At 37.1% G+C, this 72,089-nt stretch overlaps 1 protein-coding gene across 1 annotated transcript; it reads right to left on the reverse strand.

Annotated features, from left to right (window-relative positions):
- Positions 1-831: 831 nt before the first annotated feature.
- Positions 832-44,247, reverse strand: cox10 (cytochrome c oxidase assembly factor heme A:farnesyltransferase COX10). Its single transcript, XM_030122263.1, has 7 exons — positions 44,139-44,247; positions 43,499-43,641; positions 42,029-42,380; positions 41,514-41,638; positions 14,592-14,662; positions 8,357-8,589; positions 832-1,880 (listed from the first exon to the last, which is right to left on the reverse strand). Exons 1-7 carry the CDS (start codon positions 44,167-44,169, stop codon positions 1,450-1,452), a joined length of 1,386 nt encoding a protein of 461 aa, XP_029978123.1. The 5' UTR covers positions 44,170-44,247; the 3' UTR covers positions 832-1,449.
- Between the last annotated feature and the right edge of the window lie 27,842 nt (positions 44,248-72,089).

The following is a 72,089-nucleotide window of genomic DNA, read 5'->3' on the forward strand; positions in this document are numbered from 1 at the left end:
CATTTAAAACTTTTTTTTTGGTTTTACGATTGTCTGTGAACTCATCCTCCTCCTGTTAGCATTCACTTTATCACCTTCCTTAAAAAAAAAAAAAAGGATAAAAAAAAGACTATAATTATTTAAATTATAAAAATTTGGAGTTGTCATTATTTATTGGAAATCATGTTTTTATTTTACTGGAGATCAAAAAAAAAAGAAAGAAAATGAGTTAGACACCCCTGATTTACAGGTTCTTATGATAGTACTTTACTGGTCTGAATGTGACCCCTGACCTAAACTGATTTTAACACCCTTGTCTTAATGTCTTCAGTATAATTTTTGCATTTCACATATTCCTTCCATGGGCCGTATTGGACCCTTTGATGGGCCTGTTTTGGCCCACGATCCCTATGTTTGACACCCCTGGTTTAACCTCCTGACACCCAGCAATGCATTTTTGTCCTTTGTAGGAGACAAGTTTCACAGCTTTACTTAAAAAAAATAAAAATAAAAAAATAAATGCAAAAGACTTTCCATAGAAAATTAAGAAAAAATGTTGCATCATACCGTTTCCAATCAAGGTAATCATTTAATGTAAAAACCCAAAACCTTTAATTCTCTGGGTCTCAGGAGGTTAAAGCATCCCCTCACTAGAAACCATCTTGAGTTCAGCAGCTCCAGTATTTGGCGTTTGCATACTCTGGGCTGCTGGAGATGTTTATAATGAGATGACTAAGTACAAACCTTGTTATAATGTAGGTATTATTGAACACACAGTATTTGAAGGTGTTTTATGACATGAGTGGAGAGGACCTTTAAGTGGAAACAGCGAAGGAACAATGACACAAAGAGTAGAAGCAGAATATGTTTATTGTCAGAGAACATATGCCCTTGTGTTTCTTACAGAGGGAATGGTTCTCTTTGTTTTTGTGCCGGCAAACCGTGTTGAATTCAAGCGTTATGTAAATGAATAAGGACACATCAGAGCAAAGTACACTGAGGCTTACTGACTGTCGACTTACTGGGGTCCAGTGAATGTCCAGTGCAGACTCGCAGCTGCTTACATCCTTCCTATTTTCAAGTCATTGAAAAATAAACATAAATCCTTTGATTTACATAAAGAAAAGCCTTATTTTATTTTGCATTTATACAATGCAGTGGCGAATCTGTGAATCCATAGGAGCAATTAACACTGTACATTGTTACTTAATATCAGTAATGTACAACATAGAGGATCTGTTGGTGAGCTCGATAAATAAATACAGTATATATACAGGACGCACACACTTCGAAATGACTACAACCTCCTGTAATAATTCAGTGTTTTCTGTAATTTTTGATCCACGACAATTCCAGCTCGTTTTTGGGACTGCGGTGAGTTTCGATCAAACACAGGTTACACAATGTGTCCGACGAGCACCAGAGGGAGACTCTCAGAGGTCTGATTCTGTTGACGGACTTGGACAGGAGCTAGCTTTGCAGAGCGAGCGCAGAGGCAGCCGGAGGTAGAGCGGGGGTCTCCTGATCCCTGCGAGGCTTTTTACATGTGAGTGCCAGCAGCAGCAGCATGGGCAGGTGCCACAGGCTGCAGAAGAACAGCTTGCGGGCGCTGCTGCGGTCCCCCCGGCGGTAGAAGCGGAACGCCAGGTAGCTGATGTACAGGTTGATGGGTAAGGAGATGACGGGGAAAGTCCAGGTGGTGACGTCCAGCGCGGGCGCCAGCGTGGACAGGCCGATCAGACCCAGGCTGTGGCGCAGGGCCACGCGTTTACACAAGCCCGGGTGGGTGACAGACATCATGCGGTAGCCTCCTCTGGAGTAGTCCTCCCTCAAGTTCCAGCTGAGGGCGTTGAAGTGGGGGAACTGCCAGCTGTACAGGAAGGCACCCAGCAACAGAGCACCTACAGGCGGAAACAGGAGGAGAGTTAACCCTTTATCAGGCCAGCGACTGTTTTTGGTCATTTCCGCATATATTATAAGACAGTACAAACACGGTATTCGAAATCTCTCTGACGGGATATTTCAGAGACAATCTGACAGATTAGTGTTGTTAAATGACCCACATTTTTACTTTTAACCCTTTCATGCATGATGTCCACATTTGTGGACACATAGTTTAAGTTCACTTTCCAAAGGGATATAAAGGCAATATTCTCCAAACCACATGGGGGCAGTGTCTAGAGACCCCAAGAAATACAGTGAAAAAAAGTATCATCTTAGTTTCATAATTTAGACTGCTCTGTGATCTCATAAAGTTAACCTCCTAAAGACCCAGCTATGGGTTTTGAGTTTCACAGCTTTAATGGAAAAAAAAAACAAAAAACAAAAACTGTTAACCTCAAAGGACATTCCAGAAAAAAATTTAAAGATGCATCTGAAAAAACTGTTGCATCATAACGTTTCCAATCCAATACAGGCAATTATTTGATTAAAAAAATTGTACTTTCTGGGTCTCAGGAGCTCAAAAATCTTCTTAATAAAACCCTGTTTAAAAAAAAAAAAATTCAAAATGCATTTCAACTTTAGCCTAATTTTGAGTAATAAAATCAATCCAAAAAAAAAAAAAGTCTTGATACTTTTTTTCAGAACTCATGCATGAAAGGGTTAAATTCGTTTTTGCTTTAGTTGGACCAAAAGGGATTTTCCAAAACAAGGAGCTGCTTTATATTGAAATAAATGTTGGAATGGCAATTAAAGTCTGCTCTCTGATGGGACATTGCTGTGTTTTGACCCTGGCAGCAACAGTTCCAGTGAGGACAGTGAGTCAACAATCTCAGGTCCAGTGTGGTCTACAGGGTCTGTAAGGTCCACCTCTGCATGAACAGTGAGTGTACCTGCTTTGTTAGGTACCATGAAGTAATGGTACTAATGTAAGGAATGATGTTCAAAGGGATAATGTGGATGTTTACAGGGGTCTGGATCAGCACTTATGTTATTGTAATGCTCTAAAAGTGATGGTCTTTTCACCATACATGCATTTTATCTTGTACTGTTTTTATATATACTTCTTGGATTTTTGTTTTTTTTTGGCCACTTATGGGTAAGGAACCAAATATGGCAACTTCACTGACTTTGATTTTCTACACGACAATAATAAATTTAGAAATTTTTCACAAAAATCATAAAGTCTTGTTATATCCTCCAATAACACACAAAGGTTGAAATTTGGAATTCCAGAGTATTTCTATGAGTGAACTATACAGGGTTAACCCATAAAGACCCAGTGCTACTTTTGTGGCCGTTCCTAAATGAAATTTTCTCTATATCTAACTTTTCTTTCGTGATTTGTCACCATTTTTTATAATATTATCCTCTGTATTTTGCATTTTATCAATAAAATCAGGTATTTTCCTATATTTAATTTATTGTTCATGTAGATGTTCATAAAAGCTCAGATTAAAGTTGAGGGTTATTATATCAAAAACAGCAAAAACAGCAGAAAAAAGTGACTTTTTCAGTCAAATATATCATTAACTGAACATAAACCGAGTATTTCCGTCCACTGTCATTGATCTCCATGGGTTTTACAGGTGAATCAATGTTGTAGAAGATGACGTTTCCATGGTAACTATGGAGCCTCTGAACGTCCAAATAAGTCGTATCTGATGACCGTGAACAGATGATCCATAGATGCTTTTGGTCGGTGGTGGATGTTTGGGTCTTTATGGGTTAAGAGGGTGGCTCAACATGTCTGCAGGTTCTATGTTAATCTAACTCTAGACTTTCCTTCAGTGAGCTTCTTTTAAACAATTCTAGCATGGAAATAATGTTCAACTCATTACTGTCACGACTTAAAGAACATTTCAGAACAAATAATTGATAATAGTCCACGATGCAAAGGAAAAGGTATTCATATTTTCAAATAAATAATGACTTCAACACTATCTCCTGAACTTTACAGTGATGGAAAATAGTTTTTGAACTTTTCCACTCTACTATAAATATGTATATAGTCATTAGAGTTTTATTACCTATTACTATTATTATTTATTTTATATTGTTTGTCTCGCACTATCTTCATGCATGCCCATTTTTTCTTGCACTTTATTCTGTTGCTGCCTTGACCATTGAATGTGGGACCAATAGAATCTAATCTAATCTAATCTAATCTAATCTAATTTATTATAGTTTTCAAGATGTGATACAGATCATATTGTATATTGAGTATTTTCTGATTAAGACATGTTGGATATTGGATATACTGATATTTATTTCGGTATTAACACTTATGTTTGCATCAATATGATCATGTTTCACCATAAATATACAGTGGTGGATAAATGGTTTTGGACATTTAGACAAGTATTGTTCCGTTCTCCAAACCCACATTCTCCCTTCTGCACATGCTCTGTTCCACTGAGGTCAAAACTGGATGTTTCAGCAAAATAATGAAACATGTTGAAACCTGTTTTATTTTCTCTTAACAATAAAAGGAAAAAATCATCTGCGTTGTTTGTCTGTTTGATGCAGCCACACCTTTTGAAACAGAAAAACAAAATCTGCAAACATGACAATATTTGGAATTGTGTAAAATTTTAAGGGAGTCCAGCAATTTTTTTCCCCTCTACTGTACTCTTAAAAAATAAAATCCATTTTTAATAAAAACAAACATTGTCACACAACAAATTATAGTTCTTTTTTTCACCTCCTTTGATACATTTAGAGCCATTTCATGACATTTTCTACCTTTTATTGTAATGTGTTTTAACTCAACGTGTCTTGCAAATCTTTAGTTTTCTGTTTCCTTGGCCTTCTTCCAGTCAAAGTAGTTTTACATCACAAACAAAAGTCAGCTAAAATAAACCACTTTGGAAAATATCAAGTTGTCCGTTCATAACACAGGACATTAACAGGAAACAATACAGTGGTGTAATGTTATATTAAGATTGTCAGCATTATTAGATATAAAGCACATGTAGTCCCTTGGCATCAATCAATAAGACACAGTCGTCAATATTATCTGTACTATTTGTCTGGTGTCGTACATGCATCATAGTTTAGCATCCATCTCTAACCACACATAATGTAAATGTGGCTTAGCCTTTTCCCTCTACATATTATTTTAACAATTACTGTCTCAGATCTAAAAGCCAGTGTGTAGTTGATCATCTTTACTGTTTCCCTCTTTTCAGAAGTCTACATGGTTTTAATTAGTGTCAAATTTGAGCGTCCAAATAAATCAAACCAGAAGAACAAGTGTACTGACTACAAGGAATTCAAGTTATTTTTTTTCTACTCCCCCACAACATAATCCTTTATTTCGGTGACATTTGGCTTGTGTTTCCTCTTGTGTCGTGGTGACAAACAAAACAGCACAGGAGTGAGTCACAAACATGCAACAGAAAAGCAGCTGGCTTTGCTCCGTTTTGTTTTTCTTTCCCATCTTTGACAAAGTTAACAAATTGGAATGGTTTTAATATACAAGGTTCACACACATTTTTTGAGGACAAATTCAAGCACTTTTCAAGCACTTTTAACCCTTAGGGGTCCACAGTCACAGCCCTGTGACGGAATCACATGACGTTTTCAACACGTAGCGTCGGAAGTCAGTCACGTAGACCACTGGGACAACTGCATTCGAAAGTGTGGGCTAGAAACACTCTCCCACTTTTGCTTTTGATATTAATAGAGCAAATACAACTGGAGATCTGATGTTTTGAAACTGGAGCAAACAAACGTGAGTAAAAGTATATAAATGAGGTGGGGTGGGCGTTATATTTCTGACCATATCTTCATAATTTTTTGTCCTTTTTCAAAACAGAAAAAAATGATCTGCGGATTCTAATTGACAGACTGGATTAGCATTGCAGGTAAGGAGGTGGGGGTGAGAAAACGCCTGTGTAAAAATTACGTCAAATATTAGCGTATGGCTTTAATTTATTACAATTTTGATTTTATATACCTAGTTGGAACCAATATTCACTATTAAAGTCTTTGAAAAGGTTTGTTAAGCATCTGTGTTATTTATGCAATAAATTATACATTTTTCAAATCGGATTTTATATATATTTTGTGTTTTTTGGCCTTCTGTGTTGATATAGTAGGTTAAAGCAAAAAAATAATAGGCAGATGATATAGATGTTGTCCTGAAAAAAAAACAAAAAAAAAACAAACATGCATATAGTAAACTTATCTTTATATAGTATATAAAGGCAAAATGAAAAGCACTCAAAAAAAGGCCAACATAGGCTCAGACCCCTAAGGGTTAAGGGTCTTTTTCAAATTTTTCCAGCACAGCACCTTATCGCTGGACTAAAATACACATCTACAGGAATACATCTAATTTTTTATCACAATGATGTACATAGTATTTCGCTATAAACATTTAAAACGATGTTTTATAATAGCAAAAAGTTTAGAAATTCAAGGAGAACACAAAGTTTTATCCAAAAAAAGGGAAGCCACTTTATGTTCTTCAGGTACACTTGCACTGAGACAAAGACTAAGATAAAACTGTACCTGGAGTCAACGTGAGAGCACCTGGGAATTTTCTTTTGTGACACTAAGTTTTATTTTTCAAAATGTATCACCTCTCTGTAAGTAGCTTTGGCTTGGCATCTAACCTGGCAGTTAATACAGGGTTCCTACAGGTTTCTACATGTTAAATTTAAGACTTTTTTAAGGCTAATTAGAACAGAATTTAATGCCCATTTCACAGCCAAACTGGCAAAAAATTCGTGACTCGTAGAATTTAGGAAAATGTATTTATTTATTCAAACACCTTGATTCCCACTGTTCTGAGTCATTTTTTTAAAATTAGGTTTTAATCTGTGGTCTTTTCTTTAAAATCAGTGCGTGTTGTGTCTTATTGTTTTATGCATATTTATGGTATTTGATTAAAATGTGCTATCTTATAATTTAATCATGCTTTTAGATGTAAAGCACTTTGGCCTTCGTTATGTTGTTGTAAAGTGCTATATAAATAAACTTTGATTGATTGATTTCTCATCGGGGGCGGTAAAGTTAGTGATTATTGGTTCCTAATTTCAATATAATATTGTCAGGTTGGAATGGGTGGAACTGAGTAGGCTAACGTTACTTTCTTTGCAGCTTGAACATTTAACAGACATATTTAAACACAAGTTAAGAACAAGTTTATGGCAACGCAACTTAAGACCTACCATATCAAATTTAATACCTTTGAAAGACTTTTTTAAGGTATTAAAGCTATACCTACCGATGTGGCATTTCTCACAGCACTTAGTAAAAGTTTGAACATGAACAACCCGCCTCTTTCCAAAGCCCCGCCCCCTTCCCTCTGCCTGAGCTCTGAGGCTCCTCCTCCTCTCTTCTCCTCTCATCTGATGCGCAATGGAAACGGAGGAGGAAGCAGAGGCGGAGGTCCGGTCCGTTTTGGCGTGTCCGCGGACCCCTCCCTCAGTAATCAGATGCCTCATGCACCTGCCGCGGGCCCGCGGCTCCTGTTCCATCAGTAGACCTGGTCTGTGCAGTACTGGGTCACTGTCTTCACTGCAGTGCCCAGGGGATGGGCGCGCGCACTGTGAACACGCGGCCTCGCGAATTTTCCGTGGACATTTGAGGTTTCATAGTCCATACAATTATCATCCTACATCATCTTACATTGTGTAACACCATGTACATGTATCTGTATGAGTCCCACCGTCATAAAAGCTGAGCTTTATGCAGACCTGTTCAGTCCAGCACAGCTGACTTCCAGACTTTTATCTCCATCCTTCATTCATCAGACTCCCGTTTGTGCCCCTCAGTTGTTGTTTCTGTTAATAAATCAGTTTTTTCCCTTCCATATGTGCATGTCAGTTCTATCCAAACACATCCTAGACAGTAGACTGTGGTCAGTGACAGGAGAAGCAGTGCCAGTGAAGTGTCAGATTCAGCGGTACACATATCGGATGTGAGACGGCGATAATGGATCGGATGCTGGACGGCCGTAATGGATGATTGACAGGAGGCTCAGTCAGGTTCGGCCAATTATTTTATTTGGACCGACTAAAATGATTGGTCAGACTTTTATCAGAAATATATGAGAATTAAACATTTTTGAGTTTCAATACCTGGCGGATTTCTTTTACATTTTAGTTTGACACACACTTATTAGGAGCATTTTAAGATGACAAAAGAAAAGTGTAAAAATGCCACATCATACGGTAGAGCTTTAAATGCAGATTTGTTAATTCAAGACTTTTAAGACTTTTAAGACCCTGCGGGAACCCTGTAATATTAAAAATAAATAAATCACATAATTGCAAGCACTTCCAAGCACTTAAACTGAAATTCATGCACTCTTCAGACCTTGAAAACACAACATTGACATTCAAACATTTTTACGGATTTCAAGCACACGTACAAACCCTGAATAGAATTACATTTTGTGTACCAGAATAGTAAGATGACATACCTGGTTCCAGAGCACCCGTAGCTGCCGTCCAGCCCATTATTGGGGGGATAGCACCCACCACCGCCCCCACCCAGGTGTTGGTGATGCTCAGCCGCTTGAGTGGCGTGTAGCAGCAGGTGTACAGGAAGATGTTGAGGGCACCCAGGACGCCGGTCAACGGGTTCACAGCCAGAGTGAGCAGGGTGACGCCGGGAACTCCACAGGCCAGAGCAAAGGACACAGCGTGGAGGGGGCTGGAACAAAAAGGAAAAAACAGATTAGTCTTAAGAGGAAAAGGGAACGGATGTGAATGAGTGGATGCAGCTCAATGTAAGGAGCATGTGGATATAAAGAACCTCAATGTGAGATAGGCCATTAGATTAAAAAATACAGCATAAAATTAACATTAAGGTAGGAAACACTGAGGAAAAAAAACAGCTTTCAGATAGTGTTGTCATCTGTAAAAATTTCACCATTGCAACACCACCATTTTTGTACCCACCATGAGTTTTACTGTCAGAATAGAATAGAATAGACATTGTTAAATTTAGAACAAATCTGTGGGTGCTCCCCACAGCAGTATAGGATTTATAAATGGAAAAGACAAAAACAAATGTATAAATACACGATAATAAAAAATGTTGAAATTTAAATACGCTGTTTAACTTGGTGAAAAATGTTGAATCATATTGTGATTATTGTTCATATATACTCTTATATACTGTGTTTTGTGGTTGCAATAAACAAATGTCTACCTGGTTGATCATCAGGGGAAATGCACAAATTACAGCTCATTGGGAAACGTGTATTTTTCTGCTGTTAAACATAGAGCCTAAAGTACCATTAAAAAAAAAAAAATACAAAAAACCCCTTAATTCTGTATGTTTGTATATCTGATGTCATGTTTATTTGTTCTATATCTCTGTCACCTGGTCTACACACCATAGTCATGTGACCATATACTGCGTAGTGCACATAACAGAACAGAGAATGTCACAGTCACACATGGACATTTCGTTTTATTGAATTGCAATTAATTGTTATGTAATTGTAGAGGCTGACATTGCAGCTGTGACTGGGTTCACTGGGTTGTTCACTGCGTTGACACCTAAAAATGAGGACCACATACACTGATAAAATGTGGAATAAAATGTGCTGGTTCAGCAAAGACAAAAGTCACCACAGTGCATTGGGAACGATGGAAGAATCAAGTTTTGCGGGACTGTGAGCACACGAGATAAGGCAATGATAGCTTCATATTTTCAACACATACACACACACACACACACATATCCACACACAAACACACACACACAGCCCCGTGAGGCCACACACTGACAGTCAGCAGAGCATGGCTGAGTCTCAGAACGGGAGGCTTAGAGGAAGCTCATCTGATAAGAGTTTGTTGAGGATAAAAGTAGCCTTGCAAGATGAAGAGCATGTGCACACGCCAGAGATCAAAACTAGCTGAAGAAAACCACTGCGGCTCAGGCTTTTAACCAGATGAAGACTTCCTCCTCCTCCTCCTCCTCCATGTCTTGCTCCACCTCCTCCTCCCCCTCATCTCTTATTGAAAGCAGTGATGGTAAAGTCTGGATCAAATTCAACAGTAAATGCACCATAAATTAAAGAGAGGTTAGATGAAAATCTTGACCAAACACAGGCCTTTTCTTCAAAAAGCAAACAGTGCTTTTATTTCGGTGGTGTGGCTAAGCAGGGAGATGGGTGCATTAATGTGATTAGTGGTGTTATGTCTGTTTTATGTGGGCTGAGGTGGGGCCAGGCAGGCTGCATAGGGGCCGTCTATAGTCTGGCGGTGGCTTCCTAAGTGGGGGGTCAGCGTGCCGAGTACGTCACATGGCCTGAGGTGGGTTTACTGTCCTCTGACGCAGCCGCAGTCATAACGTCAGGTGGGTAATGTCAACACAGAAAGCCCACAACACGACAATCTGGGTAGACCACAGTTAAGGTCAGGGCTTCCAGAAATATGAAGCATTTAATAAAGTGATGAAACATTTTCATTGTCCATTAGCATTTGTTACAACTTAGCTTTTTGTTCTCTTTTTATTTAGTTTTTACCAACTTTTAAAGGGGCTGTTTCTAGTATTGATGTTCCGAACACTTAACAGCAGGAAAAAGTTGAGTATTTGAACACTTACGACTAGGCCTACCTGCAAATGTATCAACAGACTGCATCACTCATTGAATAAAGTATAAAGCTCTTTGTTTAATGCTACATATATGTGAAATATGGTACTATTAAGTTTTCTCCTTAAATAAAAAAAACCTCTAAGTCAGTCAAAGATACTAGTGTTTTATAATCTTCACGAAGGTAAAGTGGGGTACACGCATAAGGATTTTCTAAATCTGAAGAGATTTTTTTTAAATCTGTTACAGACCCCACACATGAAGATAAAAAAATCAGGCATTGAACAGTTTTGATTGTACTGTGTGTGGTGTGCCCCGATAACCTCAACACAGCACACCACACACATAATGATTCTGTCCCACCACCGATCTAGAATCTAGTCCTCCAAGCCAGGAATCTCATGTGATCAAATGTGATCTACCAAAAACGAAGAAGAAACATAGCAACAACCAGAAAACACAACATGCAACATGGAAGAGGACATACAAGAGGAGGGAATGATGGTATTCTTGCGACTATTTTGGACGAAAAAATCCTGAATTTCTGAGGTCCACTGAATTGTATGTTTCACGTTCGCCATGCTTGCTTTTATTTATGCCTGCGTCCTTGTTCCCCAATCAGCTCGCTTCTTGATTGGATACATTCCATTCCACGTCACAATTCACGGAGTCATGAGTTGGGAGTAGTCGGCTTTCCCCACACACATGAAGATTTTTGATCATAAATATTGAACAAGTTTAAAATTTACGATTGTCGTCCCGACCTGTTTCGGAGTCAATTATCTGGACAAATTCACTCTCAACACACCTCAGACCACAGGATAGTCTTATAGGATAATCTTATGAGACATAAAATAATCTGGCGTTTGCCATCCTTGGTCAGGAAGGGGGAAAAATCAGGACAAAAACAGCCTGATCATCGTTATGTGTGTACCCCGCTTTACTATTTAAGCTAATATTTTACATTATAGCTGTGTTAAATTACCTCAATTTTTAAACAGAAAACAGCCACAGTAAAACCATCAATCACCTCAGTTTTCTGTACTTTCTGTGTCAGTAGCTCCACTACAGGTCTGGAATCATCCAAACAAGGTCCAAACTGTTACAGTTTAGTCTGAACCTTGGATCAACAAACAGCAGCTTAGCAAAGATAGGCCTAATAACATCCCATAATAACTTTGTATCTTCATAAACCTCATAATCAAACTCACTTGTGTAGAAAAAACTGCCATTCAAACTCCATTCTTTTCATTTAGAGCTGTGTTCAGTGGAGAAAACAACAGTGTTTGTAGCTTTTATCACTTTCTTTGAGTTGTTTCTTCATGGTTCTCATCCCATTTCATCATTTTCTAATACTTTCGTCAAAGGCCTTGCGACAATAGCTTTCCTCATCATGGGAGACCAGCAGAGTGACTCACTACACCCTCTAGTGGCCACATAAATCAACATAAGAGCTCTTCATTTTTAACACTGTAATGATAATTTTAGGTCATAGTTGAATATTTTTAAGTAGAAACACTAGATATATAGTCGCGGAAAAAAATATTAGACCATCAAAAGTCATCAAAAACAATGTTTATGCAATCAAGTACTAACTCTTGTGTGTACCTTGTGACTAAAACAGAAAAGAAAACATGGAATGCCTAAAAGCACTGTTTTTGGCAGTACAATGATGATTTTGGTTATTATCAAGAAAACCATGGAAAATGGCTAGTTATCAGCTCTGAAATTAAACTCTTATGAGCTATTTTTGTTGTTATCATTATATTTGTCCAAACAAATGTACCTTTAGTTGTACCAGGCATTAAAATGAACAAGAAAATGAAGAAAACAAGGGTGGTCTAATTATTTTTTTCTGTGACTGTATCTCCCATTAAAAGCAGCTTTGCTTGCTTAGTTTTCATTTTTGATAATGCTTAGATTTAGTTTTGTTTTTAAAAGTTGTATTTTTTGGAAAGTGTGGTATTTGTAAGGAGTTCATACAAAAAGGTACATTTAAATAATTATACCTTTGGAAGAAAAATAATAATTCAGGACTGATGAACAACCTTCCAAACTAAAAAGTGTCCATGTGTTTTACTGCTACAAAGTTTACAAACTAAACTGACCAAGTGGAAAACTACAAACATTTTCTCTCAATTTTCTTTCTACTCAAGCTAAGCCTAGTGAGGTCAAAACAACCTAGTCAAACTACAAGTGACAGAAATCTCTACATATGTCCCCACCTTAAGGGGATTTCAAAGCGAACTAATGTGCTCCTTCTATTACCGAGATGTGAGCTATCATGGAAGACTCTGCAAACCACAACAAAGGAAGGAGACTCTTCAACATTTCACAGAGAAACATAAAGGAACAATAAAGGTAGGGAGGTGCCACAATATAGTCTTCTTGATATAAGATGACAAACTCTTTCCGAGACAGACAACATATGGGGCAGATAAACTCCTTAAAGACAGACGCAAACATCCTTGGGCATATACAAAGCATCCCTCTAAAGACAGCGTGTAAAATGTGTCAAACATGTCCTTGTGACGGTTTGTTTGAAAGGCCAGTACCATGTCCCATCTGCTATCTGTCTCTGCACAGAGCCAGTTTTAAAACGTGTCTTACCAGCAGACAAACACACACCTCCTCTTGTCAGAGACAGGCTAAAAGCTTGAGAAAAGACGCTATGTTTAGAGAGCGAAGGAACATCTTCAATCAACAGCTCACTGGCAAAAGAAGCCATTTTTAAACAGTGCGTCAATGGGAAATTCCTCAAACTGGGAGGAGATTGCTAAAGGTCAGCGTCCACAATTTCAACCATAATGTACCTATACTGATTTTATTGTGCAAGAGAAGTATTCAGCCTCCACTAGTTGCAGTGTATGTGCTTCACATAGATAAAACTGGTACTGGAAGGTCTTGGCTTCTCTTAAAGCGGCACCGTATTTGCCTTTGCTATCACCTCCCTCTTTTTTGTGCACTGCTAGGGTAAGATCTTGTGTTCTTTTGGGAATTGGTGGGTAGTGGGTGATCTAGCTCCCCGGATAGATCGTTAAATGGAGCGTTTTCAGGTGGAAGACACTTAAAACCATGACGGAATGCCTTAGTTTGATGCAGATGGAAAGGACATAACATTATATTACCCCCAGGATTCCAGGGAAAAAAACTAATATTCAGTGATTTTGGTTTTTTTTACAAAATTATATTGTATTTTTTACTTTGTGTGTAAAAATGCAAAAATTATGAAAAAGAAAACTAAAGATACACATTGTTGTGTACAGTGTGTGTGGAAATTGCTAAAATGTGACATTGATATAAAAAAAGCAGCATTGTTCAGGTACCATAAAGTATCTATGCTAGGATTAGACACTTTTTTAACAATACCCAATCCAAAGCAGAGTATGAGTGAAGAGCCAAATGCAAAGGAGGCAGTTTCCTAGCACTCACAGTTGGTACAGCAGATACGGTTGGTTTTTTGGTTTGTGCATCACTGAGTCTGTGTATCTGCCTGCTGCTAACATTTGGCAGTTGCTCAAGAGGGCATGTAAAGATGAGGCTATCCTGTTGCTCTACTCAGTTTGTCGGAGCGTGGCCAAGCAAGAAGTTCACTGAGCCTCAATACAAAGGTTATCTGACATCTAAAGAGTGAAGCTAGCAAAGTAGGGGTGGTCCGGTAAACTACACCCTAACCCCGACCTGCTTCCTCTCAACAAGCTACGAAGCTCACATTACATCTGACAGGTGTAAAGTGGAGAATTTCTAGTGCTGGTATGCATTTCTTTTATTGGCAGGTACAGTCTCTGGCTGCTTTGCTCTTATCTAAGGTGTAATTTTTCATTAGAACATTGGTAGAAAAAAAGAGACAATACTATTCACAGGAAACAAGGTTCTTCAGTGAGACAATGAAAGGATACAGTTCAGTTCCAGATACACCAATCATTTGCATAAAGGATAGTGTGTATTTGGCACCGGCTCTGTTACAGGACACAATCGGCATGTCTAATTCTACACTGAACTCTACACAAACCTGCCTTCACTCTTTGAACATTCTCCTTAGGCATAGTTTTTGCAGAAGTAAAGATGTTACTTGAGTTCTTCCAAAGCAGAAAAGTATAAACTGTACCTGATCTGTCCTCTGACGAGTGGACGATTCTTGGTGCGGTTCATGTTGGAGTCAAAGGGCACCTCAAAGTACTGTGGAGACACAAGGGAGAGTGGGTTACTAATGCAGGTGGAACACAAAGCAACACGGTGACACCTAAACCAATGGAAAAGTACATTTAGATGCAAAAAGAGGGGTTCCTGCAGGCTTCAGCAAGTTCATTTCAAGACATTTTGAGACAACTGACTGCTTTACGACCCATTTCACCATCTATTTTGTTTGGGCTGGACTTTTACTCCTGATGTGAATACTGACCATACTGTGGGAGGCAGGTATTTACTTTATTTTCTAGTGGTTGTTTTTCTGATTCTTTCCTGTGACTGTTGATACTAAAGTTGAGTGTTTCAAACAAAAACTCCACAGGTTTCAATTTCATGATTTCACATTAAATCACTATATAATTAGTAATCAGACAATAAAAACTATGTCCCACAAACCATTGTGGTCGCATCACTGTCACATCTTGGATAAACACATTATATTCAGTTTCAAGTGATTCCAACCTGAGGCTAATTTTTTAAGGTTTCCATGGTCCCCCCCCCAACTGAGTGAATTTGTTTCAACATACACACACAGGGCTCAGTAAATACAAAGTGCAGCACTGCAATTTCGACAATCAGCCTTCTTTATTAAACCAGCAAAACTATGGACCTACTACTAACTGAGATGAAAGTAGCACACAATTTTAATCAGTTAAATTAACATGATATTATGGTAAAACATTATATTATATGAATAATATTCTTATAAAGATGTTTTCATGACACGTAATGTATTTATACATCAAATACAATATAGGCAAGTCCCTTTGAGAGTTTATTTACCCCCCCCCCCTTTTTTTTTTTTTTTAAATATACAAACATTAAAATTCATGTTTTGCTGCATACATTTAATATAGTGCATCTGATATATAATTGTATGGATTGCAGGTCCAGTGCTATTGTGCTGTTCATGTCAAAGAAATAAATCCCATCTAGTCAAGCTAACATTAAATCCAATAAATTTTTAAGAACATGACATGAGGCTAAATGTTCAGATTATTTGACAGAAGATATTTAGGAACCTGTCCAGGCCTTTTTTCATCTAACTCATTGCAAATACACTCATTCAGTGATATGTCAAACCTTTCAAAGACAGTCTCATCTTGTTCGTTTAAAATGACTTGCAGTGTAGAATTGTTTTAGCTGCACAATGGTGCACTTCCACCCTGTCTGCCTCTCTTGGGCATTTCCACTGAACATCTGGAGAGACGAGTGTGAGTGGAGCTGCTTAAGGCCTGGTCACAGCAAAACCTCTGAACCGATGGCTTGCCCTGCACTTCTAAAGTAAATGGACTGGAGGTGGAAGGTGGAGGCAGTGAGCTGTTGGGTGGAAGGTGGTGGCGAGGGGTGTTCTGGAATACAACTATGTGAAAAACTACTTATACTCCTGTTTTATGATCTGCTCTGGAGGAGTATGCTTCAAAGTGCTCCCATGAGATTGGCAATGTGTGACTAAAATGCAAACACATGGGGTGCTTAAACGCAGGAACTGGCTAATCTGTGTGTGTATTTGTGTGTGAGGGTGAGAGAGTGTGTATTTGCCTGCCTCGTATAAGAGCCTTTAACTAATGACGAAAACAGATAACGCACTTCAATGTGAAATATCAAGATCAATCTACTCTGATATGTGATCCACATAAAACATATCTAATAGGTAGATCTATAACCCACTCTTCTTCTTACCTTCCACTTTCTACATTTACCACACATGACGCTGAAAGGCAGGCTTATTATTAAAAAAACACTGGTAGATGGTATTGCATTTCCTACAGTATATATTTTAACAACATTAGAAGGGTGAGCTGAACTATTACAGCTAAATGCATAAAATATCTCATGTTACAAAGCTGATGACTTGAACTCAAGACACCAATACCAGCCATCGGGAAAAGATCAAACATGTTTGATAAGGACTCGACATTGGGTTGTGAATTCCAGTCTGAAATGGACGATAACATTTTAGTACCATTATATAGGAAAATTGAGAACCACTATGGCTGTTTTTCTGTCAAAGATCAGTTGTGCAGCTGTGTACAGTTCGTTTTTTTTTTTTCCCTGTATACTGCAGCTTTAAAATGTAAAGTACGATATCAAAAATGCAGACAAGGGGTGAAATACAGCTCATTTTATTCCAGGTGCTGCTTAGATCTAATGGAATACATTCACTTGATATTCCCTTTTGCCTTTCCATTTTAGTTTAAGGTGCAGTGAGCGCTAGCTTATCTAGGTCCGTCTGGCCAGGGCTAGGGCTAATACGCAGCTGTGTACGTTGCTGTGGGACCCCAAGGCCGAGCTGAGGTGTTAATTCTATTTCCTGGGTCAGGAAATGCGTCAAGAGGTCAGGGGCCGCCTCAGTGAGAAAGCCACTTTGTAGCCAGGCCAGGCCAGGCCAGAGCAGAGCGGTGCTGAAACAGGCCTCAGGCAGGCGGAGGGCCAAGCACAATGCAACACTGCTCACATAAAAAGAATCCACTTAGTTTCCAATAACATCATCTACGGATGAAAAAAGGAAAACGAATGATGCTGTGGACATCAGTACACTGTAAGGCACCTGAACAGGCCAATAAAAGTAAAGAACTTAGCAGAGACTATCATCCAGAATGACAATCCACTGTGTTTTCAGTCTTTGTCTTTGTTTGGATGGACCTGCCCTGTGTGTATGTGGCTGATGGGATGTCAACAGTACAGATACCATGTCCCTCACTGTGTGTTCCAGGTACGTCGTGTCACTGTTTGTCCAGTTCTGCTCTTGTTTGTTGCCTGTTTTGCCTTTCAAGTCGCGCTGCCCCATCTGGTTCACATCAGTGGCCCTTTCAGCTCATATCATTATTTACGCCCAACACATCCACGTGTTGGAGTGGTGGCGTTACAATAATTGGGCCATTCGTGTTTACTGGTGCACATGTGTGTCTGTGTGTGTGTGTTGTCACAGGTAGGTCTACAAGCAACACTTCAGCATACATAAGTCTGAAACTGATGAAGTGTCACAGATTTTAAAGGACATTTTCACCTACAACTGGCATATGACTTGATGGTAGCAGCTTTGTTGGTTTCCACAGCAACAAGCACAATAGAGCTGCACAGCACAGTACATTCTGACAAAATATATATGTCTTATCACAAGTAAATTCTGGTGTCACTTAAAAAAAAAAATCCCATTTTATCAATAAAGGAAGCGTATATTAAAGTCCATATCACTGTGCCTTTGATGACCTCATTTAGAAAAGTTAAAATTATTATTTTTTAATGTAAAATGCATTAATTAAATTAAAATATAACCAACAATGCTAAATATTCCACTTTTTAAAATTTCAAACCCCTTTTTGCAAAACGCATAAAGCATATAGGATTGTAATAAACATACATTACACATTTTGTTAGTTTTTTTTAGAACACAGTAGTGTGAGAGCTAATTTTAAAGGGAAAGTCACATAAATTTCATTAACTTTTTGACTTGTAGCCTGTAAGAAACCAAGGTTTTTAAGTGATGTTTTAGACTATTCATTCGCAAAGCTGGGTGTGACAAACAGGTGACTTTTATTTTGAGCATTTCCAAAAAGTCTTCACCATGTGGCATGTTTTGGTAGCATTGGCTGTATTTAGTGTGCATATCGTATGTTAGCAGTGTGTATTTAGAATAGCATGTGTATAAATGTAACACACGTCTTTGTTTTGGTTTACCTATTCAAGATATTAAGGCAATTCTGAAGAAAATGGTCAGTAACATTCATTTTATGCACAAATTCTCTTCTCAAGATTTACAGGAAAGTCCCATTGGGACAGTTTGCCATTTAAAATAAGAGTCTGGGCAACACCACTGTAGTTTCCCTAATACATTCTTATCCAAAAAATGCCTGGATCAATCCCAAACCTGCTCCTGTAGACCCACTTGAGACATCCATAGAGAGGCGGCTGGGGGTTTAAACCGGAAGTTATGGAAGTCTGGCTGCTGCTTTCAATTATGAACACAAACACACGCACACAAAACCCATAACTGTAGGAACAATTATCTGCCAGATGATGAGGACGGAAAACAGGCGAGACCAAAGTGAGAAGCAAAAGAGAGGGGGTGTACAGCTGCCAAATCCTCCTCGCTATCAAAGACAGAACGTGATCCACAGCCAACCACCGGGGCTCAATTGATAACAGGCTGCAGGGAGGCATTTCCTATTCTTGTGTGGAGGCAGGAGAAGATAAGTTTGCTGTGTATCATTTATATATTTTATGGTGATGCAAACCTATGAAGTATGTCTGTTTGAAGGTAGTTTTATTATAGGAGGCAGTAAGTGTTTAACGGCTGTGTGGCTCAGTCAAATACTAAAAAAATCTTTTGTTCAATCAGTAGCTGACATGAAGCCCAGCTCCATTAGCATTTATTTAGGGAGATCAGACATGAATATTACTCAAACAGATGTGCTATCCTTTTCTAATCTAATACATCCCACAAATGTATGAATGGCCTCTTTGCATCCACATGATAAACAAGAATGGGTGGGGCTGTGCATGTCTGAGTGGGTTCAAGAGCTTAAACCAAGTTAGATTTAAGACTAAGATGTTTTTAATTCCACTCAAAATAAAATGTAAGGGCGTAAAATAACCATTATTTAAGAATGAAAAAAACAACATAAATGACATACAGTTACTGAAACACAACTGCTTTGGTCTAGTCACTGACAATATTAAAAGATTCATTTCCTGGCATTTGTTGGTGGATTGACTTGGCAATTTTGTGTTTCTCACTTTGTATGTGGGATTAAACAACCTTGATTCTCATCGTGCAGAGTTTGTAATATCCTCCAGTAAATGCACCTGACTTCAAGGTCGGGCCATAGTGAATTTCTTCAAGGCACATGCAATAGTAGTTGGGAGCAGAAAAGAGCACATAGCTGATTATCGACTGGTATCACTCTGAAAAAGAGATCATATTAGGCAAAATGTGGCCCCAGAACTAAAATGAGCTTGACAACCCTGATCTAGGGCAAGGAAATCCATTTTTTGATTCTTATTTTGAAGTCATTATACACCTATATCCTCCACAGGAACCTTGGATACAGTAACAACACAGCGTGCAATAACGTATGTTTACTTGAGAGGCAAGACTGTGCCTAAACACAGACACAAGAACACATACAGCTGAGCAGCTGCACGGCTTTGGCTCACAGAAACATCAGCTGGACTAAACAACATGTCTGTCCCACTCTGCCGATGGAAATCCAGGTGCACAGGCTCAAACCAACAAAAAGACCAAGTCATCACTTGTCAGAGTGTCACCTGTTTGCACATTGGAGATGAATGGCAGACTCAAACACTGGCCGTGGTGGGTGGTGTTACTATGCTGGCTTGCAAGCCAAAAAAACAAAAAGCTAGTTCTCAAAGCCGCTTTTGACACCAACTGTGAACTCTCTCTGATCAACCATTTGACATACAAGATGTACACAGATTAGCTTTCCTCAGAAGTTACAAGTTTTAGCAAGACATATGCAATGTTTTGTAGACAAATGAAACAGGAAACATGCAGATGTGTAGCCCGACTATTTACAACAAGGGGAAAAAAATGCTAGTATTGTGGAGAGGAGTGTGCAGAATTTGAGTGTGTTTGTTTAGACTGCAGTTCTGGGACAGAAATGCAATTGAAGTCAACTCCTGAACTATGTGACAAATGTAGTAATTTTCCTGTTCCAGTTTCCCTGAAGAACCCGTTTGAGAACTCCAAAGTACTTATTAAAGAGTCAACACCAACAAATGTGTGTTTATATGTGGACGCCAAAAGGTTGAAGACTTTGAAAAGAGGCAGGAAATATATCTGTCACACTTTTATCTGTGAAATACAGTATGAAAGAAGTGTGCTGATCCTTTAAGAATCACTGCTAGATGTTGTGGAACATGGGAGGGTTAGTGATTGACAAGGTCTGAAGATACTCACAGCTATATCCGTGTTTGTCGGAAAGAGATGGATTTAAGAACAAGATCAACACCTCTACCGTCAAGCACAGAAAAAAATGTTTACACAAAAATCTGAAGATCATCTGAATCACTTCACTTTTGTTGCTGAAATAAGGACAGTATGTGCTTAGCCTAACTTGCAGTTGAGGTGACAGATAAAACAGGAGACGTGTCGTGGTCTGGAAAACTGCGATGAACAGCTGGCGGATGCTTCTTGAACAACCAGCTCTTTACGATCCATTGATTGAGTAACATCATCTTTAAAACTTTTATACATCTACAGTTTCCCATAAAAATGTTTCAAGGAATTTCAAATAATCCTACTTGGGAACATGCGGTTGGAGGGTGGGGTTTGCAGGATCAAATACTATAGTCATATTACAGAAAATAAAAATTTAGATGCAAGTCAGTGATTACTAGATTTGATTTATTTTTCATTTCAGTGGCAAACTTCAGTGTGTCACATTCGATTAATATGAGTCTTCATCAGACTTTTTACTTTATATGACAGGAGCCATAATTCACAAAATGTCTTTCCCCAAATTGCGTGGCCCACTTTCACAAATTCCCTCAGTACCAGATTCATGTACCAAATCATTTGTCATCAGACAGGACCTGAGATGACCCATCTGTGCCCCGTCCTGACCTGGGACCCCAGACCTCCTCCCTTACCCTCACCTGTCTGGATGGATCTCCTCACCCCCACCAGATGTACCCCCTCAGCTGTCTGCATGTACCCCAGTGAGTCCTGGTCACATCTACAGCCTGTTCATCCATGGGGTTGGAACTTTCCTTCACTGTGGTTCTTCCTGAGGTTTCTCTTTTTCCCACTTTTTTTGGAGGTATTCCTTGCTGAGAAGGAGGGTCTAAGAAAGGGGGAAGCCCACTTGACTGTTTTATCATTGCCGTTAGGGCTGGGTAAAAAAATCGATTTAATTGATCTTAGATCGATCTCATTTTAATTTTGTGTAATCGATTAATAGTGGATGAGATCGATTTTTCAGAGCAGGACCGGGAGTACGCGGAACCGCGGGCGGCTCTGTCTTGCGAACCCCTGGGGAAGACTTGCTCTCTTGTGAAAAAGACGTGGAAAAGACGCGGTGGGGAAACCCCTCTGCTGGAGGTCCTCCGGCCTCAAACTCGAACCCGCAGTGTGAAGGAAGTGGCTGCCTGGTGAGTTGCGGAAGCTGGTTGTTCTTGGAATAATAACTTGGATCCATACTATCACCTATGGCTGAGTATGAAGTTAGAGGAATGGTACAGCGACAATGTCCGACCGCTACGCTGCTACCCCCCCGACCAACATTCACAGAGCGCGTGCACCCCCCAGCCCCGCTTCACTCCAGCCAACAATCATGGAGTGCACCCCCCACCCCACCCCACCCCACCCCCAGTGAGCAGTAGCCTCCAGTCATAAAACAGAATAAAGGTGACAAAGTCCGTTCTTAGCCACTGTAAAAACATGGCAATGTTTCTGTCCCGTTCATTATTTAAGAGCACATTCAGCAAATTACTGCTGAAATGTCATATTTTTTTCCTTTCTAATATCAATATTGATCCCAGTATTGATGTGTTGCATGACTGCAGTACTTAAATAATCAGGTTACAACTCAAAATTATACTTTGATATCACTAAATCACTCTGAATCAATCAATTAATACTGAATCGAATCGATATTGAATCGAATTGTGATTAATCGATTCAGAACCTTATGAATCAAAATCGAATCGATTATGGAAATTGCCCATGATACCCAGCCCTAATTGCCATTGTGTTATTTTTTTTTTTTTTTTATAAATTCAACAATTTCTGTAAAGCCCCGTGAGGCAATTTTGTTGTGATATATGGCTCTATAAATAAACTGAATTGAGCGTAGCGCCAACTTTATTTTAACTGAACTAAATCTACAATGTATAGCTTTCACAGTGTCTACAAGTCTAATTAGAAGCACCACTGTTGGAGACTGCAGTACTGGGTCTGGCCAAAGAGTGGATCACGTCCTCCTTTCAGCTTTGTGTGCTGGGCTGAACCTGTACCGCTCGCTTCTCGCTCTCTTCACAGTGATCTGTGCAGAGCGGTTGGCAGTGGTTCAGCTGGCACAGCCACTCTCTTGATTAATGGCCTGAGTGTGGGACAGTGAAGTGCTAAACTGTCCTCATGTTAATCAGCCAATTAATGCTGAACAGAGCCGCATTACCTCTGCCCTGCCGATAATCAGTCCCTTTGCCTGTGAAGATATGGGCAAGATCTGGGAAAGCTTCACTGCGGAGGGAAAACATGTTGTATCCTCACTGCCTGGACCGAGAAGCAAGGCAAAGGGGTGGAACGCAAGCAAATAAATAAATAAAAACCAAGCCTGAAACAGGAAAAAGAGAGGAGTGTTCTTTTTCGTACTTTGATCGGATCAAAGACTACTTTCAAGTCTGGCTCTTTAACTCCATCAACAACATAAAAGATGTTCATTTTTGGTCGCCTACTCAGGATAGATGACTGTTGTCTATTTCTGTTCTTTAGAGAAGACTGTGTTAAGCCTCTAAGGCAGGGGGCCTTTAAGGAATATGCAAGTGCCTTATGTTTAGAGGTGACGCCATACTACATCATGCATGGCTCAAGTGTCATATCGCATCGCTTACTCCATCATTTATACTGCCTCCTAGTGTGATGGAGGACTCGGGTTACATGCCAAAATCCTGGTGGATGGCTTTGAGGATGATAGTAAAGCCTTCAAATCTGGAGTCCATGCTTCATAAAGATCATGTTTATTTAACATCACAGGAAGAAGACCTACTTAAATGTTCAGTGTATAAGACTCAGGAGGATCTACTTACAGAAATGGAATGTAAAATTCATAATTATGTTTTCATTATTGTTTAATGACCTGAATGGAAGAACTGCTGTGTTTTCGTGACCTAGGAATGAACTATTTATATTTACAGAGGGAGTGCACTGTGTTTCTAAAGCTGCTTAGAACACTTAAGACTTCTTTTTTCTGTGTTATAGCAAGTTGTACCCTGTCTTAAAGGGGTCATATTTTGCTAAACCCACTTTTATTAGTCTTTGATACATTTATTTGTATATTTGGACCCTAATAGTTCAAAAAGTTTGAATTTGAACCCTCCTGGTGCTGTAAAGCTATTTTTATATTCATTCTGGCAAAAATCAAGTGCATTTCTACAAACTGTGTCAATTCCTTCTTAATTTGTTATGCTTTATAACTAGTTATGTCATTACATTTGCACATATAAGGTCAAGACTTCAAACATTTTTCTGAGTACGCCATAATTGTTTATCAGCAGCAGCGGTTGTAGTCCATACTGAAAATATGTCCAAACTTTGAGCCAATCACCGAAAATGTTCAGTTGTTGGTTGTATTAATGAACTCAAGTGAATGAACGGGACAGAAAGCACAGCCAACAACCTGGAGGGTATGGGGTCATGTGCATTTAAAGGGCCAGCTCTCAAAACGACCTTTCTCATGTCTTAACTCAAAATAGGGTTGAAGATGGTCCTTTGGAGTTTAATTAATGAAGAATTCAGACCCAAGCATAGCATTTATAGTTTATGTAGAGCACAGAGAAATGTTTTCAAATGCATAATTCAATTTAAAAAAGCAATATCACTCCTTTAAGGTGCATTACTGCCACCTACTTGGAGTGTTGACCAGTGCTATTATGCCATTAGGTAAAAGGCTCTGAATGGTCAAAACAAACAGTGATATTAACATGATTTTGTAAACATTTTAAGAGCAAACCTTCCTTACTTGAATTTCAGTGCTACAATTGGGGTCAACACACAAAAGCAGGTGAGACTTGTGGCAACTTCTCTGAAGTGACAGGTTAACACATTGACTCACCAGGTCAACAAAGTGCCTGTTTTAGGCCAACATTATCCTTTCTGTCACCAATGTAATTTCATATAACTAATGTTGCATTTGTATTCGTGACCAAATGGTCTTTTATAGTATTTTCTCCTGCTTGGGTAGTTGTGGTTGATTTAATTTGCTTTGGTGGACTTTGCACTTCACCACAATATGACATGTGCACATTACACCGTTGAGGGAACATATTATGTAGGTGTAAGAACTGATAACTGGAAGTAGTATAAATATGTTTAATTACAATTAGCTTACATTAGTTGAGCAGTATTTGCCAGTTTTCACACCGAAGTGCTGATTTTGTTTTGTTTTGAAACAGAAGGCGCAGCCATGGCAGAGGATCAGTCTTCTGATGTTGAAGTGAAATGACTCAGGTTTTAAGGTTACTCTAGATTTACAAATGAGTCTTGTCACAGCACTGCCACAGATCTGCACACATTGGACTATTCTGTCTCACATCAGCAGTACAAACAGGACAAATTCCTTCGTTGGAGTACTGCCCGGCCATATCTCCAGTCTCAGTTTGATAAGTTAACATTCTTACTAATGAGGACATTTCACTCCAGTTCCTGATATCATTAACTGTACACACACACTTGAGTGCTTTTTATTCAGCCTTAAATAGGGTGGGAAAACATATCAGTGAAAGCTGAATACATAGAACTAGGCTGTGTGTGGTCATTTGTTTAAAGAGAAATAAACAATCTTTTCCGCCATTGGTGGGCATTTGCAAATAACTGTGAGGGTGTGACTGACATGACATGCACTTTGAAAGCCTTTCAACAGTTTGGTGCAGTTGAAAAAGAGGCATGTGCATGACTGTGTGTATGTTTGAGAGAATGCGAGTGTTTAGATTTTTTTGGTCCGCAGCTGTGTCTGACCACAAGAAGATAGGAACGGGTCTGAAATGTGTGTGTCAGCCTTAATTCCACTCTGCAATGGTCGGTCTTGAAGATCTAGGAAAAATACACAGCTTGACAATTAGAAGTGATAATGAGTGGACACGTATAAAGCCCTGCACTGTTCTCTCCGACATGACAGCAGCCATCAGCACCTCTGCCAGATTTGTATTTGCAGCGGTGACCCATGGCAAAATCCACTCCTTCATCCAGACAGGCTCATTCATCAAGCCTTTCAAATCAAAATGAGGACTCCAGAAGAAGACAGTGACATGGCCAGTTTTAGCTCTGCGTGTGCAGCCAGTATTTCCCCTTCACTGACTGTACAGCATTACCATTTAAGGACACTTTACACTTCAATCAGGATGAGTCAACTGGCTATTAATTAGACAAATCAACATGGCGGGAGAAGTCTTTCAATAAGCCACATTGTTACAAATACCATAAGATGTCTGTCATGACATGTAGCGTGCAGAATAAACTGGACAGCTGCATCTCTGTTTATGCAAACTGGCTTTTTTTTATATTACAGTTACTTAATACTGGGAATGAAACAAAAGATCTTTTCAACAAGATCAAATACTAACAAGTTCGCTTTCAAATTTTGTATGGAAAAAAAAAAGTTCTATCTGTAGTTTGTTATTGACTATGCATACAATAGGTTTGAAGTAAGCACCTTAGCCTGCAGTGATATTTGCTGGTCTGCAGATATGGACTAATGGAAACATGCTATATGGTGTTTAATCAGTGTTTTATTCTCACTCTGTTTCCGGCCACTAGCGTGTTCTGTAAACTGGTTTTCTGATAACACACCTGCAGCTTAAGGTAGTGTAAAGCACAGTGGTTTGGTTTGGGAACAGGGCAGGAAAAGGACGTAAAAGGGTCAAGTATTGTCCCTAATAACTTAAATCTGCAGTGAAATGAACTGAAACACAATGAACATTTACACAATGGAGCTGGAATGGTGTGTGGTCCATTAATGTAGAACACGCTGATGTATTGTTCTTTTGAAATGTATGCACATTTTGAGCAGCTCATTCCAGAGCATACTGAAAATAAGACATTACCCCAAGAAGACAAAACTTCCTTGAAAATTCTTTTAAAATAGACTCACAAAAAATGGTGAACTGCATGCTTTGTAAAACTGGTATTAAGATTGACAAGAACTAAATGAAGACTCCCTGGTGCATCTGTAAGTTGTATACAACTTGTTTATCCATATACAGACCTATAAAATCAAACAATATAGATTGTCGCCACTATACCCTACACTGTACAGTGGTGTGAACAGCAGTTTCCAGATAAATAATTCAAATAATAACGGTGAACACTATTTTCCTTTATATTATTTATATATTCATTAGAAGGTTGAGAGGGTAAATGTATAAATTGCAATGGTTATTAATGTAACCTAAGGATTAAATTAGCTAAGAATTAAATAATGAAATACATATTTCATTCATCAATTAAAAAGTTTTGCTGGCAGCACCCTTAATACACATCCTACTACAACACTGTCTCAAATCAGCAGTAGAGTAGTTCATGTACAATGTATTGTATAAAAAAACTGCTCAAATAAAGAAAGACTAAACAGTGGTCAGAAAATAATGAATCTTAATTTGGTATATGATCCTGTTAAGAAGAATCACAAGGACTGTGTGATAAACAACACTGTCCAAACTCGCCTACTCAGCTGCCATTAATGTCAAAGTGTTTGAACATCAGTGGAATCATGGTATTTTATAGAGAGTGTTGCACTGTTGCACTATCAGCATTAATGTTGCTAGACTAACATGGTTATTTCCGTTCATGTATCGACATTCGTTCATAGCTCTGTCTACAGTCAAGTCCATGCTAACCTGTAGAGTGTGTGTGCATTGTTGTCCTGCTGCTGCAGAAAAAACGATGTCATGAAAAATACTTCAAACAGCAAAGAAGTGTGTGGGCTGCTGGTGCAACTTCTGATGTCTGGCATAAAGTATTACTTTTACTTCATTATAAATATCTGATGGGACAAATTAGATGGACACAGTTTAGGGAATTAACAGGAGACAGTGCAAAGTACATACAGGCAGAAATGTGGATAGTCATTTAGTTCATCAAGATATTGTTAAATGGTGCAAACGGATGTAAAAATATTACTTTAAGATGACAAAAATCTCAACAAAAAGCTATCACACATAGTTTAAGCCTCCAAAATCAGTGGGAAACCTGTTATAGTTTGGTTGTGGATGACCTAAATTTTGTAAAAGGTGTGAAAATTGCCATTCACATTGTGGACTGTGATTCTACTTCAGAAAAATTGTCATACAAGCTTTTGGCCAGATCACAAACCCATTTTTAGAGCTTCACAAAGAAATTTAACAGGAAATGACAAAGGGAACACATGGTTAATATCATGGGTTTGGCCTCAGTAAGTAGAATGGAGAGCTCTTCAATGATTACATGGGCTAGTAATAAAGACAAAAGGCCTTCTGCTGTTAGATCTCTGATTACAAACCATAAAGCATTGTGGCTTCCATCAGTGGTTTTATGCACTTCTTGCCTGTTAAATCCCATTTTAGGTTCTTGTTTTTGAGTGAAAAGACACAGAAAGACACAATGATTCAACTGTGCTTAAATGAAGGAGGTATAGTTGAATAAACAGTGGCAAAAGCAGCACGGATAAATAATTTATACACGGAAGATTCCTGTTTGCACGAGTGAAAGGGAGGGGACTGAACAGGGTAACCAAGTTCCTGTCAGAGTCTTTCCTGCTAAAGTGCCACAACCGTACCCATGAGACCCATCCCTCCATGTGCCATCCCCTCGCCTCTCACTCTCGCCTCAAGTGGAAAGACATCCAGTTAGCTTCTCAACGGGTTCCAGAAGCGAGCTGTCAACTGCCTGTCTCGCGAATGTAACAGAAATCCTTTCAGTCAGGATGTGGGTTGACACTGCTTCCAGTGTGTCTGAATTGAGAGAGAGAGCGTATGCGAGTGCGATACCTCTGGGGAAGTCACAGTGACGGTCCCAAACTCAGAATGACATGATTTTAGTGTGGATTACTGAGAAACGAGGATGAATGTAGTAGGTTCGGATATTTGGGAATTAAAGAGAATTTTTCCAGAGCTCTTCTGTCACGTCTTTAAGTAAAGGTTAAAGGATACTTCTCCAATTCTACTTCAAAGCATAGCACATGAAGAATGCACACAATTAACAATATAACACTTTTTGAGTGGTAAATTGCTGTTAAAGGAGTGATATTTTGCTTTTCTAAATGGAATTATGCATTTTAAATCATTTCCCCGTGGTCTACATAAACTGTAAATGCTATGCTTGGGTCTGAATTCTTCATTAATTCAACTCCACAGGTCCATCTTCAACCCTATTTCTGACTAATGACACCCGAAAGGTCATTTTGAGCGCTGGACCTTTAAATCCAAATGAGCCACTTCATGCCCCATCCCCTTCAGGTTGTCGACTGTGATGCTCTGTCCCGTTCAGCCACTTGAGTTTATGCATTACGCATTTGGCAGACGCTTTTTTCCAAAGCGACTTACAGGGGAAAACCAATTAAATCACTCAATCAATCAAATTTTATTTATATAGTGCCAGATCACAAAAAAAAGTTATCTCTTGACATTTTATATATAGAGTTGGTCAAAACCAGACTCTAAGTCAATTTACAGAAACCCAACAGAATCCTCCAGGAGCAAACACTTGTGACTGGTGACAGTGGCGAGGAAAAACTTCCCTTTAACAGGCAGAAACCTCGAGCAGACCCAGACTCCTGGAGGATGGCCATCTGCCTTGACCAGTTGGGGTTAAAGAGAGAGGGTAGAGAAGGGGAAAAAGAGAGAGCGATAGAGATAGAGTTCATTAATACAACCAACAACTGAACATTTTAGGTGATTGGCTCAAAGTTTGGACACATTTTCAGTATGGACTACAACCGTTGCTACTGATAAACAATTATGGGGTACTCAGAAAAATGTTTGTTTGAAGTCTTGACCTTATATGTGCAAATGTAATGACATAACTAGTTATAAAGCGTAACAAATTAAGCAGGAATTGGAACGGGTTGTAGAAATCCACTAGATTTTTGCCAAAATTAATATAAAGATAGCTTTGCAGCACCTGGAGGGTTCAAATTCAAACTTTTTGAACTATTAGGGTCCCCAAACACACAAATAAATGTACCAAAGACTAATAAAAGTAGGTTTAGCAAAATACGACCCCTTTAAATGTGTGAGATGGTGATATTGGAGTTTCTCGTATCCAACCCACTCTTTCTCTCCATAAACATTTATTACAAGAAGACGAATTACAAATCAGAATTGAAAGAGCAAAAGCAGAAGCACCTGTCGAGAAGCAAAGCTAAAACTGCACAGACAGTGGAGAAAGTTCACCCTAAAGATCTGAGTACACAAGTGCACAACAAAATGCAACAGATGAACAGGGACACAATAAAAGGCTGCAGAAATTAGTCTTAAAAAAGACTAGAGTTTGTTGGGGGTGCAACTTACTGACTAGCTACTGCTGTGACTAGCTAGAGATGAGCACTAAAATCTAGCTAAAAGTTGGAAGCTTAGTGGTGGATACAATGTCATGCGAGTAAGGTATGGTTTGTTCATAGCTCTGCATTTCCAATTTAAAAAAAAGGTTGTTCGTAGAGATCATCTTGCAGAACTTAACAGCTATGTATCATAAGTTTGTCACTAATCTAAAATTCCAAATCAAGTGGAAAACTTCCCTAGTCTTTTGTCAAAGGACGACTAATGCTGACGTATAGATTAGCCTATGAAAATGTCATCCTTGAAGTGCTCCATCACGTGTATGTGTGTATGAATTGAAGGCATTACTCATGCTGCACATTACAGATGAGCACATGATCTTGAGTATCTTGAACTGGAGCTACAACACAACCTCATCACCCCGCAAACACCACCAATGAGCAGGAAAAACAGGATCAAACGTGCACTTATATAGTGTAAAAAAACAAAAAACATAACATTGCTGACAGAGGCCCTTCAATGCTCAGTTAAGTATTGAATAACATTATGAGTAAATATGATAATTTTGTTCTTTTTTGACCATGTGGCAATGCTGTCATGCACTAGCTCAAAGGTAAGCCTCAGAGGTAAGACAAAACAGTTATTAAGATGTAAATAATGAGGGTTTATGAGGTTATGTTGTAACATGTGATAAAGAAAAAAAAAAAAGTGGTTTTCTGCTGCTTTTCTGGTTCACATATAAGGATAGAACTGGTGAATAAAGAGTAGAAATGATGAGGTGTACAGTAAATGAACCACGTATGAACCGCTGACATAAAAACAAACACAATTTGGTTTGTCTGTCAGCAGTTATTACATCATAAGGTGTGACAGACCGCCACATCATCATATGGCTGCAGATCCTTTTAATCATCTGCTGTGTGCCAGGCGGAAGACAGCCAGAGACAGACAGGGGTCCACGCCCAAAATAGTAGGTGTCTGTCCCACAGGTGAGACTTTGGGAGAGAAGCAGATGGACCAACATGCTTCCTGCACAAAGTCAACCTCATATGTGTGTCTCCATCAGATGTAACAGTGTAAAAATGTATAGTCAGGAGGCAGACTCTCTGGAATAAAACACCACTTTTTCTTTTATATATGCATTTAAGTGAAGATAGGACAGGTAGGAGAACGGCTGACAATGCATTCTTCTGAATTTACTCAAGTTCTACAACCAATAATAATAAAGTTTTCTGTATATACTGTATATAATAAAGTTGTGAGCAATACTTTTAGTCCTTTCTACTATATTTGGTGACATATGGCTATAAGGAGAAGCCCCAAAAAGCATAGTATATTTTTGGTTTGATATGCGACTAATACAGGAAAAGTTAAAATCCACAGTCAAAGAAAGCATAACCTATGGTACTATGCATGCGGATTATCTCCTATCTTTTCAGCTGCTCATTGTATGTCATGCGATTACATAAGAAATAACACATTTACTTGGGTAGATAGATTGGGAGATAAAAACCTTAATAAAAGATATATAGGATAAGGCAAGTCAGTATCTGTTCCAAAAATGCCAAGATGAGTACATGTACAGTTCATAATAACCATGTGGGGTCTTCATAATGCTTTTTCTATACAATGCATTTCCTAATAATGCTAAAAACAGATGCTCTTTAGTTCATGACTTAACAGATATTAATCTTTTGCTGATGCTGGATGTGTATGACGCCACAGTGAAGACAAATGTTAACAGTTGCTGAGTTCAGGTATAAGAAAGAAACAACCAAATTGTAGCATTGCCTTTGCATATTAATATGTCTGCCGTACTAGCTGACCCCATAAATGCTAATCTGGGTTTAATTAACATTGCCATGGGCAAGCTTTAACATAATATATTCCACTTTGATCAAGTTTCAAGATGAAAAGCCTCATGAGTTGAACTTTCAACCTGCCTTTTCAAAGACCCACCTTTTATCTGATTTATTTAGAAAATTCCCCAGTAAACAGAGTGTATACTACATTATTTTAGTCCATTAAAAACAAACACACTACTTAACTATTACACTAAGTGTTTTAAAGGTTAAATTGCACCAAAGGGTTGAGAAAAACATTGGTGTTGGAAACCATTTTGTTTTTCAGCAACAATGTCCTCATTCCAAATGCTCCTCAGTTGGAATTAAATTAGCATGCAGTCCTGGCTCACAGGCATGCCATAAACAGTGCTGCTTTTGTTAATTATCCACGGATCTCAATATTACAAAGAGTGTTCCCATTTGCCTTTGGCTATGTTACCTTTAAATAGAGGGGGCAAAAATTAACACCACACAAACTCTTGAAAATATCTATGAAAAGTACAGGACCTTAATACGTCAATCAACTGATACTTTCATCAACCTTGAAAAAAGCGGACGTTTCTACTTTGTTGCTAAACCATTACATCATGAGCTCCGACAGGTCTGGACATGTTTGGTTGGGTTGTGTACACACTGAAAGTATCAAAACACTTACTAAAAGTGTGTACTATACACTTACTACATTTCCTTAGAAAACAGCACACTCCAAAGATTCAGAATAAGCACAAGCTTTTACTCAACAAAAGAAGAAAACATTATCCAACCGTTGTTACCCGCTGCTCTGCAATTGATTTTAATGCAATATAGTATGACATATCAAAACACACTGTTTACTCATCTGGTTAGCATCAGCATCATACAGGGCATTCTTCTCATTACTTTTTCTGACATAACTTCAACTTTCAGGTCATAAAGGCTTTAAGCAGAAACAAAAACATTTGGGAAAAGTCTTTAAAATACTAAATGATATTATGATAATTACAATAGGCACGTACAATTCTGGTCCCAATCTGCTAATGTTCTGCACTGATGGAAATAAAACCCTCACTTCTAAAATGAGCACATCTTCAGTGACCTTTTATATCCCATCCAATTTCCACAGGAGCAGTTTACTTTTTTTTATATTAATAAACAGTCTCTACATTCTGGCACCTTGATGACGCAAGCTGAATTTTCCACAACGTAATGCCACCCTCACTACAAATAAAGGCTGTTTAAATTTTTCTAAGAATCTTTGATAAAGGTTGAAAAGAAATCAAGACCTTGACAGATCCTTTACTGTTTGACTTCAAGTGCCTGCTCTCAGTACAACCAGTTATTTTGAGAGAAATACTTTTCTCTGTAAATACTAAGACTCTCTGTCAATAAATTAGCCCTGTATGCATACTTCATACCTACATACCTATGTGTGTATGAATAAAAACAGTGCCAGGCAGAACTGAGGTGGGCATTTCCCTCTGACTCAGTCTGTCTGAATGGTGTCTGCATGTCGTCTTATTGGTCACTGATGCCCATAATTACAGAGTTCAGTCAAAAACCAAGGGCTAATCAGGGAGCTGGAGAGGAGGGGGCTGCACCTGCTCTTCACTCAGTCATGGTCAGGTAAAGACAACTCTATTGTGGTGAAGTGTGTTTTCCCAAACAAGCTGTGTCATTGAACTGTGGCTCAGAGAGACACTTTGTGTGTAAGTAGGGGTGTGCGTCGCTAAGTATTAGCCTCTAAAAAAGATGACGGCATGTTGTGGACAACTTCAGTGAAAAGTCATGGTTTCCGCCCGTTTTGAAGTCAGTGTGTGTTTGTTAAGACTACATGCAGAGATCAAAAAGAATATGGTGAGATGAAGCAGGGGAAAAATCATAAGTATGGAAATAAACTCATTTAAATCTGTATATCCTTCAGGGTTTGTGGGTGTAAGTGAAATACAACTGGCAAAGTAAAATAAAGTAAAATAATATGAAAACAAGCATTGCTTACTTTAAGAACAACACAAACTAAATACTTTACTACTTAAGACTAGTAAATAAAACAAATTAACAATTAAGACTTTGCTGACTAGATAATTCTGTTTGAGATCATCTTTTCAAGCCTATCTAACACTTTGTCTGGCAATAGTATTTCCTCTTGGCACCCCTTTGGCATTCAACTTGGGGGGATAATAGGTGGATTTACTTTTCCTGACTTTATCAGAGCAAAGCATCTGTCCCCCTGTCTGAGGCAGCAAGAGATCCATTTGTTCAGTTTAAAATAGATTGGCACCCCGTGGGTGACAAAGACAAAAGGCTTTAAAGAAATTAACTATTAATCAGGATCAACTTGTTAAATATTCATTTTAATCCAGCACCAAATGAGAGACACCCATCAAGTCTCTTACAAGCTGTCTTTCAAGGCAATTAAAAGAGATTTCCATCCTTTTCTTCTTGACTGAACTAACAGCTTGATGAAGACCATCAAAACAAAAACTTAAGCTATCAATGTCAAAGATCAACTCGCTGTTTTGTTTCTGCTAAGCTGCTGGAAAACAAGATCTTAAAAGCAGCATCTGCACTAAGTAAGGGATCACTTTGAGTTAAACCACTTGGCTGAGCTTCTGATGTGATTGACCTTTAGCTCTAAAACGCAGCCTGCAGAAATGCCCAAAACATTATCCTGTGACAGACCAAACACTTTTGAACAGTCAATTACATATCCACTGGAACTAATATGACAAGCACTGATATTACAACTCCATCTGTCTCACGCTCTCTTTGAAACTGTCCGCCAAGGATGGAAGCTGAGGAAAAAAACAAATACTCTATGCCTTCAATCTGGGGCTTATATTAACTGTGATCCATCAAGAGGACTGTGGCATGAGGAGGAGGCAAATGAAAGCAAAATGAAAATAAATTGCACAAAAGGAGTAGCAATGTCATCATGCTGAAGGTATTCTCTAGCGCCTGTTTGAAACCATATCTTCTATCAGTGTTTCTCAGCTGGGAACCGACACAAATCCAGGATGGAAGGGTTTCATTATCTTTGAACAGAGCCATGGTCAGGGTTTTAAACTGAAAGACTCTGAGGTCCTGTTACAACTAATGATCCTCATGAGAGGTACGAAGATATGTGAGGTGCTCCAGCTTACAAAGAGAGGAGCCCCATTCTGGAAAATTGTTGTGGCAACCTTGACTGTTGGGCCCCCGTACATCTGCACCAAACCCTGAAGCAGACGACTGCCTACTGTGCTGCTGATGCGCTACCATTTACACCTTTAGCCTGTCTAAATTAAAGCCCAAATGTATCTGCAAGTGAAGCACAAGCATCGTCACAGGCAACTATTTTTGTCCTTTGTCGAGTCTCATTGTAAAATCCTCTGAAAGTTTCTGTAACTGAATCTCTCAGCCTTTAATTTTAGATTTAATGTGCATAAGTATAGAGTGAGTCAACAACAAAAAGCACGGTCCTAAAACTTTCTAAATCCTATTAAAAACTTCTTGCAGATTCATTTATCCTTGGTGATAACACTGCCTGAGTTTCAATGTGTCGATTAATTGGGTGCCATTCATAAATTAATCTAAATTTTCCTGACTTACAAATATCTGAATAAATGGGACTACTGCTGCAAAACAATATGTCTGAGATAAAGACTGAATCATTTAGACAAAGCCTGCATTGGTCTGTGCTTAAAATACCACTATGTTGTCATTAGGTGTTAAACTGGCTGTTTTTTCAAAAAAAAAAAAAAAAAAAAAAAAAAAAAAAAAAAAAATCTGGTGCTGAAATACACTGTTATTTTGTAAGTCACAAAGCAGAACCAGCCTTTGCAGTGATCTGTGCACTTGTAACTGGTGTCTGCAGCAACAACATAAAAGTAGGAATTAGACCTAAATATTCAAACATGTCCGATCAAAAACCATAAAATAGTCTGCACTGCAAAAAAATATACAAAATAGTGTATGCAATATACAGTATTTTTAGACTCTTCATTAATATTTATTGAATGTTTACAGTTAGAGAACCAGTTTCACATTTTCTACTTTCTTACGAACACTTAAATACATTAACATTCCTTTTTTTTGTCCATTTCTTTTTCATATATGAAAAAGCAAGTAAAAGTATAAACTAAAACTGCAGTATTAGGCTATTTCATTTAAGACAATTTAGCACTTTTTACAGGATCTGTATAAGGAAATGGCTTTTTAATTAATTAATTTGCGTCTTCACAACTGATCATTTAATGCCCAATATTATTTCAACCAAATTGTACATACTGACAGTTGGTATTTGATTGCAAAAAACCCCCCCACTTCCCTGTGTTCAGTCATGGATCCATACAGTAGAAGGGGCTGACCAAGCTGCACTCAGAAGGAGGCATGCATGAGGGTAAATAATGCATGCCTGTACAGGAAAATAGAAAAGGGTGCAGCTTGGTGGTTGCAGTGGATGGGTAGGGGGGTTGTGGGGGCTCGCTTATGCATGCCAGCCTCAGACAGCTCACCACAGGAGACACAGACACAAAAGAAAACTGGCTGTCATAGTCACGAAATCAAGACTGACACAACGCAGCCACAGAGTAAGTTAACTTCAATTTTCATCAAAACAAACACAACAGCTGACACAGTGTGACAAACACTAGAGACTATTAGGTCTTGTTTACACTACAGGGACCCTCGTGCTTCCCCCGAGGTCTTTCAGGCTCCAGCTTCAACTTGAGTCTGCGTCAATTATCCAATTAGCTGAAGTAGTGGACAGACTGGAAGGTGTTGACGGCTGGAACACCTGTGGAAGCAGAGCTTGGTATGGGGCTCAGAGTATGGCCTTTTTTAACTAAAACTAACCTGTAGGACTGGAGGGAACTAAGTATTGAAATGCCCGGGGAGTAAATGAACAATTAAGTGTTGGCGATATGGCCAAAAGATCATATGATTATGGATGGATTGTTAAACTTTATTTTGTTTATAATATTCTCGTTTCTATGCCAGGGAAACAAAGAAATCTTACTTCTAAAACAACTGACCTACATAAAAGTCTTTGAGGCCTTCATTGCACTGTTGTTAAATGAGCACAATTTAATCATAAAATCTGAATCAAACAATTGCAATTGGTGTAATAACATCTTATTTGGCAGTAGCCAATGTAAAACAACCTATGATGCAAAACTGTAATAATGTTACTTGGCTCCTTTAAAATTAATATTAGAGCTGTAGGAAAGTTTGTAAGTTATTTACTAATGCAATATATAAAATAAATATAAAAATATATTATCATTGTGTGTACAATAAAATTAGGAGTGCAACTCCAGTCAGAGCAGCAACATTAACAAACACCAGTGCTACAAAAATAAGAATAGAGCGAATATAAAATTACAAAAACTTTAAAATAAGATAAGAAAATATAACTTAAAAATGCAATTTAAGTAGCATAAGAACAGAGCTTAGTAGAATAAAAAATAAAACTGGATAAAATATGAATAGGCACAGTTTACAGTATTAACAGTGAGTATATCTATGAACATTAACAGTACGTATTACCATGAATAACAGTGTGTATATCTATGAAACAGAACGTATCTCTATTAACAGTATGTATTTCCTATAAAAACAGTATATATACCTATGAACCAGGTCTATATAAAAATAGTGCATTTATTTATATGCATGATTCCTTTGAAAAGTACATCAGATAATTGTCCACTATGACTGATAATCAGATTGGCTAGCCCTAGCGGCAGTTTTTAGGTGGCTAGATTTGAGGTTAAACCAAAACATGGCATTTCAAGATGTATCCACAAGAATTGCAGTTTGAAAAGACTTCATAATTACGGCCCTGTAAGAGCTACTTGCAACGGAAGCCTAAATAATTACACCCATTTGTGTTAGACATGACTGTCCTGTGTGACTGCATTAAGACAGACATGACAGCATTAAGTCCGCTGACTGTGGTGAGAAACTCTAGATGGTGACATGCCATTGTTACGTGACTCCGAGTGCTTACACCCCTCCGCCAGTTTCCTAAATGCAGTAACATTTTAAAAAGAAACCACAAAATTTCAGTTTGCCCTACGGGTGCTTCCCAATGGGACAAAGAGCAGCCTTGGCTTTTGACAGCTCTGCTGAAGGTCTGCCTGCCACTTCCAAGAGCCAAAGCATTTTTCTCTCCCTCAAGGCACTTTCCTGCTTTCCTCAAGGTAATTCAACAGTTGTGTGGTCACATACTTCCACACTCCTCTGCCTATTCACATGCCAAGCATTAAGGGATTAGGGTGGGGAACCAGAATGCATAGGAAGTGATCTCAACTAGGGTCTTGTTCTGCTTTGATTTGTTTGTCAGGCTTATGTTTGATTCTTCGTATAAAACAGCATCTAGCTTTGATCTCAACTAACCACACTAATAACGAAGCGCCAGTTTTTCAAGATGAAAAAGACTGAAAGAAAAAAATCTGGCAGCAGATCTGAACATTGGAAATTTTTCATCTTCACTCCACTTCTATTGAGGGTTTTGAAAAATAAATAGATGACCAAAGTTTCATGATCAGTTACACCTTGGTGAGGGCGTGTCTTTGACAAAAAACTACAACAGAATCCTAAGCATGTGAAAACAGTACAGTGAAGTGCAGAAGCCCCAGTGGCCGTCCAGCACACAATTACTAGTCACACATGACATCTCTTGTGCTTCAATGTCTATAATTACACTGACAAGAATGACATTCTTCACCAAACAAAACAGCACCACCAACTACTGTTACACTGAATGAATAGGGCATCATATTTCTCTACTCACCAGATAAGTAGGAGAGGAAACTATTACCTAACTGAAAGAAGGCAGTCAGTGACTACATGTTCACATTTATAGTGTAACCTGCTGAACATGTTAAAAAGCAAGACTTGCAGGGTGTTGTCTAAAAATCAACTTTAAACACATTAAGAAAATAAATGTTTCAGAATGATTCCGACCTGTGCTGAGGCTTTACATCACAGAACTACTTGCCACAAAGAAAGAAACTTAGGCCTTCACTATTGATTAAAATCAGGCTTTTATAGACATACAAGGCCAATCATACAGAAGAAAGAAATGCTGACGTAATCTGCATCTGCGTATGTATACTGTTCACTGTGAATTTATTTATACAAAATGTTTATTCGGATTTTAATCCATATGGATATATTTAGACTTTTTCTTTATTACTGTAAAATTCTAATCACAAAGTCTACATCATCAATTCATATTTGAAGGGTCTCTAACTAATATAATCAAATTCTAATACCTTTTAGGCTCAAGATATGACACCTATATTTGTTGTGTATAATTACTACTGTATTTGTTTCCTACATATATGTGTCAGTGAGTGGATTCAGGAGAGATATTTGAGATCTTTATTTCCAAATGCTAAAAGAATATTGTGTTTCTATACACTGTATAATACTATGGGGTTAAAAAATGTATTTCTGAGAAACTACAGTTGCACTGCCACATTTTAAGACCACAGGTAATTTTTTTGTATTTTTGATTGGGCCTGTAGAAAGCACTTTATTATAATTTCAGTCAGAATTTGACACACAAAAAAATTATGACTTTTGCAAAAACTGCTCAAAACCAAGCTACAAATTAAAGTATTCTAAATAAATAAATGCCTTCAACTAGTTGTGCATCTCAGGACTGACTGATAGGTGGTTCCCCTAGCAGATTTAACAGAAATTTATCAAATTTGCAACCAGCATGAGGGGGATATCTACTCTGAACTTCATCTTCACCCATGCTTCCTGTTCCATGTAACTTTGAAAGTGACCCAGATTAAAGGAGAGCAAAAAGAAAATACCCTGAGGTAAAAACCAAAGAAACACAATTCTGTGGGGCTTCCTTACCCCAGGCTGATTTATTGAACAAAATGAAGACTGACGGGGCCGACTTCAGGATGAGCCCACACATAAAGGGACACCAGGGACGCAAAACAGTGGCAACCGCCTCTTACATCACTCAGCGCTGTAATTGTCATAAAGACCAAGTCTGGGCTACACTCTTCAGCCTGCTGAGAGGGAGACATTTTTCAAATACCTGAAGGATATTTACACACCTGCTCAGTGAAAGGTAGGGGTCCAGTGAGGAGTCAGAGTAGAGCTCTGTTTCAGGCCAATTCAATTTTAAGCAAAGTGAGAGACTGATTGACACTATTCAAGCCTCGCTACAATAACAACGCTGTTTATATTTTGTGTGCAGCAATATCTATGGGGCAACTAGAGTAAAAAATTGGTACATAATCTGTACCAATATCAGTATATTCAGGTTGAGTTCCAAGGAGACAAAACATGCAAATAACGTAAGCAAGCAAATAAATATATACATAAATAGAGCATACATTTGGAAAATTTTGATCAGATGTTCACAAAAATCATACAAAACATCCAAAAACCTTAAAGTCTAATATTCTTGGAGTACTTTGGGAATTGACTACAAACATTACATCTGAAGAAAAGTTAGTTTAGACAGCTTTGATGCTCTCTGCAATCATTTCACATGAATTTGACTTAAGTGGCTCCCCAAATGGCTTGAGTGCTGCACCTAAACACTAAAATGGTACGGAAAACCCTATTAGAGTTAAAACAAACTTACAGGTTGTGTGACCTGTTGGGCTATAGCCTAAAATTAAAGTTGGAAAAACCATGAAGACAGCACCTTGGAACGCAGCTAGGGAGAGTAAACTTGGACAGGAGTGGTGGGTGGCCCTAAGGGCAAGAACCTGCAGTGTAATCAAGAGGCTTGCCAAATTACAGGCCAAAGACACTACTAAGCAGAGTTCAATTCAGGGCTGAAGGAGAGGTCACCCATTAGACTAATATCCGTAAGTCACGGAGCAAATTCCTTTGTAGAATGTCAACACTTGGCAACAAACAGAGGCCCTACTTATTCTAGGCATTCTAAGTGTCCATACACTCTGCTTCTTCTTTGTTAAAAAAAGCTTTCCACAAGGGAAATAATAATAGCGTTACAGTCGCTTGATGCATTTTTGAGATGCGTAGGTAAAAAGGAATGTAGAGTAAGTAAAAAAGGGACAGCAGCTTGTTTTTTTCCCAGAGTTTTGAATAACAAAGGAAACTGTGGATCAGGTTTAACCATAGATTGTTTTCTTGCCTGTCCAGTGACAGACACTCAAACAATAAAATCAGATGTACTTAAGACATGCCAACCACATCAGCTGGCTGAGCAAACCTGTAACTAGACACTGCTGACATGTTCTTGTTTAGCTACCACTGAGGGTGAGACACGGTCAATAAGAGTTATTGATAATGTAAGAATTGAGAATTATTTAAAACGGGTACAATAAAGAGCAGGAGAGTTCACACAGTAATTTTTAAACTCACCCCTTGATTTACTGAGGCAGGTGCAAACCACAAACATAAAATGCACTTTTATAATTTGTGCCTAAATAAAAATATGCTATTACTGCTGCTCAAAGGCCAGACAGCAATTCTAAATAGATCATTTTTAAAGGCATATTCTACAATTCCAAGCTAATGGCAACACAGATCTGGGTTTGTGTCAATAATCAACTTCATGTTTATACAGTTAAAAAACTACTTATAAGAACTTTATTAGAAATCCAAAACCACCTGTATTGTTCAATAACTACCATAATATGAATGTAATATTGTTGTTTTATGGAAAATATGGACATGAATTAATTACTTGGTTAATTTATTTTACACCCAATTACCAGGTTATTAGACACACATGTACCACCTAATGCCAATAATCAAACATTCATACAATAACAAACACTACTGGCCACGTTTAGTTTAACTTGAGGATAACTCACCTGGTTTATTGAATTTGCAGTACAAGAGGCAAGGCCTGTTCCCAAAGACGACACAAAGAAGATGGCTGGGTCAAAAGGTACCGGAGCCATGGCATACCCGGCTGCTGCAGTCATAACCACCAGTGCTGAAACCAACAAAGTAAAGTGGTTTTATAAACAAAATACATAGTCACCAATAAAGAAGATCTCTATTTCAGACTACCACATTTTAATCTATGTACAAGTGTACAGTCCAAATTAATAGTAAACACTGACAATAAATGTTTGTCAACAACCCCTGATAAAAGCACTGCCTTAAATGTAAATTAATCTAATAACTGATTATGAAATGAAGTCAATCATAATCAATATGAATGTATAATGCCCAACTATTCTCCATTTTCACTTTGTCAAATTTGAGGATTTTATGTATTCGTATAAAGTATAACAATCTGTAATGTCTTTTCTATAACATGTTGGATTCACATAATTTGCATCTATATTTATTTGGTCCAAAATGATGAAGATTCCTCTACCTGTTAGCTTAATTTTGGCCAGTCTGGCATAGATATCCGGTAAGTCAGCTATTTCAACCTTCAGCTGTTTCCACTGTCTTTCCAGACGTGCCGCCTTCGTGTGCTCTGTTTCCACTTGCACATGGGGAGTTTCACTTGTTGATCCAACCGTTGTGGAGGTTTCCTGTAATGTTGCATCTCTTGTTATAGCATCTACGGTGGATACAGTCAGATCTTCTTGCTCAGGAGCTATAGTTGGTATTCTCTGGACCTGCCTCTCAACACTATCATCTCCCTCATCCACAATGGTCACAAGAGGAGCCTGTTTTGGGATGGCGCGTTGATGGAGTTCGCTGTTGTTCTTTGTAACATACTGAAAGAAATCGGGTTACAGTGTTAAAGAAAAGATTTGGAGGGTACTTTTCTGTTACCACAATAGAATTATTTTGTAAAAGAACATGCTTCAAAATCAGTATAAATTTTTTAAAAATTATTAATAGATAATATGATTGTCAATACTTAAAAACCAACTGATACAGTTGGAATAAATCTGATCCTCTTCATATAATATGTTGAAAAAGGTGCCAAAGTAATTAATAAAGTTATATTTGCTTTGCCAACATAGCAATTTTAAGTGAAAACAATGATATGGAAAGGTGCCTCCATATCTCTGACAACCTCTTAAAGTTGTGTATGACTTTTGTCACCAATTTTTCATCAAATATGTAAACCCCGAATCATAGCCCAAGTATCACAAATCCGTAAATCTTTCTGTGATTACACACCTGAATCTCTTCCCTCACAGTGAACAATTCTGAAGTATACTCCACCATAAACAATCCATTTGTTTACCAACAGTTGGTAGGTCACTCGGGTATTTTCTGAAATTTGTCGCGACATGCACTGTGGGAAGCAGAGCTCCATGCAGCCACATTATGGCCACAGCGGCAACAAACATGGAAACAGCTTCATTGCCTCTTGCTACTGTGGCTGCATGGAGCTCTGCTTCCCACAATGCACGTCAATTTCTGAAAATGTCAGAGTGACCTACAGTCTCTGTTTGTGAACAAATGGATCGTTTATGGTAGAGTACACTTCGAAATTGTTCACTGTGAAGGAAGAGATTCATGTGCATAATCACGGAAAGACTTCATTTTTGATACTTAGGCCATGACTCCAGTTTTAGATTTGATTAAAAATTGGTGAAGAAACTCATATGCTGCTTTAAGTATACACTCTATTCCCGATTTATAAACAGACATTCCAAACACTGGAAAAAAAGTATGGAATATATTTACGAGTAAATCCAAAAAGGCTTAATACAAACACCTTAGACATTGAGTAACATAACCCAGAACTATAAAACAGTGTTAAACAGCAAATACATCTGTGACAGATTACAGCAACACATACACAACAGGTATTTGAATGTCAAAAATAAAGTCACACAGAAACAGTAAGACATTAGGAGAATAGTGTTAGTGAATCTACCTGGCGTTTCAAGAAGTTGAGATGCTGGTACGTTAGCCACTTTGAGGGATCTCCTCTGTACAACCGAATGAGGCTGCGAGCACTCTGGTTACATCGAGGAACATTTTGAAGTAGTTTCTGTTTGACACTAGCACCGACCAAACCTGCAACAAGACGAAGGCATTTAATTAAATTATGTACTAGACTAACAAGGGTTAGAAGTATTAGGGTTAACTGAACTCTACAAAAGTTGAAAATATTCCTTTGCAAAGATGTGAGTTACGTGATCAAAAAAATTACCCATATATCCCCATTTTTATACTTAAAACACTTTTAGCATAGGACAGTTTCACATCCTCGAAGTAACATTATGCCACCAAAAACCTTTAATGGATGGATAGATGCACAAATACGGAGTAAACAACTTCACAATAAACCATGCCAGTATAGTGCTTATTTTAGCCTCTGTATATACAGTTGCTTGACTTCTGTTTGAGGTCAATCCACATCCCATATAAGAACACTGCTGCTAACCGGGAAGGCGCTAAGCTAACTAGCTTCAGTGTTAGCTTGTCGGGGATATTTCACAAAAGTACGAATAAAAATGGCATTCAACCATATCGGTGTAGTAGATTAAATCATTTAATGTCAGTGACGTTACCTGAAAGTCTCCTACATGGTGATTTATACATGTTCCTGAGTCATAAACCCGGCTCCCGTCTCGACCCTTTCACATGCAGCAAGCCGCCATTTTGACCTCGTTGGGTAAGGAGAAACACTTCCGGGGCACGTCAAACGTCACCCACTGCTCAGCTCTGCCCCGTTTGTGACACAGGGAGAATCGTGTTTTCTTTTTTTCTTAAAAATGCCTTTCAGAAAGTATGTAGGATAGATGTTAATAAGAACAAAAGGAAAAAGATCAAGAAAAGAATTAGCAAGTATAATGCTGTAGTGTTTGCATTTAAGACTTCATTACCTTATTTAAAGAAGAGGAAGAAGAAGAGTACACTATAAAACTATGTTTTCTAACTGGTATTTTTTGTGATTTTTAAAAAAAAAAAAGGCTAGTGATCAAATAAAAAGAAATACATTGCATTTGTTACATTAATTACCTAATAACTAAAAAAATAAGAGGTCAAAATCAGCCCTGATTCTTGTTACAGGCTACATACAAAATAAATACATGTATACAAGGTAATATATTTGTATGGAAAGCATTGTAAATGCAATATCTAGATTTCTTTCTTGAAACACAAAATAAAAGTCTTCTAGAAAATAGAAGTCTTTAAATATGCTAACGTCGTGTTTTCATTTTAAACAGGACGTTAGAGACTAATGATTAAACATAGGAAAATTGGTATGTAATAGCTATGTATATACAGTTACACTGATAAAATATCTGCAAATATAAGTACATTTAGGCTACTTTTCAAGTCAGATGCAGCAGAAAAATGCAAACACATAGACTGTAGTCTTACTAATAAATTGTTACAAAACCAATAAATCAACTGATAAATTGATAAATAAAAAGATATGGGACTCATGTACTTCTGAATTGCCATGTAATTCAATGTCTTGCCTTTTGCCTCCTGCCCTTGTATGTCCTCTGATGTAGCCCGTTGTTTGGCCTGTAATTTATGTGTACGATCATCTTGTTGGCCCTGACTGCCAGGACCAACAAGATGAAAACACTCTGATTAATATCCTATTTTCTGCTTCCACTTTGCAGCCTTACTTTATTCAAACAAAGATAATAAAACAGAGCAATTCCCTGTTTTAGTACAGCATTTCATTTGTTGTAACAATAACATGTGATTGACTCAGGAGGACGATTAGGTTATTATGGTGCTTCAATTGAATAGATAATATCCATTTATGGAAAAAAATATTTTAGTAATTAATTTTAGATGTAATATTTTCCTTATGTAATGTAAGCATGCTTCATCAGTGTACACAAAATGACAAGTATGATCTGCTTCTTGAATACAAATATCCTTTATGCTCAAAGATGCTGTCAATGGATTGAAGACATGCTACAATCCAAAGTGAAAAACCCAATCCATCTCGTTCATTCCATTCTACTTCCAGGCTCTCCTTCCCTGCAAAGATTACATGGTGTAATCTTCATGCGCTATCAAGATGCAGGGCTGATGAATGCCAACAATACACACAAGGCCATCCCCATTGCAGCACAAGAGCACCTTTATTACAAGAGATAACCATTATGTGATGTTCTACAGGATTTCATTCCGAGCTGACCCGGTCAACCTCTGCTGTTAGTGCTGAAAAGGAGTTTTACTCTCAGGGTTCATACTATACTATACTATATATTGCTGTTGTACAATTCCAGTGTTCTGTGATTGTTTGACATTGCTTCTGTGAGTCTGCAGAAGTATATGCAGTGTTGGAGGAAGTTTACGGCTTTGTAAGCGATCTGTAATCGACAAGTACAGATGACTAACATTCTTAATGTCAAGGCTTCACATTAACAAACATGCTCATTCAGGAGGGCTGCTGCCTCTCCTCCTCTGGACTGGAATGGAATAATATTTGTTTATAGTCTTAAGGAATAGTTAATACTCTGTTGATGTAGTTTTGTGGAATGAATTCCAAGCTCGGTAGACTCATGCCTTTTTAAAGTCAGGTCCATAAGTATGTGGACAGTGACACAGTGAAACATTTGTAATTTTACCTCTATACATCTATAAACCACAGTGTATTTGGTGGTTGTAGTAAAAGCCCAGCAAAGCATTTCCAGGAAGGAAACTCAGTATTTGGTGATGTTCATTTGTTCCAGATTTCAAACAATCATTTACTGCAAAGTATTTTCATCAAAGTATTAAAAAACAATCTGCATATTTACGCTGATCTTAGTTTGTCCAATTACTTTTGAGTCTCAGCAAACGGAAGGACATTTAAAATGGTAGTCATTCCTAAAAGGTTAGTGTAATGTATTTTTATTAAATCCCTTGAAATATAGCTGAAAATCCACATCTTGTTTCAGTCATGTCACTGCTATGGTCAAATATACATGGACCGGTATTGGTACATTTTATCCATAGGTCTAAGTTTTACTTTTGATCGGGTATTTCTTAAATAAAGCAAACAGACTTTCACTCAATAGCCACTGATATAGAGGATTATTGTAAGTGGCTAAACAAAAGTCAGGAAGCTTCATTTGTTAAGGTAATTGCATGATATGCTCTAGTAGATGAAGACAAAACCAAACATCCTTTTAATCCCTTCTGACCATAAGGTGGACCAAAAGACAGAACCTGAGAGACAGATGGACAAAGTGGAATGGAATGGCTGAATAACAATAGCAGTTTATGGAAGAGTTTGTAGGAGGGTCTGTCAACCCAAGGGGTCTTTCAAAAGACCTTTACAGTTATTCTAGCTCTGGTGGTGGTCTCAGTATGAGGGGCTTTTACCACTCTGCTTTCACTGCATCTAGAAAAAAAAAAAAAAATGAAACGGTTGTAAACATCCTCCCCAGAGAGGCACAAAAACACAAAAGCATTCAGAGTTTATATTGTCTGAGTGTGATGACATATGGTTTATCAGAGTAAAAGCAAGCAGAACAGTATGATATCATGATTTATATGAGCATACTTACAGAACTGTTTAGCATTACTGACAAATAAAGTAATTACTCATTACAATAACACAGGGGTTGCACATTTATATCTTTTTTAGTAAAAAAAAAAAACCCAACAACTTATGTGTAGGTTAAAAGCAGTCATAGCATGAATGGAGACATTTGCCTTTAACAACTTTGCCTATGTTTAAAACCCAAATATATTTGTTATTTTTGATGGAAAAATGTTTTATTCAGTGGTAAATCAAGCAGCAGTAACATCATGAGGCATATTTTAAGCATAAAAAGTAGTAAATGAATGTTAGGAGCCTAAATTCTCACAATATTATAAAACAAAACACCATAACTTGTATTCAACACAAAGTCATTCAAGTTTGTGTCAGTGAGATTGATGGCTCTGCACTCTGCTGGGATCTCTGGCTCTTGAGTTTACTCTGAGGTTTGTTGTGGCAGGTCTCTTTATCAACTTCAAAAGTCCAGAAAGTTAAGCAGTTTTCTATTTTAAACAAAGCTCCTTGGTGCATGGTGGTGAAAAGGTGACATGTTGAATCAATTGAAGGTAGTGTGGACCCCAGGTTGTGTAAGCAAAGTGCTGAAGGGTCATTAATAGACATTAATAAGAAAGGCCCCTTTACCCCCCAAACAGCTTGCTCCCCACATATGGCCCTAACAAAATGGTCAAATCATTTTTTATTCTAGTTTTACACGGCTAACAGTGGGGAAAGCACTAAGTGCCTATAATGAGACACCCCCCTGCTCCCAGGAAGCCCCAATAAATAGCCTAGTCAAATAACGGCGTCCTCCCAGACCTGTCATCGCAACAGTTCTTCTGCTGTGATTTACAAGCGCCGTCCCAGAGGCTTTAGTGCCATCACTAATCCCACAGGGATGACCATTTGAATGGCAGTGGAGTCAAGCCGTCTAAAAAAAACAGAGAGGAGCAGACAGTGCTACATAACTCCAAGCAGAAACAGATGCAGAGACACTCCTGTTTATAATTGATTTTCAAGGGCAACATCTTGTTGTCATAGTTTGTCTAACGAGCCTCTGGCTGGCGCCCTGGTGCTCGTGAACCACAGGGTGTCACATGGAACAACCACCACCTACGCCACTGGAAAGGCACCCAACTCACACACTGACATCACACATGGAATTTCCCTGTGGGACAGACTTGTGTTGTCTTTTAAAATGCTCGCCGGCATCTTTTTTAGAAGTATTTTGAGTCTAGAAAACATCTAAACCCTCCAGAGGAGAAGTGTTGTACCCCACAGCTGCCGGCCTGAGGCTTGCCCTCTTTCCATGGACAACAGGTATTCACAGTCCCAATGGCAGCCACTGTTTATGTCTGAGATCATGGTGTCTTTGTGGGCCTCCAGGGCTAAGCCTCTAATTGGCCATGGCTCATCAATCACACAGAGCGACTCCTTTCACCCAAAGTATCATCCAAACAGCTAAGAGGAATGGGACCAGAGGAATGGACTGTATGCCTCCCAAAGGCCTAAAAGTAGGCTTTGGGAGGAGCAAGTGGTTTGTGAGAAAGCCACACTTCCAAGTTGATGTCAAACAATCTATGCATCTGTCCTTTGTCTCTCTTGACGTATAAAGTCCCACCCTACTACAAACTAAAATATATGAAGATAATTAAAATATCATTCAGGACAGAACAGAACAGACCAGTGGAGGAGGAAGAATTCCAAGAAAAAAAAAAAGTGTGAATATTATCAACAGAATGTAGTTAAACTGGAAAAGCAAAAGTATAGTGGAATAAAATGGTCCCTGTCAGTGTCTTAAAATATACAGTATGCATCACTCTGTGTTGCATGCTGTTTTACTGGGACACATGTTAATGTTAAGCTAATTTTAACAACTTTATATATTGTTCCATGTATGATACAATAATGTTTGATCTACAGCAATGGAATGGTGTCAACTTAGTCCTTGTTGTTGATAGATTTAGCAACTTTTCAGACACGTCTTTTCTCCAAATTTTCAAGTTGCATTCAAAAACGCCCCGAGGATACTTCAGATAGTAGTAATTTATTCGTCCATTTAACAAAACATGAAATATACACACATACAGTTTGGATTTCTACATTAAACATGGGCGAAAAGGTGTAGACAGAAGCAACAGCTTATTTATGCCTACCCTGTTTACAAGAAGGAAAGTTGCAGAAACAAAACAAGATAACAAGACGGCACCATTTTAAACAATAATATAAATTATAATATAAATATGAATTAATGACATTCTTGTGGTTCAAACATGTTCTATACATGAAATCACCTGGTATTACAAAAATGTCTGCATTTCTGCATTTGTTCATTATAATAACATATGTGAAATACAGCGTTATTAGCCTCTAACTATAATTGTTTATTGGTTAGAAAGCATGCTGGGTAATAACAAATTCACTGCTTAAAAACATTGGGAATATATACATGAGTTAGGTCTAAATAACATTATAACTGGGTGAAAATAACAAAATATAAGGACAATATTGTGTTTATCGCACTTATATACATACTATCAAATCTAAAATATCAAATTTTTCATTGAGATGCTAATAAATCTGAATAACTCATTAGTCATTTAATAATGCAGGTTTACATGATTACTTAAATACAGCTCTTAGCATCATATCAACCTCCCAATAGCTACTTAACATGAAAATAATGGCATCATATTCTAAAAAAAATGTCCTGTGAGAATCACATAGCTCTAAAAAGTCAACTCTTCATGAGCTCAAAAAGACCGCCTTGTTCTCAGCTTTTAGATTTTCCAGCTAATCCAAACCTTAGAGGGGTTTAAGGAGTTTATTTAAACTTAAGAAGAAGAATTTTCTCAAACCATAAAGGAACACTTAATCCTTCAGTTCATCACAGACATTCAAAATCAACATATTTGGTGATTTGCTTTTCACTGCAGGAAGAAGATGCAGAACTGTTATCTGAAAAGCAAAGTAATATTGCACCACTGGAAGTTCAAGATGCTCCATGCTGAGTTTCCCCAAATGAAATTTCTGATTCTAGGCTGAAGCTCATAACATCCGTTAAATGTTTTTGCAAGGAAAACAGACAAACATCTGGTTCCACTTTGTTTCTTAGTTGCTGTTTCACTGAACTTGACCTCGATGTGATTTATTGAGAGGTTGACAGTGACAGTGTTTTGACTTTATCATTGGTTTGGTGGCAGTGCCCGGCAAGTGGGCGGAGAGCAATTACAAGTGGCATCAGACAAGGTGACACTCCGCAGATGCTGCTTAAGTGCATCCGGAGTGACGATCTAGAGGCGTGCTCCAGACGGGGTCAAAGGGGTCACCACAGCTCCTTCGCCATACAGCCGTTATTTGGTTTGGCTGAACTCTCAAAGTCCAGGATTTGGCCACGGTGTAACACTGAGCCCACAAATTTGTCAAGAGGAATAAGAAAAAGTCCATAGCACATGCGGTTTATGGGGTCACAGCACAGTCTTCACATTTCTTCACATTCAGAAACAGCATGTGCAACACTGGGTGTTTTTTCCATTAGTCTGGGTGTGTTTTGTCTTCTTTTCTAATTTATTTATTCATTCCATTACTCATGCGGTCATTTATTATTCAAATACCGTAGTCTGTTTTATCATATATCATATAAAATACACAGAAACAGGGACGTCACCCGTTGGTTTGTTCACTACTGTTCCGAAGCCTTAAAAACAGTAAATGAAGGAAGCCTTTTAATTTTGTTTGATACCATCTTGGTTTTTGGAGGCAGAAGTGACCATATTTGGACAAGACAGTGTAGCTAAGGAAGTATGGGTGAAATGGGTCAAACTCACTAATGAAAAACACATCACTGTTAAACATCAGTCACGTTAATCTCTATCAAGTTATTTCAGCTGCTTCATAAATGCTAACATATACTGCTGTGGTTTATAACTGTAATGATGAATATAATAATAATAATAATAATAATAATAATAATAAAGTCTATTTATTTCACACTTATCGCAAAAAAAATTCACAAAGTACCAAGGTTTTAATAGTTTTGGATTTTTCATTATAGTTTAGTTTTATTTAGTTTGGACTTTTTTTTTTCTCTAATTCAGTTAGTTTTAATTCATTTTAAGAGCAGGTTTTGTAGTTTTTATTAGTTTTCTTTTTTTTCTAAATGCTTAGTTTTAGTATTAATTTTAGTTTTGTCGTATCTTTTGTCTTCTTCTCCGTCGTATTCAAATAAATCCCATACATGACTGCTGCTTTCTCCCTACTTTAGTCTTCATCTTTCCAGGTAGAGTGGGGACGAGAAGACGACTGTAAATCACAAGTGACCACAAGTGATGGACCGTGAAGTGCCATATGGTGCCAGCAGATAAAATTGCTAGAGCGAAATAAATCAATTTCGAATCAATCCTACATTGACAAAGACGAAAATGAAGGGAATTTTATCCATAATTTTTATCCGTTTTAGTTAGTTTTGTAAACACACAGTACAGTTTCAGTTAGTTATCGTTTTTTTCTTTTAATGATAGTTTTTTTAATTTCAGTTAACGAAAATGTTTCTTCAGTTCTAGTTTTCATCATTTCGTTAGTTTTCGTTAACAATAATAACCTTGCAAAGTACTTTACAATAAAAAAAAGTAAAATACATGGGCAAAAAAAAAACAACAACAAATACACAGCTACATACACAGGTATAAAAAAAATACAAGCAAATGGTCATAAAACCCACTCCTAACTACAAGCCTGCCTAAACAATAAGGTCTTCAGTTGCTTTTTAAAAGACTCAATTGACTTTAAAGTGTGAATATATAATCCTTGTATTTAGAGGTAGATGGTCTGATTATCAGGCTAGATGACATACTCTATATAGTAAAACTGATACTAATACTACATTTGCTACTGTATCTAAGTAACCACTAGACTTTTTTAACTTCCCTGATGGAATAGGAATATTCCAAGATGATAATGCCATTATTTATTGGGCTCAGATTGTGAGAGCGGTTCAGGGAGTATAAGACATCATTTTCCTACATGGATTGGACTCAACAGTGTCCAGACCGTAACCCCATTGAGAATCTGTGGGATATGCTGGAGAAGACTTTGCACAGCAGTCTGACTCCCCCATCACTAATACAAGATCTTGGCGAAAAATTGCGTGCCATTATCACAGCTAAAATGAAATATTAGAGTGTGACTTTTTTTTGTACTATGGTATAGAATAATATATACATTCATGACACAAAGCAACAGTGTGAAAAAAAATGATGACGTGGAAATTAATCGCATGAAAAAAAAAATGTGTACAGACCTTTAAGCTCCACATTTTTGCTACAAACACTGACTTTCTTGATTTGCAAAACTTTCTTCTCATAAATGAAACTGAATCAAAACCAGTTTTCCCCTGAGATGCCCCAGAAAGAATGGAACTTCACTTATGTATAGACTCACAAAATTATAGCAACCAGGCTGTAAACATGTTCATTTCTATTATGAAATGGGCATTTATACATGGTGGCCTTTGGGTATTAACTTGCTTTTGGTGTCTGCCTCAAGTGGCCATTTGAGGAACTGCAGGTTTTTTGCATGTGTGGTTTTGCTTCATTTTTTGCTTTAATTGCATAAATGAAACTGGATTAAAACCAATTTTTCCCAGGAGACCCCCCCGCCCCCCCAGAGAGAATGGAACTTCACTTATGTAGAGAAAAAAAATTGTAGCAATCAGGTTTGTAAACATGTTCATTTCTATTATAAAACGGCACATTTATATATGGTGACCTATAGGTATGAACTTGCTTTAGATGTCTGCCTCAAGTGGCCATTTAAGGGACTGCAGTTTTTTTTTTTTGCAGGTGTGGTTTTGCTTAATTTTTCTGCGATAATGGCTTAAATGAAACCGGTTTTCCCATGAGACATCCCAGAAAGAATGGAACTTCACTTATGTAGAGAAAAAATTATAGCAACCAGGCTGTAAACATGTTCATTTCTGTTATAAAATGGAGTATTTATATACTGTATGGTGACCTACAGGTATTAACTTGCTTCAGACGTCTGCCTCAAGTGGCCATTTGAGGAACTGCAGTTTTTTTTTGCAGGTGTGGCTTTGCTTCATTTTTAGCCATTAGGTATACAGTGATTCATTAAAAAAAAAGTTTTATAATGTCCTGTAATATAAAGTATTGCATCTGGAGGTTTGAGGAAGACTTTTAAAGACATTTTTCAGGGCGTCTGATCAAATTTAAGACCTTACATTCACATAAATAACATCACAACAGGCCTCATGTTTGTCCTTGAACCAGTCGTAACCAAACATAGCAAATGCTATATTTCCATTTCTTTATCCCTAATGTTTCTGCTACTGATGTTCAAGCTTCTGAAACTCAACCCTGAACCTCTCCACCCATGAATGATCATTACCAGCTCCACTCACTGCTAATACGCTAAATGCTACTCACAAATTTGACCAGTTCACTACAAAGATTTCCAAAGCAAATATAGCAATATCATTTAATGTGTGTGGAATTTTTAGACATTTGAGTCCCTGATTGAAGGATTAATTATCATTAAAGGATAATTTAGGATGATCACTCACTGCTAACACGCTAAATGCTACATTTAAGCTAAATTTTTCTGCTATAATGGCATAAATGAAACCAGTTTTCCCATGAGACATCCCAGAAAGAATGGAACTTCACTCATGGAAAGAAAAAAAAAATACAGCAATCTGGCTTGTAAACATGTTCATTTCTGTTATAAAATGGAGTATTTATATATGGTGACCTATAGGTATTAACTTGCTTTAGATGTCTGCCTCAAGTGGCCATGTGAGGAACTGCAGCTTTTTTTGCAGGTGTGGTTTTGCTTCATTTTTAGCCGTTAGGTATATAGTGATTCATTTATTAACCAAAACAAGTCAGAATCCCTAATATTTGTCTGATGAAGAGGCCCACTGTTGTTTCATTTGCCCAATCATAAACACAGATCCACAGAAAACAAAGTCCACGTCCAATTCTCTTCTGTAACCGAGAGTAATCAGCTGTGTCATCCTTGTCGTAAATCTCAGCAGTACGGCAGTGGCTCCCAGCCCAGATGGGAATAGGCCTTGTTCAGTCGTACTCGCCTCCCCCGTCATAAATCCATGGACGTCCTCGCAGGATCGTTTTCCGGCTTTGTGTGTATCTCCCAACAGAGGCGTACATGGGGGAGGCGAGGATATAGCAAGACCGCAGCATCCTGGAGGAGTCAATTTACAAAATGGACTGTCTCTTCCACCCCGCTGAAATAATGTTAGGTTTAGAGGCAATTTCTTACCATCACATGCAGATTTTCATGTTTATCTCTGTAATTGAAATCAGTCTGAATATCAGAGGAACAACATGTACACACTACGTCAATATACACGTAAGGTTTTTAGCTAAAATTCTGTTTGAATACTTTGTTTGCCAGTGATCGTAAACATAATAACAGCTTTCATTCAAGAGGAGTACTTGGAAAACATAAATACTGCTTGTACATTTTGACCCCCTTTGCTAAAATAAAATAAATAGCAAGATTGAACCTACAGATACAGACAATACCAATAAGATAAAAGCTTTTTCTATTGTAAAATAACATTTCTACTGAATATAGTCTGTATGATGTTTATTAGTTCAAAGAGGAAACATATCTAATTTCCTTAATCTTTAATTTTAACCCTTAAAGATCTACAACTATTTTCGTTCTGCCATCCAAATAAATATTTCTCTACATTTAATCTTTCTTAAATGATTTATCTTCATTTATTATAATATTATCATTTCATTTTGCATTTTTCAGTGAGAATCATGTATTTCCTACATTTAATTTCCTGATTATGTAGTTGTTCATAAAAGCTCAGAGTAAATCTAAAGGATATTATTTCAAAACAGAGAAAAATTAAGAAAAAGAGGCTTTTTCTGCAAAATACTATATCATTAATTGAACATAAAAACAGGCTTCTTCAACCACTGTCACTTGTTAAATTGCATTTATTTTACTGGTGAATCAATGTTGTAGAAGATGACAGTGTTTCCATGTTCACTACGGAGGCTCTGAACATCCACATGGGTCATATCTGATGACCATGAAAAGATGAGACATTACATTTTACCTAAATTATGTAAATACAAGAAGTGGTGCAAAAGTTATTAAACCTTCTAGATCAGGAGATGCTTTTGGTCAGCAATGTCTGCTTAGACTTTTGATGGTTAAACAAACTCAGCTACATACTGATTTCACTTTATTTTTAGTTCCAGGCTGAATAAAAACACAAAATACAACAAAATTTAGTGACTCTATAAAGTCTACTTTAAATTCCAACTGCACTCCTGGGACAGTTTTGACGAATTCCTACATTTTTTATATTTTGCACTATCATTTTTTAAAAATTTAACCCATAAAGACCCACTGCTACTATTGTGGCAGCCCCCAAATCAATTTTTTCTCTCTATTTAAGCTTTCTCAGTGATTTTTCAATATTTATTCTAATATTATCCTTTGTATTTTGCGTTTCTTCAGTTTAATTTAGGTATTTTTCGATATTTAATTCACTGATCAAATAGATGTTAATAAAAGCTCACATTAATGTTGAGGGTTATTATATCAGAATCAGGGAAAACTGAAGAAAAAGTGGCTTCTTCAACAAAATATATTATTAACTGAACATAAACCATGTGTCTCCATCCACTGTCATTGATCCAACTCCATGGGTTTTACTGGTGAATCAATGTTGAAGATGACGGTACATGTCTCATTGTAAATCATGTATTTTTTCTATATCATGTGCTTTTCTATATTTAATTTCCTATATTTAATTTAGATGTTCATGAAAACTCAAAGTAATCTCAAAGGTTATTATATCAAAACCGAGAAAACTGAAGAAAAACTGTCTTTTTCAGTCAAACCTATCATTAATTGAAGATAAAACACGTGTCTCCATCCACTGTCATTGATCCAACTCCATGGGATTTTACTGGTGAATCAATGTTGTAGAAGATGACGGTGTTTCCATGTTCACTATGGAGCCTCTGAATGTCCAAATGGGTCATATCTGATGACCATGAAAAGCTGACAAACTATAGTTTACACCAATTATTTACATGTATCGATCGGATTAGTGAATCGACAGGAACTACACAGTTTAGATCAGTAGATGCTGTTGGTAGATGGTGGACGTTTGGGTTTTTATGGGTTAAACTTTTGACATTCTTTTATTATTTACTATATACCATGTAAATTACTTTAAATCTACTCCTTACTTAAACTTTAACGCATACTCTCTGTAAATGTTTTTGACGAATAAAAATGTTCTATTCTCCGTGAAAACACACCGTGTAACAGCTTGGAGGTCAGTGAGCTGGGCTGACTGTATGACACAGACTTGGCAGCGGTGGTCTGAGGGGTCTTATAAGGCCAAAGAAAAAAAAAAAGAAATGGAAGAAATGATGGAACTTTCCTGGATGCTGACTTTATCTAAGGGGACAAATCTGTTCTGCACATTACTGTAACAGACTATACTGGTGGTCTGCTCTGGTTGACATCGCTGACCAAATCCCTTCTACCGTCCGCAAATACGGGGACATAAAAAGTTTTATAATGTCCTGTAATATAAAGTATTGTATCTGCAGGTTTGAGGAAGACTTTTAAAGACATTTTTCAAGGCCTCTGATCAAATTTAAGACCTTACATTCACATAAATAACATCACAACAGGCCTCATATTTATGTCCTTGAACCAGTCTTTACCAGATATAGGAAACGTTACATTTCCGTTTCATTATTACAAATTTTTCTGCTACTGACATTCAAGCTTCTGAAACTCATCCCTGAACCTCTCCGCCCCTGAATGATTGTTGCCAGCTCCACTCACCGTTAAAATGCTAAACACTACTCACAAATTTAACCAATTCATTACAAAGATTTCCAAAGCAAATACAGCAATATCATTTATTGTGTGTGGAATTCTTAGACATTTGAGTCCCCAATTGAAGGATTAATTATCATTTAAGGATAATTTAGGATGATCAAACTTAAAACTTTTAAAGGATCTGCAGATACCCTGTAGATGTCTTTAAAAAAACTCCAAATTTTATTCATTATCAACACACAAACTATATCAATTTATAGTAATACAACATGTCTTTATATAGATCAATAGAGTACCTGTCATATGTCTAATTCTACATCATAATCCACTACATATGTGCTAAATATAAATCAATATAAACACAATAAATAGTCCATTATAATTTGAAATTACATACAACCCTCCTTCTAATTTATACTATATATGACGATCTCAATTATCTTTTTTATGCAACCAGCAAATTACATTTATTTATTCATTTTGAACATGCAAAGAAACAAAATAAAACAAAACAAAGCAAAATAAGACAAAAACTAAATAAGATTTAAATGTACAGAATCTATCTTCAAGTACATGTCTGAATGTGCATGGTTGAAAAGGAGTAGTAAGAAGTACAAACTTATATAATACTACCCAAGTGCTTTTACACCTTTATCACTGCCTTAATACATGATTCAAACAATACATTTTTCCTAATTTAGCATTCAACCCACAACTAAAACATATTGCAATAATTGAATTATGCACAACAATATGATTTATTTATATAAATACAATATGTAAAATATATTATATATTTGTTCCACTACATATTAGCCAATACATCTATACTACATTCAGCCTCATCCTGATGTGCTGCTCCAATATTCACCAGTGTCATTAGAGTTATTATCCGTCCTCTTCCGTAAACTTCTTCAGCAAAAGTTTTTTAATGAAAGATTATGAAATTTTACAGCTAAAGAATTGAAGACATGCTGACTAAACAACAATACATTAGCCTGTTTTCATCTTTGCTTCCTATTTATGAAGAATATATGTATTTATGTATTACAGCATCAGATTTAGACATACATTTTGGGTCAGAACTGAAATGTAAATGTATGTATGATTGAACAAATACAAAATAATGTTAAATATTATTTGTTGCAATCTGAATTAATCTGAATGATTAAAAGAAGTTAGTGTATTTTAAAGGAACAAAAAACATCTTTGTCCTTTATTCATTTTGCATTATTATTTATTTATTTATTTAATCTCAAAGATTAAGCAGTGTTTTGAAAATGACAAAATGAATATTATTAGTTTATTTAAGCAGATGCTGTATTGTTTATTTGTAATGTATAACAGTTGTGTGCTTGTTTTGTCATGTTATACTGTTGTCTATGCTGCTCTCTTGGCCAGTTTACTCTTGGATTTTGCATTTTAAGTCTCAGCATGGATTTCACCTATTTACATACCTACATGACCTACATTTGTTCATGAATGAAAAAAAATATACACAGTGACTTATTATAATTTTTTTATCAGAAACATTTCATGAATAGTTGGTATATTCAACCACAAAATCTATTTATTTCAAAGGTAAAACAAAGCATTGAATGAAAAACATGGGAAATGAACACTGCTCTTTTTTTAACCATGCTGAGCATTAGAAAGATAATTATGAAAAAAATAATTTTAATTCAAAGAAGTATGAAAAACTAAATAAAAACAAATATGGATATCTGGAATAATGAATGATCAAAACCATTTTCTATGATGACTCTAGTTGTTTTTTTTTTTGTTTTTTTTTGATTGACTATGTTGTTACTTATGCTGCAAAAAAAAATGTCCATGTTTGAATATTCCAGTTGAAGAATTTTTGAGAAACTACACTTTGACTGAAAAAAAAAGATGAAGAAAATTAAGATTATGACCAAGAAGCTCTTGCAACAACTGCTTTCATAGTCAGAGCCGCTGTGCGAACGGTGCCTCCCCCCCTTTTAGAAAAGTGCCAGGATGACAAAGTGCATAAGAAAAGCACGGTGGCAGAAAACGAGGGAATCCTATCAGTGCATGAATTTAATTACCTCTCAGATGGCTCGGCATAATGAGGAGAAGGTGAAAAGACTTGCATAATTCACTCTGCTTTTCTCATTTCAACATACCCGAGCCTTCCACCATTCCTGTTGTCTTTTTTTTCCCCTTCAGAGCACCACATTTCTCTGATCTATGATCAATAATTTCTTTCCAACCAAAAAAAAAAGGTTTGCATAGTGGGAATTATGTGCCACCCACCGTATTATGACATCTGGGCGAGATTACAGGTGTTTAAAATGAGCTTTCATGTGGTGCTCTCGGCCTCTCCGCTTAATTTTTCACACTCTTGTATTAAATATCACTGATGCCGCCACAACCCAAGAGGAAATGTATTGGCTCGAAGGACGGAGAAATATTTTGGCTGTGGATACATTTTTACAGGTGGGAGATGGATTTTGATGAACACCAAATACAGACAACTATGTATAAAAAGATGTTACTTTCACTAATCTTCCCATTATAGAAGTGTGAATCATACAGTGTTTGAAATGTACTGATTTTTTGTTACTTGCAACAATTAATTAGTACAATAGAATACAGAAGAAAACTCATGTCTTTCTCTCATAATCACTGTCATTCTTTTGTTTTTTAAACTGGACTGAAAATCACTGTAGACGTACATACACAGATGGTGCTGATTGCACTGTTATATTTTTCTTTTGTATCCCATTAAAGCAGACAGTTCTTTTGTTATTATCCCTTTTGTTGTTGTCCTGTTTGTTTTATTTGCTTAGGGGTGGGGGGAGGAGGGAGGGGTGGATTTCTTTTTCTCACTTCTTCTGTTTCATGATGTATCTTATGTCTGTTCTTGAAAATGTAAAAAAAAAAAAAAAAAAAAAAAAAAAAAATCAATAAATAAAATGTGTTATAAAAAAAAAATAAAGAAAACTCATGTGTTTAATTTTAATTGAATTAGTAAGGGACCATCTACAATTAAACAGATGTTGCCATTTAATCAACAAAATACATGACAAAAGTTACACACAATAATACGCATATGTGTCTTTGAATAATAACAAAACAACAATAATAATGATAATAATGCAATCATTCAAATACTGTTATTGTCTTGATTGAGAGACCTCCTAATGGCAGAAATTAAATTATATACACTCTTGCCCATAAAGTTGGAATAAACTATTTTAATACGGGGTAAGGAAGCTGTCAAAATATTTGTGTGCATAATTCATATATGCGTGCATCTTAGCCTATAGTTGTGCAAAAATAAATATAGCTGTACAAAAAAATAAATATTTGTAAACTCTTGAATGAGTTCAATCACACATAAAATGTATTGTGTGTATTTTGTCTGTCAGATAGGAATGAAAAAGTTTAGACATCAAGAATTACAAACACAAAATGCAACTTTACGATTGTGCATTCTTTTTCTTTTTCTTCTTCTTTTTTTTTTTAACTATCACTTTTACTTGGTCTATTTAACCCCTAAAGACCCAAACATCCATCACTGACCAAAACCATCTACTGATCTAAACTGTTTAACACAGGTTAATCCACTAATCCTATTAAAACATGTAAATAATTGGTGTAAAATGCAGTTTGTCGCCTTTTCATGGTCATCAGATATGACCCACTTGGACATCCAGAGGCTCTGTAGTTACTGTGGAAACACTGTCATCTTCTACAACATTGATTCACCAGTAAAACCCATAGAGTTGGATCAATGACAGTGGATGGAGACACTGGGATTATGTTCGGTTAATGATAGATTTGACTGAAAGACAGTTTTTCTTCAGTTTTCTCTGTTTTGATATAATAACTTTTGAGATTACTTTCAGTTGTAACGAACATCTAAATTGAATCTAGAAAAAAATATATGATTACAATGAAACATGTAAAATATAGAGTATAATAGTATAATAAATAGTGACAAATAACTAAAGGAACTGACACAAAAGTAGCTCTGAGTCTTTATAAGTTAAGATAGAGCAGTTTATACTCCAGACATATTATGGGATGTAGTCTTTAACCTGCTGTCAGGTGTTGGACACAGCGGTCCATCTCCTTTGTCGGTCTTTGACTTTCAGAAGACCTCTGGGTTCATTTAACTTCATTTACAGAGCTTTAAAGCTTTCACTGGCCTGAATTCCTGGGTTTTTTACAATAAGCTACCAATTGCCTGATGTTATTGGGTACAAGTCTCCACACTGCAGACATTTTACACCTATTTTCAGTGGTGTGTGTTTTGTATGAATATTTGTGCATCTAAGGGGCTAACGGGTGCACATGAGCTGGGTAGATGTGTGGGTGTGAGTGTGTGTGTGTGTGTGTGTAGGACGGCGGGGTGGGCTGTTTGAAACTTGACCCCGGGGCCAGTAGGATTCATGAAGGGCCTCTTTCATGTCCCCTTCCCATCCGGTGTCTGACTTGAATCGTCCTGCCTGAATCAAGTGCTTCCTTATGCCAAATGTTTACTCGGGTACTTAAGAATATTAAACAGGCCTTTTTTGTGAAAGAGGCTGAAAAACACTTGCAAAAAAGAGCGCCGTATATATATAAGTCTATATATGTCATGCTGTCAGTCAAATGCCTGTGGGTTTGGACAGATAATACACACTCTGTCGTCTTGTTTTCCGTATTCCTTCCCAAATGTATCTGCACCTGACCAAGCTCTCCAGTCTGAGACATCAGTGCGCCAGAATGCAGGAGAATTCCATATGAAATCCCTTAATGCGTGCATACACTCCGCTGTATCAGTCTCGGCATAACAAATCGCATTGATTTATTTTTTTCCTCTCCCGACTTGATTCTATTTCATTTTAAAACATTCGTGCCAGGTGGTATAGTCATTATCTGGCACTCGCAAGACAGTAACTTGGGCAGTAGGAGGAAGACAAGAGGAAAAGATGGACATTCCGTCCTCAGGAATGCCAGGATACTTTATAGGACTTGAGAGCTGTTGTGGCGGTCTCCGGTGTGGCGAGTATAAGTTTAACCATCCCACAAAAACAACGCCGTGCATCTGTTAGTCTCGGAAATTGATGCTGTCTGAAAGCTGCGAAGCGAGGAGGGGAAGGAGAAGGATGTCTATAATTCCAGCTGGGGACAGAAACATTCCTCTGTTTTCCCGAAGTTCTTCATGTCAACAAGTCAAAGGGAGGATATTAAGCAAACATAAAATGCTAAACAGTATGCAGTGTTTACAGCCCGTGGTAGATACACGTAATATGTGCAGGCAGCTGTGTGTTGTTGTTAGGAATGTCTGTAGTCTGGATTCAGGTGTGTGCGTGTGTGTGTGTGTGTGTGTGCTTTCAATGCCCTATAAATACTGTAGGACTAATTTGATTTAAACTAAAATGGAAAACATGTTTTGACCCCACAATGAAAAACAGCTGTGTTCTAGACACAGTAGCCAGGTTGAGAAGCCTTTTTTATTTTTATTTTTTTTTTTCTGTGTGTATGTACAGTATATTGTTGCTATCTGATTTTGTCTTGCAATGTTATTTCACAAAATACTGTTTACTGCACTGTACATACAGTGTTTTACATTTCTTCTCTATATATACTGTACATTGTGTGTATGATAATGTCAGTGTGTGATGTAATTTCTTATTTGTAGGCTGCTTTTTGTATGGTTTTTTTTTTTTTTTTTTTTTGGCCTACATTCTGCTTTTACCTGGTCTTTGTGTGTCTGTTGAGAGTCTGTCAAGAGACAAACAAGCTCCATCAGACGTTTCCAGGAGCCATGAATAAAAACATGAAATTATTTAAATCTTGCTTTTTTTCTCCTTAAATACATGTATTTTTTTCAAATAGAGCAGTTAACATAGCAATAGACATTGGGGGGGTGGGGGTGGGGGTTAATGTAGGAGCAATCATTTGGCATAGCCTCTCTTTGGGTCAGTTTTGGGAACTTTTTGGCTGGATTGTGGGGCTCTTCTGGGGCAATCATGACTATATTTCAGAAGTCCACAATTCATTTTGAGTGAATTTTGGCCTCCTTTTGGGTCAATTTTGGCTATTTTTTGGCTGGATTGTGGGGATTTGGGGCTTTTCTGAGACAATTATGATTATATTTTGGAAGTCCACAATTAGTTTTGGGTGAATTTTGGCTCTTTTTTGGTTTGATTTCGGCTTGCCTATTTTGGGCCATTTAGGGCCCATATATCCACCCGTAACCTTGCCAAAATGGCATGTCCGTTTAGGGCCAGATTTAAGCCATAATGGTTTTGCTATCTGGGTAGTCTTGATATACATATTCATTAGTGTTTTTATATTGATGTACATATTCGTCGAGGTCAAGTTTATTTATATAGCACATTTAAAACAAGAAAAGCACTCGGAGAGCGCAGACCTCCACCAAGGCAGATCAGTGGGCCCCCGTGACTCCCCTCACTCCCGATCACCACCAAACTTTAATCATTTCTTCCTTGTGCCAGTATCAACATTTCCTGAAAATTTCATGAAAATCTGTCCATAACTTTTTGAGTTATCTTGCTAACAAACAAACACACACACACGCACACAAACACATAAAGCAAAGCGATCACAATACCTCCTGGCAGAAGTAACAATACAAAGTGCTGTAAAAATCCGCAGATACAAATGCAAGATATGCTAAAACTAATACTCTAGAGTGTTTTTTTTTCGTCTGGTGAAGAACTTCCTCTAAGAAAAGTTTTGTTATGTTCACATAATGACAATAAACATTCTTGAATCTTGAATCTGTCGGGCGGAAACCTCCATTCTATTTTTTTTTTTGGTCATAAAACGATTCTATCAGTCAGTCTTCACGTTGGCCTGAAATATTTAACCATTAAAAAGTGTTAAAAATAGCTTGTGATTCCATCTCCTAACCCTATAATGTCAAACATATCATATTTGATACATGAATTTTGAAACTCTTTACACGAACAGTGTGATATTTTTTTTCTTGAAAAACCTGATGTATAAAATTAGATACATGCAATACACAGATAATCCACCAGGGGGGAGGTATTCATTCACCAGAGGCCTTTCCAGTGACACTACAAGATTGTCATTTATGAGGAAGGAGGTAGAACTTTGCCAATGTTGAAAAGGAATTACCAATTTGTTCAACATGTTTGTGTTATATTATGTTTTTGTTTGTTCAAAAATAATAATATTTGAGCATTGAGACCCGATGTATCAAATATGATAGAAAATTTAAACTCATACATGGAAATTGATATTTGAAAAAAAAAAAAAATGTTTTGGGTTGTTCAGAAGGACCAATAAAGGCTCCAGTTTCAAAGAACTGGAATTTTCTGTCAGTGATTTAATGATTTAGGCTTTCCGGGGTTAACTCCATTCATTTATTTAGAATATACATAGTTTTTCTAGTTTTCCTGAAAAATAACCATTTTAGACATAAGAGGTTTCCACCCGACAGCGACGGTATCAGTGTTTAGTGTTTTAATATCTCATGTACTGTAGTTTCTCAGCTGTTTCTAATAGAAATTCAGCTTATATCACTTATATCACAATTATGTTGAGCTAAGTTTGTAATGTCAGTTTGTTAGCTGTAAGCAAAGTTATAAGTGTCTGATTTAATGAGCAAAAAGTGACTGAAAAAAGCAGTTTCATTACCTGCTGTTAAACCATGGTGTCACTTACTCGTTCCAGGTCATGTCCGACTCCATTAAACACATCCAGTTGTTGTCTGATGATAAAGAGCAAAGGATGTGGATGAAGTTGATAAGTGAAGATGTAATAGCTGATTAAAACTAGCTCCCATTACATCTGCCAAACTGGATCTTTATATTACATGACATCTTCACCATTTTATATTTCATATTTTGTTTTTCAGCCCTTCACCTGTGCTGTCCAGCTCTCAAGAAGGTAAATGAAGTAGGGATTTATATCAACACTGGACGGAGCTGTATACAAACAGAAGTGAGTCACTGTTGCAAAGAGACCAGGACCTGAAACTGCATTTTAGACTATAGTATAATTATTTTCCTGATTTTATTCAATAATAATTCATTGTCCTTTCTTCTACACATGTCCTTTGCAGACCATGTTTTACTGTGAAACTAGGGATAGACTAATGTAACAAATTATTTCAGTTAATTGAGGTTTTACTTCTTCAAAAAAGTGAAAATTGCGTATTTGGTAAAATCAAGATTATTCCTCTGTAGGGCTCAATCAAATTCCAAACAATGAAATATTTTAACTGTGAGTGTGTTTTTCCAGTTATGCATGGCATAAAATTTTAGTAAAGAAGGAGTGTTTTCGAAACAAGCTTTGTGTTCAAGTCATTAAAACTGTAAATTGTCCGTTACATTGAAAAAAGCCTGGGTTTTGTCTTTTAGCCCATGTTACAGTGTTTTAGGGTCAAACTGTGATGATCAAATATTACAATTATTCCTATATTTGAGCTAAATAAATTAATTTAGCCTCTTCTAAACTCACTGAAGAAAGATGTACACGTTTATCAGCATCATAATGCCAACTGGATGGGTTTAACACAGATAAATCATCAAAGATGTGACAAAAACGATGACTAATGTCAATAATTGGGGCGTTTGTTACTTTTACTTGTGACTTTCAAAACTTAAAATAAAAAAGCATTAATCTGTGGACACCTGCTCTTTCTTTGGCTGGGTTTCTGCACCATCTTAATGAACACAAATGAAGGTGTGATTTATGATGCATTCTTCTATTACCTTCTGTTTGTTATCATGTGATATTGTGTAAAAATGTGTATCCTCTCATATGAAAAAGAATATTGTGTGACCATTTGTCTTAATATCTTTGGATAGCTATTGCTAAAAACAAAAACAACTAATCTGAATACTATGTGCGTTAAATATACACCAGGGGTTATTATACTAAGAGTAAGTAAATCAATAGGGAAAAAATGGTCAAAAATATGAAAAATATATTTAAAAATGAATAAAATCAGCTTTATTTTTATTTTTCCCACATTGGTTCATGGTCTGCAAGTATAAAATGACTTAATATGACAGATTATGAAACCTTTAGTAAACAATAGTTTTGGAAATCAAACTTAATTGATTGCACTACCATTCCTATCGTAAATAGATTGATTTAAACACATCAAATTCTATTATACTTTATTTTTTATACCGCTATTTATTGTTATTTATTGTTACCTCTTTTTTTAATGCATGGTTTTTAATAACAGGGTGAGAGATTAACAGTATCTCAGTTCTCCATATGTCCTGCCCATCTAGTGAATTTACAATAAAAAATCTTGAAATTTTCTTAAATATTGATTCTTTTTTTGTAACTCACTTTTCAGTGTTTTTTCTTTCTTTTCACCCATTAAACATTTTACAGTGATACGCCAGGCTGAAATTATAAGAAAATACATCAATAAAAGTATGAAAATCCAATTTTTATAAAACAAAAAATAACAACAAAAAAAAATCTTGACTCTTTAACGCCACACATTATTTCACTTTATTCCTTTTCCAGCTCTGATAAAGCAGAACATTCCTCATGAAACAATCTAACACAAAAACTAAATATAAACCTAATGAATACTCGTCATTTCCTCAAAATAACTAAACTATTACTTATGAAAGTACTTACAAAAACAAAATTGAAATAAAAAAATTAAAACAAATGTCATAAATGCCACATGGACTGAACTAAACAAATCAGTCGGACCCGTGAATGGGATAAATACTGCAGTGATTAATATTTTCAGACCTGAACCCCTTTGAAAATCTTTGGGATGTGATGGAGATGACTTTACCCGATAGTCTGACTCTCCTATCATCAATACAAGATCTTGGTGAAAAATTATTTCAACTGTGAGCATAAAAAAATGCAACAATATTTATTTTTTGCACTGCATAAGTATCATATGGTATGAAGGATGCTGTGGTGAATGTGTTGTGTAATTAGAGTTAAAGGGGTCATATTTTACTAAACCCTCTTTTATTAGTCTTTGGTACATTTATGTGTGTATATGGACCCTAATAGTTCACAAAGTTTGAATTTGAACCCTCCAAGTGCTGCAAAGCTATCTTTATATTCATTCTGGCAAAAATTGAGTGGATTTCTACACCCTGTTTCAATTCCTTCTTAATTTGTTACGTTTACAACTAGTTACGTCATGACATTTGCACATATAAGGTCAAGAATTCCAACGAACATTTCTCTGAGTACGACATAATTGTTTGGCAGCAGCAGCGGTTGTTGTCCATACTGAAAATATGTCCAAACTTTGAGCCGATTACCTAAAATGTTCAATTGTTGGTTGTATTAACGAACATAAGTGGCTTGTTCTAAGGTTTGTTTAACAAAATATCATAAAAAAAAAAGAAAAAAAGGGGAGGACTTACTTTAAGAACAGTTGTCTTTGTTTTGTTTAGTTTTTTTAAACAGAGAACTTGTATGGATCGTGTGTATGTTAAATTTCATGCTTTACCGTTGTTGATTTTTCAGACATGGTATACAAATGTACTTAGTTGTCTGTTGTAAAGCATCTTTCCAAATGAAAAAATAAAATTATTAAAAAAAATAAAAAAAACTCAAGTGGCCGAATGGGACAGAGTGCACAGTCAACAACCACGAAGGGGGTGGGGTCATGTGCATTTAAAGGGCCAGCGCTAAAAACGACCTTTCTGGTGTCATTATTCAGAAATAGGGTTGAAGATGAACCTGTGGAGTTGAATTAATGAAGAATTCAGATCCAAGCATTGCATTGATAGCTCATGTAAACCACAGGGAAATGTTTTAAAATACATGATTCCGTTTTAAAAAGCAAAATATCACTCCTTTAAAGGTGATCTAGTGACATACTGCATATGGGACTTGTTTTGGCTGGGCAGTGTATAATAACTGTAATATAAATAAAGAATGTCTACAACTCCACCTCAATTCTTTTGGATGCAATGCGACACACTAACTTCTTAAAAATGCACTGATATGCCAAATCAAACTGCCTGTCCTGCCAGCACCTTTCTAATAAGTCACTTATTCCAATATGAAACCTAATTTTCCTACTGTAAAATTTAATTTGCTGATAAAATTTTGTATCCGCCATGCCTTGTTAGCTAAACAAATCAGATTTGTCCATATCCAGATCATCTAGATGAATGCACGGTGCATATGGACTCTCTCCTGGGAAACACCAATAGGATGGAGGATGTGTGGGAAATCCTGCCCTTAGGACCTTTACTGACTGGTGAACATTCCCCCAGGAAACGAGGGAGAAAACCACGGACAATCAGTCATATTTTGTTGAGTCGTATTTTGACCTTTTGTTAAGTGTTGGGAATGTCAGTTGGACACTTAAAAGATTGTTTTCTTTCATGACAAGTGTTTCTAATTACGCTCAGAGGATCACTGTTTTCTTTATCAAGTCCAGCTGGAGATGTATGGGAACTCATTGATTTGTGTTTCCCATGGGCCATTTCTTTCCTGTACTGAGTGGAAGCACGCGGTGTAGTCGTGTATCATCACTGTAAAAATCTGTATCTGTACAGTTATTAACCCATAAAAACCCAAACAGCTACCAGTGACCGAAACCATCTACTGATTTAAACCGTTTAACACCTGTTGATCAACTAATCCTATCAATACATGTAAACAATAGGTGTAAAATGCAGTTTGTTGTCTTTTTATGGTCGTCAGATATGACCCATTTGAATGTTAAGAGGCTCCATAGTTGCCGCGGAAACACTGTCATCTTCTACAACATTGATTCACCAGTAAAATCCATGGAGTTGGATCAATGACTGTCAGTGTTGGGGAAGTTACTTTTAAAAAGTAACTTTTGCTCATGACTTCTTTAAAAAAAGTAATCCATTACTTTACTTAGTTGCCCTCTATGGAAAGTAACTTTTTATGTTACTTGTTACTTTTATGTTACTTTTATGTTGCTCGACTTTGAGCAGAACCACATATCTGTTCCTAAATGTGTAGGGCTACATAAAGTTCTACTATGGAGGACATAGCAGGTATTTCTTTTGAGCTCTTTGTTGCCACAAACAGAGCACTTGATAAGAAAACATTGGACTACTGTAGGCTTTAACACCAGCACTAAGAACTATCAAACAACATGAAATAACATAGCTTCCATACATCTTATGGGCATATAGGTGAACACAAAATTCACAAGGGCTTATCATTTTTTTTGTCCAACTCTTGCTTAGCTAGTGAAACGGGGTGAAATGAGAGCCCATGAATGTTGCGCAGGTGCAGCTGTTTCACTACCAGATGTTTACATCGAAAAGAATGTGTGTGCACATGCCCAATGGTTTGGAACATTCATATAATTCTTAGGGTCTAAAAAAAAATTTGGAGAAAAAATTGTACGTGACTAGTCTCTCCCTAAGAAAAGTAACATTGTGCCGAATTGAAAAAGGAACTACGTTTTGTTACCAAATTTTCAGTAGTATTGCGTTACACTACTTTTTACATTACTGTAACACGTTATTTTGTTACTCATTACACACAACATTGCTGTTGATCCACTAATCCCATCAATACATGTAAATAATTGGTGTAAAATGCAGTTTGTCATATTTTCATAGTCATCAGATATGACCTATCTGGATGTTCAGAGGCTCCATAGTTACCATGGAAACACCATTATCTTCTACAACATTGATTCACCAGTAAAACCCATGGAGTTTAATCAATGACTGTGGATGGAGACACTTGGTTTATGTTCAGTTATTGATATCTTTGCTGAAAAATTCACTTTTTCTACAGTTTTCTCTGTTTGTGATATAATAACTTTCACCTTTTATTCTGAGCTTTTGTGAACATGTACATGATCAGTAAATTAAATGTAGGAAAATACCTGATTTTCACTGAAAAATGCAAAATACAGAGGATAATTTTAGAATAAATGGTGAAAAATCACTTAAGAAAAGGCAAATATAGTGGAAAAAAATATATATTTGGGAACTGCCAGATAAGTAACACTGGGTCTTTATGGGTTAACATTAACATATTAACATTAGTGCTGTGATCATGTTCTGCATTTTTTCAGCCAATCAGATTTTGCAATATTTCCTGCTTTAAGTGGTTCCCACTGCTGGATGCAAGTCTCCCAAAGATTATTCTTTTTCCATAAACAACATGTTTACTGGCAGCTGTTCAGACTCAAAACAACCAAAAGAAAATACATTATATGAGGTCACACTTCTTAGCCTTAAGGAAGAAAGTATGAAAAGATTAGCCTACATGTGGTATCACAACAGCCTCACAGAAACACTATCAGGGTCCATATACAATGAATTTTTGGATATTTTTGCACAAGCTACAATGTCAATAAACAATGGCTGATAAAGGAGACAGAAATTGATAGTTGAGGTTCAAGTGAGGACAAACGTTTTCATGAATGGGGATATCTGGAGCTGCTCAGTCGTTTTAATTAGGCAATGTACTCTTTGACTGCAGCTGGAATTTCACAGATCCGGACAAACTCCCATCATTAAGTGTTGGAGGAGTCACTGCCAGTGATTCGAATCAAGTTAAAAGAGATGAGTGAAGGAGGTACAAGGAAACAGAGAGGTTCTGGGAGACACTTAAAGTCTAGAAATGAGCATTTGTCAGGGAGTCGGTCAGTGCTGAAGCCTCCTCCTACTCTTATGTTCCACAAATGTGATTACATTTAGGAGGGGAAATGCTTTGAACTGTACAGACGATAAAGACAGGAAAACTCCTACCTAAAACGAGCAACAATGCCGTTTTTGGGAGGCTATTTTATTACTTTGTCAGGTTTTGGTGTATACTTTTTAACCTTGGATCGACATATGAACAATATTCATCATTTTATCCAGTGTTTATCAAAGCAAATAATAAAAAAACAGATTTCCAAAAGGTAGTGTATGTGCCAGTGTCAAAAACGTTAAAGCTACACTGCAAAAAAGTGTCTGAAAACAAGATAAAACCACTTAATCTGAGGAAAACGGTACTCAAAACAAGTGAAGTATCTGTCCATGCAGCAAGATAATTCCATTTGACAAGATTTCTTGAATTAAGATTGTTAAACCTAGAAATAAGCATGTCTACAAATGTATGAACACTTAAAATAAGAAATTAACTCTTTAAACAAGATAAATTATCTAACACATCTAAATCTCAGAAGAACCAAATAATTTACAGTGTACAATAATAATTTACAAACAGGATAAAGGATAGATTTTTTTTCCCCTACATCCTTATATTATATTGAGTTTTTACTATAATATTAAAATTCAGAGAAATACATACGTGTCATTCATAAAATATTGTTGCTATATTAGTCAAGTTCAACATGATTTGCATCTGTTATGAATATACACGACTTTTAACTTTCATTATATTTTATGCCCCACAATGCTTATACAATGTGACAATGTCTCAACATTTGTTTCCATAGAGTTGCATTAGCTTAATTTTTCGCAAACATCTTACATTGATGATGGGAGGGTCTTCTCCAGCACATCCCATAGATTCTCAATGGGGTTCAGGTCTGGACCCTATGGCGACTAATCCATGTGTGAAAATGACGCTTCATGCTCTCTGAACTCACTGACCCCTCGGACTATACCAGTGTCATGAGGAAAGACCTGCCCAACCTAATTTTTTGGACATGTAATGTTATTGAACCTAGACCTGTCCGGATCATAACACTGCCCCCACAGGCTTGTACTGTAGGCACTAGGCATGAATCAGTTCATTTCTCTGGAACAGGGTCAGTCTGGACTCATCAGACCACATGACGTTTTTCCATTGAAACACAGTCCAGTCTTTACACTCTCACATAAACTGATGGTTGTATAAGAAATGAAAAGCTACTGCATAAATTAAAGGGTTAAGAACCTGTTGCATCTGAAACATATACATCATTAGAGTAATTATGCAATGGAAGGATCTGAACTAATTACTGAGGCTATGTTCAGACAGCAGGTCTTAATGCGCAATTTGGATTTTTTGGTGAAATCCAATTTTTTTGTGTGCTGGTTCATATTACACATTAACTGCAACTTGTAGCAATTTTGAGTATGAGCTGAATGCGACCCTGAAGTGACCCGCATGTGCAAAAGAGGTCCTGACGTAATACATGACCATGCAGGCATGCACTGTATGTATGTAAGTAACACTCCTGGGTAGGGGTGTTAGA

The sequence above is a fragment of the Sphaeramia orbicularis genome, chromosome 19, assembly GCF_902148855.1.
Source record: "Sphaeramia orbicularis chromosome 19, fSphaOr1.1, whole genome shotgun sequence".
NCBI classification, from domain to species: Eukaryota; Metazoa; Chordata; class Actinopteri; order Kurtiformes; family Apogonidae; genus Sphaeramia; species Sphaeramia orbicularis.

Bases quoted from the DNA above. Each gene is read 5' to 3' on its own strand.
- cox10 (XM_030122263.1), bottom strand. From the start codon at position 44,169: ATGTATAAATCACCATGTAGGAGACTTTCAG. The intron at 43,642-44,138 runs GTAACGTCACTG...GTCTTGTTGCAG, and splicing joins ACCATGTAGGAGACTTTCAG to GTTTGGTCGGTGCTAGTGTC. The intron at 8,590-14,591 runs GTACAGTTTATA...TTTTTGTTCCAG, and splicing joins CTCGTCAGAGGACAGATCAG to CCCCCTCCACGCTGTGTCCT.